Raw genomic sequence first — 70,607 nt, 5'->3', positions numbered from 1 at the left:
GATAGCCACTGTAAATATCTTGGCCATTAGTAACAACAGCCCAGGACATGCAAGGAAAAACATGTGGCAAGGGCTCGCAGAGGACGGTTATACTTACCCCAACTGTAACAAGGCTCCTGTCTCCCCTTCTTCCCGCCCAGGTACGAAGATGAGATCAACAAGCGCACGGCTGCAGAGAATGAGTTTGTGGTGCTCAAGAAGGTAAGAGATCTTGATGAAAAAGGAACAGGGGACTTATTTTTAAAAAGGAATCTTTGATAGCAGCCTTCAATTACCTGAAACGGGGGTTCCAAAGAGGATGGAGCTCGGCTGTTCTCACTGGTGGCAGATGACAGAACAAGGAGCAATGGTCTCAAGTTGCAGTGGGGGAGGTCTAGGTTGGATATTAGGAAACACTATTTCCCAAGGAGGATGGTGAAGCACTGGAATGGGTTCCCTAGGGAGGTGGTGGAATCTCCATCCTTAGAGGTTTTTAAGGCCCAGCTTGACAAAGCCCTGGCTGGGATGATTTAGTTGGGGTTGGTCCTGCTTTGAGCAGGGGGTTGGACTAGATGACCTGAGGTCTCTTCCAATCCTAATCTTCTATAAATCATTTATATTTGTTTTACCCTTTCAACCCTGAGAGATCAAAAGGTGCAGCGCTCCCCCCGCCATCCTCGCTGGAACCCTTCTTTTAGGCAAAGCTGGCGGAGCGGTCTGCCTCTCCTTCTGCCATCCAGCCAGGATAATGATGTGCCTCTGGATCAGCCAACAGCACCAGAACTTCCTCTCCTAGGGCCTGACCCAAAGCCCAGGGGACCAGCTCCCAAGGGACACTGAATCAGCCCCAGCTGTTAACCCTACCCTGGCTGTTCTGTCACTTCTCAGATTGACATTACCCCCATCTCTCCATGCATATTTAGAGCATTTACCCCCTCCCATCCAGCCAGCCATGCGCTCCCCATCACACACAGCCCCTGTCCAGCAATGGCTAGAAGTTAGTCTAGGAGCTGGGAGACCCAGCTTCAATTCCCTGCTCTGTTTCTTGGGGAAGTCACCTAGGCCCGAATGCGCAAAAGGAGTTAGATGCCTAAGGACCAGTTTGGGGACGACTCCCGCCAAGCCCCGTAGGCGCTGAAACTCACTCGGCGCCGAAACGTTTGCGGTGAAACCGAACCGATGTTTCTGCTGTTGAGCGAGAGCACGGCTCACTCCAGCTGGCCGCCCCGGAGCCTATCTCCCGCCTAAGACCTAGAGCGATTCACAGACCAGGGGACGACAGGCATTCGGCCGCCCTAAGTCACGTACAGGGCCCGATACGATAGGCCTCCTCTAGTTCACACAAAACAGCTGGGAGGGAGACCTCCCTCCTAGCTTTTAGCCCACTGGTTAAGGGATGTGGGCGATCCCCAATTCAGGTCCTCCCTCAGCTGACGGGGAGAAGTGATTTGAAGAGGGAATTGCTGCCTCTCAGGTGAGTGCCCTAACCACTGAGTTACAGGATATTCTGATCTAGGGCTCCCTTACTCTCTCCTGGGAGCAGGGGAACTGGCTCCTGGGGCACCCACCTCCCAGGTGAGTCCTCTACCGACCAGGCTAAAGTCAACCTCCTGCTTGTGCATGAACTCGTTCGCTCTTTCTCTCTCTCTCACGCCTTCTTAGGCTACGTCGACATCTACACTGAACACCACTTGCGGCGGTGTATAGGGGACCTGTAGCTACACGCCGCAGCGAAGAGCAGGCTGCATCCACACCGGGGCGTAAAGCTGGGTGTGTCAGTGAAAGGCTCTGGCGGGGGGAAGCTGCAGGGAAAGACTCAGCACCAGGGAGCTGCCGGAGCCTTTCCCTGCGGTGGGGAAAGGCTCCGGCAGTGGGGCGGCAGTTGCAGGATACTACACTGTTAAAAACAGCCATGTAGACGGGGGAGGCACTGCTTGGGCAGGTAGAGAACCTGTAGGGGACATACCTGTGCACATACCTACAGGGCTCAGGCGTGTCTTTACGCACCTAAGCAGGACCTCACCATCTACCCTGCAATTTATACCTGTGCAGGGGGAGATGGGATGTGGAGTGTACGTACTCTAAGTGCCACCAAAAGCAGGATGCAGTGTAGACGCACCTTCAAAGAGTCAGAGTCATCTGCGCATCACGATGGCTAACTCCTTTTGTGCCTTCAGGCCTTAGTGGCTCTGTGCCTCACTTTTCCAGCTGTGAAATGGGGATAGCGCTTCCCCATCTCATAGGGACCCTGTGAGGCTAACTACATTACAAGACTGTGAGGTGCTCCGTAGCCTTGGTAACGGCAGCCATGTAAGTCCCTGAGGTCCTGAACAATCCAGGGGGCAATAGCCAAAGGTGCGTAAGGGAATTCAGTGCCCAGCGCCAATGGGATTTGGGTGTCTAACTCCCTCGGATTGCTTTGGAAATTCCATTCAATAGCTACAGGGAAGCTCTTTTATGGGGCCTGGGGCTGTGGGGAAAGAGACTGTTTAGAGCCGCTCAACATTTTGTCCACCGAAAGCTTTTTCATCCAAAACCCACAGAGATCAGAACGCCCATACATCTGGGTTGTTCTCCGGCAGCTTGTGTTAAAGCCCTGCTGGCCCTCATCGGGGAAAACAGCTGTGCGGTGTTTGGCTAGACCATCTCTGTTCCTATGTTTTCAGGATGTGGACATTGCCTACATGAACAAGGTGGAGCTGGAGGCTAAAGTGGACGCCCTGACTGACGAGGTCAACTTCCTGAGAGCTCTCTATGAAGCAGTAAGGACCGTTCTAATTTTCCCAAGTCTCCTGGGGCAAACATAATGCCATTTTTCACACACACACACACACACACACACACACACACACACACACACACACACACACAAGCCAACTTCACATCAGAGAGAATCAAACCACTCAGAAATACATGTTCATAGCCATGCGTGGTGTTTATAGGGCCGTGGTTCCCTTTATGTTGGTGTTTTACCATGCAACGTTTCTGTGAAGAAGACTCAAAACAGGAGAGGAGGCGAGATCCAGACCCCCAATGTCATTTTTCTTTGATTTCCAGGAATTAGCTCATTTGCAGTCGCAAATCTCTGACACTTCTGTCGTCCTTTCAATGGACAACAGCCGAAATCTGGACCTGGACGGCATCATCGCAGAGGTCAAAGCTCAGTACGAGGATATTGCTAATAGGAGCCGAGCTGAGGCAGAATCTTGGTACCAAACCAAGGTGAGTGGCACTGGAGTTCTGAGAGTTTGGACTATAATATTCATCACTAGGTTTGGTGTTCGTCAAACCAGTTTTCTGCAGAAAAGTGTCGTTTCAACCAAAGCGAAAATTTCCGCAGAATTGTTATCGATCCAGACAACATTTTTAAAAAAAGAATCGGGGGGGAAAGTTTCAACATTTTCAGAACACATTTTGATTTTGAAATGACTTCTTGTTTCAAATGTATGTTATTTTATTGCTTAAAAATAATTTAAAAGGGGGTCAAAATGGAAACGTAACATTGAATTCATCGAAGCTGACCCAAAACACAACGGAGGGGGGGCATTTGGGGGTGAAAGATTTTGAAATTTTGACTTTTTGCCCCAATTCAGGACAATTCTGTAATGGTTGTTTTTAAGCTCAAAAGTTTTTGCAGGATGGAAAAGGACGCCCCAAGAACAGACCTAGGGTTTCACATGGCAATGCACACATGGAGGCTATCACATCCTGCCTTTCACACCGTCACCCTTATACTGATATTTTTAGTATGCTAACTTGATCAGAGCTAGAGCGGATATGTCTACCTAAGCTGGAAACTACACCCCCAGTGTAGATACACCCTTAGAAACCCATTTCACCTCCTGGCCATATGGACCTTGAATTTCTTACTGGGACAGGGGAATGGTGAAATGCGTTACAGTTTCTAAGCAAGAACTGAATTTTAGGATATATCTACATTTGGGCCTGGGCTGTGATTCCCAGCTCATGTAGACATACTAACCCACCTGGAACCTGTGGGTATATACTCGGGGCAGCTAGCCCGGGCCACCATTGCCACTGCCCTTGTGACCCCAACAACACTCCTATTTTTAGCACACCAGCTCAATGCAAGCTAGCGCAAGTATGTCTATGCAAGCTGGGAATCACACCCCTAGCTCCGAGCGTCAGTGTAGCTTCACTCAAAGGAAGAGGTGGAAGAAATCGGTTCCCTTCAATAGTTTCCAGTGGCTCGCTGTGATCCCCTATGATGCCGATTTCACCCTCCTCTCCATGTCTGACTCTGCCACCTCTATCCCCCCGTCTATCACAGTATGAGGAGCTGCAGCTGACCGCTGGCAGACATGGGGACGACCTGCGGAACACCAAGATCGAGATCTCTGAGATGAACCGCATGATTCAGAGGCTTCGCTCTGAAATTGACAATGTGAAGAAGCAGGCACGTCTGCGTGATGGTTACATTCTGGGACGTGGGCGGAGGGGAAGGAGGGATCTCAGAATTTCAGGACTGGAATCCCTCCTAGGAATCCAGGACTGCCTTAGCAGCAGCTCCATGCTACCAGGGGTGTGAGAGGTGATGGCTGGAGCATGCTGTCCTCCAGCAATAACGGGCACTGTGGGTTGCTGGCCTGGGACTCAGGAGAGATGGGTTCAAATCCCGACTCTGCCACTGGCCTGCAGGTGACCTTGGGCAAGTCATATCACCTTTCTGCTTCAGTTTCCCCTTCTGTAAAATGGGGATAATAGCACTCACCTCCTGTGTAAAGGGCTTTGAGAACTACTGAGGAAAAAGCACAATATAAGAGGTAAGGATTATTATGATGATGGTCCCGAGGGGTGTTACAAAACAAAATAAGTTACACAGTCCTGAGATTGTTCTAGGGGACAGGCACTCGAGGGGGTGTCAAGCCTAGAGATCTAGGGAGTGCAGCGGTGGCTTAAAGGCACCAAATGGAGATCTGGGCCAATCTCTTTAACCTTGAGTTTCATACTGAGTCGAGAGATACATCCACACAGTTCAACGATACAGGCCACAAGCTTGCAAGCATTCTTGCCATCCCTGATTGGTCCCACTGAAGTGATCAGGCTGTTAGATTGCAAATTCACACGTGCTCCCAATGGGATTCATTCACCGTACGCATTTCCTACCTTCGCAGTGCGCCAGTCTGCAGACAGCCATTGCCGATGCCGAGCAGCGCGGCGAACTAGCCCTTAAAGATGCCCAGGCAAAACTGGCTGAGCTGGAGGAAGCCCTGCAGAAGGCCAAGGCAGACATGGCGCGTCAGCTGCGGGAGTACCAGGAGCTGATGAACGTCAAGCTGGCGCTGGATATCGAGATCGCCACCTACAGGAAACTGCTGGAAGGAGAGGAGAGCAGGTGGGTGGTATATACATTAGAGCTGGCTGAAAAAAATGCCTTAAAACATTTTTGGACAGAAAATGGCTTCTCGGTTTAAATTTTTGCAAAAAAAAAAAAAACCCCAAAGTCCAAAAATTTCAATTGCCGAAAAGGAAATATTTTCACATTCCCACTGAAAACGCCAAAAAAATTCAGAGGGGCGGGGGAGTCGAGGGGAGGAAGATTGGTCTGGGGATGAAGTAAGCAAAACCCTGAAGAGTCTCAGAGATATTTTTTGATAAAATGGGGAAAGGGGTCGTTTTTGTTGAATTTTTTTGCAGGGAAAAAGACATCATTTCTCAACAGCCAGCTCTAAAAGGCAGCCCTCCAGTCTGCCACAGGAAGAGGAGTTAATTAAGGCCTGTGAATGTGGGACACAATTCGATGCTCAGAGGATGAAATTGAATCCAGATCAGATGGCCAAAAATATTGCATGTGCACCACTTAAGCCGCTGAGGGTATGTCTACACAGCAACTAGACACCCGTGGCTGGCCAGTTGACTCAGGTTCATGGGGCTTGGGCTGTGGGGCTGTTTTGTTGATGTGTAGACGTCTGGGTTCTGGCTGGAGCCCGGGCTCTAGGATTAGGAGGCAATGAAATAGGCCTGCAGCCCGAGCCCCGTGACCCCAAGTCAGCTGGCATGGGCTGACCACAAGTTTTTCTTTGCTGTGTAGACATATCCTTAGGTGTGACATAGGTCTTTGGCACTGGCCCTCTGCCCAGTGGTGAATTTCACTACTTAGGGACAGATCTTCCACTGATGGAAACATTAGGGTTCATCAGCTGAGGTTCTGGTCCTAAAACTGTATTTCAAATTTCAAACATAGAATGTATTGAACTTCCTACAAGTTAATGGGTATCGTTGGTGTCTGAACTTACCAAGGAAGACAGGTCTTACTGTAGTGCTAAATGTCTTAGCCTTCTAAATGACTCAGTACCACAATCCTGGGGGGCAAACTGCTTATAACAATCATAATAACACCTTTCTTCTTCCCGCCCCCCAACAGGCTAGCCGGAGAAGGTGTTGGTGCAGTGAACATCTGTAAGTATTCTGGCTCCCAAATGCTAGACGCTCAATGAGATGACAACTCAAAGAGAGTCGTTATTCCTAGGGAGAGCTAGGGTTTGCTGATAGTGCAGAGCACAAAGGGATGGCGATCAATTGTTCTCCGTGTCCACTGAAAGTAGGACAAGATGTAACGGGCTTAATTTGCAGCAAGAGAGATTGAGGTTAGACATTAGGAAAAACTTTCTAATTATAAGGGTAGTTAAACTCTGGAATAGGTTTCCAAGGGAGGATGTGGAATCCCAGTCATTGGAAGTTTTGAAGAACAAGTTGGACAAACCCCATCAGGGATGGTCTAGGGTTTCAGCCCCCAGGGGGAGGGATAGCTCAGTGGTTTGAGTATTGACCTGCTTAAACCCAGGGTTGTGAGTTTGATCCTTGAGGGAATTATTTAGGGATATACAGCAAAAATCTGTCTGGGGTTGGTTCTGCTTTGAGCAGCAGGTTGGACTAGATGACCTGCCAAGGTTCCTTCTAACCTTTATATTCTTTGGTCCTACCTCAGCACAGGGGGCTGGACTTGATGACCTCTCAAGGTCCCTTCTCACCCTACATTTTTATGATTCTATATAAGGCTGCAATGGTAGCAGATATCAGAGCGGTAACCGTGTTAGTCTGTATCCACAAAAACAACGAATTGTTTTTGTGAATTCGTTGTTTTTGTGGATACAGACTAACACGGCTACCCCTCTGATACTTGGTACCATCCAAAGTAGCAGATATGTAATGAATTCAGGGTTTTGCAGCTCTGTATGGCACTGTTGAGACAGCAGCACCCCGAATATTTCTCTTAGGTCCGGTCTTGAACCTGAGAACGTCTCATCATGTATTTGGGGTGCAAATCACTCTTGTGCAAAGGGGCAAGCACAAGGCACGTGAACCTCCTAAATCCCACAAAAGTGATGCAGAGTCCCTCTGTGTCAGAGCGTGAACAATAGTGATTTCCACCCTTGGGCCTACGGAAGGCAGTCAGAATACTCGTGTGAGAAAGGGCTACTATCAGTGGAATGGAATGCAAGGGTCTTGCCCCGAGAGCACATTTTGTGACCAGAAACCAACAAACCAACAAGAATCTAGAATTAGACCCAAGGTCTGGAGGGTAAAGATTGAAAGGGTCCTATTGAAGGGTCCTATTGAAGGGTCCTAAATGGGTCCTATTCTGCTCTCAGTGAACCATTGAGGTTAGCAAAGTCGTAAAATCAGTATAAATGGGAAGAATTGGGGCCGTACTACATCGTTTGGCCCAACAACTGGTAAGGCGAAAAAGCAGGAGAAGCATATGGGTCCATCTCAGAGAGACAGGTACTTGTAGACCAGGAAAGGAGAAGGGTTAAATTAAATGAGCAAAGGGGAAACTAAGGGAAGGCAAAATTAGAAGGCCTGATTTCAACGGGATTTAGTAACCCGCCCCCTGCGAGGGGAGAACAGAGACTCTGCGTGAGTATTAGGCAACTGCATAGTAGCGAAATATACTAGACAGCGGGAGGATCTCCAAGGGAACCGGTGGAAACCCCCCAGCTTCAGCCGTTTGAAACAAAAGGTTTGCCTTTTCTTCTGTGACTGGCAGGCTGCTGCTCCGTGCCATCTAAACCTCCGCTTTCTTCTGCTTCACAGCTGTGGTCACCTCGGCCGGTGGAAGTAGCTACGGCACTGGGGGTGGGATGGGCCTGGGGGTCGGGCTGGGAAATGCATCCGGACTCGGCTACGGCATTGGAGGAAGCAGCTTCAGCGCCAGCAGCGGGAGGGGTCTGGTGGGAGGATTCAGCGCCGGAGGGGGAAGCAGCTCCAGCATGAAGATCGTCTCAAAAACCACCTCCACCAAAAAGAGCATCCGCAGCTAAAGTGCCGACCAAGCCCCCCATTCACCCCAGCCTGAAGAAATATGACACTGCCTCCTCATGGCAGCACAGCCCAAACCATCTCCAAGGCACAGGCTTGAAGGGGAGGAAAAGATCCCATGAAATACCATTTAAGAGCTGCACGAGTCACATTCCCCGTAGGTGAGGCATTATTGGCTTTAGGAGGACGAGCCCTTTCTCCACACCGCTTAACTCACAGGTGTAGCGCATCAAACCCCAGCCTTAACGGCTTCATGCAAATTCTGAATGAATAATCGGCCCTGCTGGTTAACGAGTTCCAGGGCGGCAGAACTTGGCTCATCAAAATTAACAGATTTTGATCCTATTCCTGTTCTTGCTTGGATCAGTGTTAATCCGGACTAATGTCAAATCCAGATTTACATCAGTGTAACTGGCTACATGTAAACGTTTTTACTCTAAATAAACATCAGGCTTGCCTAGTGAGTCATGTTTCCATCTTTGTGCTCCATATTAGTCAACCAACAGAGACCTCTCTCTCCCCCTAGTGCTTGGGAGGTGCAATATCTCTCACCAGTGGGTTTGGCGAACAGGTGTGTTACATCTAGTCAGAGGCAGTCTTAATATTTCTGATTTCATCTTGCTCCTCCATATCCCCTTTCTCTCTGGGGTATTTCTCTCACACTCCCTTCATCATATAATATAGTCTTCGTTTCCACTGGTTCGTCTTCTATACTAGACAACCGCTTGCTTAATTGTCAGTGGATTCGCTACTCAGTCCTCGTAACTCACGCCTATATTCAATGGGGCATTAGCACCAACCCAGCCACGGTTTTCTAGATCCTGTGGAAACCTCACAATTGAATCAAGCTCCTCTCTGTCAGCCAGGAGAGCTTGAACATGAAGTAGAGATGACACAAGATCTATGGTTTATATGTGCACAGTAACAAATACGCAGAAACTAAAGGGTGAACATTATGCTTTGGTGACCGTTACGAGCTGTATCACATGTAAACAATGTCTGTATTTCATTGCCTGTGTTCTCCGCTTGTGTTTTTACGGGGGGTGGAAGGGGGAGGAAGGTTCTGAGCTTTTATGTACCATGATCCCCATTACCACCGTTCCTATTACTTTATGCTTGTTGTGAAGTATCCTGATTTCATGAAACTTCTTCAATAAACTGCAATCAATCTATCTCTCTGCAATGTGGCTTTATGCTCTATTATGCAATTTACTCAAAAGCCTAACTTTATAACAAGTTTTATAAGACTGGCCCTCCGCACAGATGGAATTATTCATTACTTCCTATATTTTCCTCCTAGCTATTGCAGTCTGAAAGACAGAGTTAAGCCTAAGGTAACATTTAAATATTTGGTGGGAATTTTCCCTCTCGGCCTATCCTGCCTTTTATACTTCTCAATTCAAGGCCATTGCAGCTGTTTGCTTTTTTTCTTTTAGATTTTTTTTTAACTGTGCCATTAAATTCACGTAAATCGCTTTTAGTGATGCTCCTGTTCACTCCCTGGCTGTGTTCAGCTTCACGAATGTTCTGATCTGCATAAGAGTTAATTACCCTTCAAAAGATTGCCTTCTAGCAGAAGAGCGAGGGGCCCTGCAGGAGTCCCTAAAATCCCAGCTGCAAAGATGGAGGACCTGATTCTGATCTCACACCAGTCTAACGCCATTGACTTCAATAAAGTTATTCCTGAGTCAAACTGGTGTCAAATAGCAGTGTCACTCCATTGATTTTCATGGAGTCACTCTTGGTTTACATACATGTAAATGGGCTATGACTTCACTGGAGTTACTCCTGATTGACATTAGTGTAAGGGTATGTCTACACTACCCGCCAGATCGGCGGGTAGTGATCGAGCTATCGGGGATCGATGTATCGCGTCTCATCTAGACGTGATACATCGATCCCCAAACGCGCTCTCCGTCGACTCCGGAACTCCACCAGGGCGAGAAGCGGAAGCGTAGTCGACGGGGGAGCAGCAGCCGTTGATCCCGCGCCACGAGGACGCGAAGTAAATCAATCTAAGTCCATCTAAGATACGTCGACTTCAGCTACGCTATTCTCGTAGCTGAAGTTGCATATCTTAGATCGATCCCCGCCCCTTCCCCAGTGTAGATCAGGCCTTAGCGAGTTCAGTAGCAGAACTCGCTACTTGTACACAAATGCCAAACGTGGGTTGTGTGGTTAACACACAGAGCAAAGCCAAACGAGGTCACAGTGCGGTCTGGGGACTATGGTGTGACAACATGATCCCTGCCTTGATATAAATGTCTGTGTAGATGGTCCCTGTTTAGGTTCACTCATTTGTGAAAGAGAGGAAATGAGAGCACACGAGAAAAATTGAAGAAAGCAGGAGCAATGGTGGGAAATGACAAAGAAGAAAGAAATAGGGATGAAGCGAGAGAAATTGGCACCTGTAAACAGATGCAGAACCCACAGCCCCCCCTCCCCACAGCCCCTGACTGTGGAAAAGCGGGGGGCCTGAAAAGATTGGGGACCCATTTTAAACACTGTATAAGTGAGACAAAAGATGCCTGACCTCTTGTTCCTATGTCCTACATGGACTGATCTGAAAATAATTAGAGCTGAACAGAGGATGGAAATTCCATTTCAGGGAGAATTTTGAGATTTCAAAATTTGTCTTTGATCCAGTTAGGAATGAAACCCGAACATTTCTAAATGCACCGCTAAAGCAAAATTGTGAAAAAAAACCACCCTGGATTGATCAAAAGGTTTCTGCATTTTAATTTTATATCATAATACAGAGTGCAAAAAGTTTTGAATTTCAAAACGAGAAAGTCATTTAAAAACTAAAAAATCGAAACATTTCCCTTTGTAAATGTCAAAATGGAACATGTCAACATTGTCTCCAGAGCCCAGGATCTGGAATATTCTATCACTTTGGCGAGGGTCAATCTAGTTTCCAAACTTCACCACTGAACTGAGGAAGTCTGAAAACATCCCAACTTTGGGAAAACATGAGACTGGATCTGACCCCTAAATCCCAGCTCTCTAGCTTGTGTGGAGAGCTAACATCCATATAACATTTTCCTCTTTAAGGCTCAAATCCAAAGATCTGTACTCTGCATCAGCCTGTGCTTTGCCGCTGAATGGGGGTGGAATAAAGAGGCTTCCAGACCACCCCTCGCACAGCTGCCAGGCCCAGTTGCCGTACCTGAGCACAGGGGCTGCTCCCTGCTACCGCCCCCATAAGGGGTGAACAAGGGGAGAAGGGAGGAGGGACCAAATTTCTGTCCCTACTCCTCACTAGCCAGTGAAGTGTCAGGCCACGATGGGCAGGCTCATTCTGACGGGTGACATCCATCATGATGTCAAGTCTGCTAAGAACAGAGCTCACAAGTTTGTGTTGGTTCAGCAGACTGGAACAGGGCTGGTTCAGACAAGCTGATTATCCTGAGCTCTTTCCATGTCTACAGGTATAAACCCGAGAGAGAGAGAGAGACAGAAAGAAAGAAAGAAAGAAAGAAAGAAAGAAAGAAAGCAAGCAAGCTTTCTTTCTTTCTTTCTTTCTTTCTTTCTTTCTTTCTTTCTTTCTTNCAAGCAAGCTTTCTTTCTTTCTTTCTTTCTTTCTTTCTTTCTTTCTTTCTTTCTTTCTTTCTTTCTAATTTCATGTCTTTAGTTTTACAGCAGATGCCAACTGACTAATATGTGTCTGAGGTCAGGTCTTCACTACAGGGGGGGGTCGATTTAAGATACGCAAATTCAGCTACGCGAATAGCGTAGCTGAATTCGACCTATCGGAGCCGACTTACTGTGAGGACGGCGGCAAAATCGACCTCCGCGGCTCCCCGTCGACGGCGCTTACTCCCACCTCCGCTGGTGGAGTAAGAGCGTCGATTCGGGGATCGATTGTCGCGTCCCGACGAGACGCGATAATTCGATCCACGAGAGATCGATTTCTACCCGCCGATTCAGGCGGGTAGTATAGACCCAGCCTCAGATGTTCCTCAGTATCTTGGGTCCAATCCTGAGAGATGCTGAGCTCCCACAATTCCTGTTGGGCTAAATCACAAGAGGCATTAATCACATGCAGCTCCTCTTGAACCTCAACCAGCAAAGGTGCTGAGTAGGAAGGTGTGGAACAGCTCCCTAGTTTGTGCACATCAGTTCCAGGAGTCAAAACTGTGACCCTCCCTGCCAATAATTGAGATCTCGTGTGGATGTCAGAAGAATCAGGCCAGGGTTGAACCAGCAGCTGCACAAACATAAAAGCCTGAGACTTTCATGGCCAGATCCTCAGCTGGTGTGAATCACTGAAGTCAATGGAGCTATGGAGATTTTCACCTGCTGATAATCCAGCCCAGTCGATACTGAAACAAAGACCCAACATAAAAAGATTTGTCCGTTTTACCTGTGAAGACTTGACCAAACTTTCTTGTTCCCTCACGCTCTTAAATTCAGATTCCGGTGCAGACAAGCCATCCCAAGCACAAGGATGATTCAAACATTAATTTTATAAAGGTGTGTTTAAAGAAATCCACGAGAAAGCAAATTATGGACCCAATTCTCCCCTCCCTCAGCCCAGCTTTACCCTGGTGTACTCCCTATAGGCCTGAATTTGCTCTCTCTTAGGGCAGGTCTTCACTACGGGGGAGGGGGTCGATTTAATATACGCAAATTCAACTACGCGAATAGCGTAGCTGAATTCGACCTATCGGAGCCGACTTACCCCACTGTGAGGACGGCGGCAAAATCGACCTCCGCGGCTCCCCGTCGACAGCGCTTACTCCCACCTCCGCTAGTGGAGTAAGAGCGTCGATTCGGGGATCGATTGTCGCGTCCCAACGAGACGCGATAATTTGATCCCCGAGAGATCAATTTCTACCCGCCGATTCAGGGTAGTGTAGACCTAGCCTTATACTCATGTCAATGGTGAGCAGCTCCACAGATTCCAAGGGAATTACAGGTGTATAAAACCATTGCAAAGGAGAGAACAATCGGGCCTAGTGGTGGAATTACATCAGATTTACTCTGGTCTAATTGAGATCAGAATCGGACCCATATGATCAAATCACCAGAGTGTTCCCAGGCCTGTGCGGGCAACTTAATAAACAAGTTGCATTTTTTCCCACGAGACAATTACTCCTTTCCTAATTCGCGGTATGCTAAGCCCATCAAAAGCTGGTTTTTGCTTCTCTTTAATCCCTACTATAAAAAAAGGGAGTTTTGCAAGCACAGTTTTTATAGAGCTGGGATTCCCTGCAATGAAACTAGACCGTCTCCTATAACGTATGATAGGTGTGTTTAAGTATAGTTCAAGTTGTTGCTCAGCAAAATGTGCGGTGGGGCTAACACCCCAAGCTCATAAACCTCATCATTATCCAGCCAAGGCCCGTTCTCCTAACAGATAAAAAGGTGAAAGCATCAGTTCTGATTTCAGAGGGATCCACGCTTGGCTACTTTTCACTCTGCTGCCCTGCTCACGCTTTTCTGAACTTCACCATCTGCCTTCATTCCTCCTCTAATCAGCCACAATGTCTTGCCGATCCTATCGCATTAGCTCTGGAGGTGGTGGTGTCCGGAATTTCAGTTCTTGCTCAGCTGTCATACCAAGAAGCATAAGGCAATACAGCTTCAGCACTGTCTCATCTCGGGGAGGTGGTGGCGTGGGCTATAGAGGACTAGGATACTTTGGCAGCAGAAGTCTCAGTGGCGTAGCCTCCGGCAAACCCAGAATGGCCGTTGGTAGCTGTCGTTCTGCAAGATATGGGTATGGGAATGCTGGTCTTGCATATGGCCATGGCGGTGCTGGCTTTGGCTACAGAGTGGGTGGGATCTGTGGGCCTTGTCCACCCACTATCACACCCGTCCAAGTCAACCCGCACCTGCTCCAACCTCTCAACCTGGAGATCGACCCCAATGTTCAGTCGGTGAAATATCAGGAGAAGGAGCAGATCAAGTGCCTCAACAACAAGTTCGCTTCTTTCATTGACAAGGTGAGATGGGAGATCACACTCTTCACTGGCGGTTCACCATAGGAATGTCAGACACAACTCAAGCAGACATTTTGGAGATGAAGCCCGAGATTTTCTACAGTTTTTAGCTGTCCAAAATGTCTAAGGGATTTGGAGTTCCCAAATCTCAGCCTAAAATTACAGTGAGGGTCTGATTCTCATTCACACTAAGGCCACTTTATGTCACTCCAGCAGTGCAAAAGGGCCTTCATGGAGGATATAAATACACTATCAGGGTGGGATAAAGTGGTTTTAATGTAAATAAGAATCAGGCTCCAAGTTTCTAATGTTATATTCAGAGAGCCCCTTATTTTTCTCCCACACCAGCCTAAGTGTTGATTTCAGTGGAGTTACTTCTGATTTACACTGGTGTGAGAGACAGTCTAGGATCGGCGCTGTTTCAACCATAAATAGAATAAATCAGAGGTACGAGTCGCTTTCTCTGTAACTGCTCGATCCATTTCTCATGTTTAACAGTATGTTTCTGAATAACCTCATTATGAAGAGATGAACGCCAAATTTTACATTTCTGTTATCTCCATTCTTCTGAAAACACGTACATGACTCATGTCTTTTGTTTCGCATTTTGCTGATTCCGGGGAATCCATTCTGGCAGTCATATGAGAGATTTCATAGATTATAAAGCCAGAAGGGATCACTGTGATCATCTAGCCTGACCTCTGTACAATCCAAGCCATAGGACTTCCCTGAATTAATTCCTTGTTTGAACTATTGGCGCTTATTGGTTACCAGTCTAACGCATTGATATGTTTTGAAAGCTTCAAAAGTGAACTTTCTTCCTCTTGGGATTCAGGTCCGATTCCTGGAGCAGCAGAACAAGGTGCTGGAGACCAAATGGAGCTTTTTGCGGGAGCAAAAACACTACCAGAATAACATGGAGCCCATGTTTGAAGCTTATATCAGTAACTTGAAGAGGCAGCTGGAGAACCTGGGATGTGACCGAGCTAAGCTGGAGACAGAACTGCACAACATGCAGGACATTTTGGAGGATTACAAGAGAAAGTAAGTGTGAAAAGATGCAGTTTAATAATAGGTTGTTAAACTAAATGTCTCGAAACACGTACATAGCTGCATGCCTTGTTGACTCACCACTATTCAAGAGGGTGGAGAAGCTTCTGACTATAGGTAGGCAGTTTCAGATATGTCTTGACTAACTAAATAACTGCCTGGCTTTTCAAAGATCCTGAGTGCTCAAAAATCATAAGAACATAAGAACGGCCATACTGGGTCAGACCAATGGTCCATCTAGCCCAGTATCCTGTCTTCCAACAGTGGCTGGTACCAGATGCTTCAGAGGGAAAGAACAGACCAGGGTAATTATTGAGTGATCCATTCCCTGTCATCCAGTCTCAGCTTCTGGTAGTCAGAGGTTTAGGGACACTCAGAGCATGGCGTTGTGTCCCTGAGCATCTTGGTTAATAGCTGTTGATGGACCTTTCCTCCGTCAACTTAGCTAATTCTTTTTTGAATTCTGTTATGCTTTTGGCCTTCACAGCATCCCCTGGCAATGAGTTCCACAAGTTGACTGTGTGAGGAAGTACTTCCTTTTGTTTGTTTTTGTTTGCCTATTAATTTCACTGGGTGACCGTAGGTTCTTATGTTATGGGAAGGGGCAAATACCTCTTCCTTATTCACTTTCTCCACACCATTCATGATTTTATACACCTCTATCATATCCCCACTTAGTAAGCTGAAAAATCCTAGTCCGTTTAGTCTCTCCTCATATGGAAGTTGTTCCATACCCCGAATCATTTTTGTTGCCTTTCTCCATACTTTTTCCAATTTTAATATATCTTTTTTGAGGCGGGATGACCAGAACCACACACAATATTCAAGGTGTGGGAATACCATGGATTTATATAGTGGCATTCTGATATTCTCTGTTTTATTATCTATCCCTCATCACTACTGAAAATCTTGGCCTTCGGTGCTGCCTCTAGGCAAGTTTGTAAATGTGTTATTTATTCAACAAGTATATTATAGCTACAGTATAGGGTTGCCAATTTTGGTTGGACGTATTCCTGGAGGTTTCATCACATGACCACAATCTTTAATTAAAGATTAATCTTCGATTCATGGAGACTCCAGGACAATCCTGGAGGGCTGGAAACCCTACTACAGCACCTGCACAATGTAATCTTTCTCCATGGGCCTCCTAGGTGCTACTGGGATACAAGTAACAAATAATAATATACTACAACATTATCACTTAGGGAGAGCTACACAATACATCAATTATGGGTTTACACTCTTCGTTAAACAGTCTGCTTGAAGAGTACTTTACAACATTTTAGTTAAGTAGAGACCTTGGCAGATACTGTAAATGTGAATACGTACAACTAGGCTTGGAAGGATTAGATTTTTGACAGGAAATGTCGGTAAACGTTAATTTCACCATACACACACAAACAGATGAAAAAATATTCCCATGTCGGCAAAGTAAGAGAAATGCTGCTTGAGACCTCGTTAGAGGTTGATTTAATGATATTTACTTTGTACATTTTGACATGCGATGGTGACAATTTGATTTTAGTGATTATAAATCTTTACGGTTTTTGAACCTCAACAGCTACTGTCCTTAAATAATTTCTGTCTGACCCTCCCCATTCTCTGAGCCCCCTATAATTTCCTGCAACTGTGAAAATTTAAATAGAGAACAATAAAAAAATGGTTAAAACCTATAATTTTGCACAATTGTGAATATTTAAATCAATATAAATTTCAAAATATCTTAAAATAAATATCAACATTATCTATTGAAATGACAAAAAAAAATCGAATTCTGCAAACATACACCATAAGGCATGTACAACATATGGTACATCAACTGACTGAGTGCACAGAGTCACCTGAAGTTGTTCTGGAATTCCAAAATGCACCAACGTATTTTTTTTTTCTTAGCTATGCAAAAAATAATCCTCTTCCCCCTCAGGTATGAAGAGGAATGCAATCGTCGAACCTGTGCTGAGAACGAGTTTGTAGTACTTAAGAAGGTGAGCAATGCGCAGATAGGCTACAACCTTATCAAACACCTGCTGCCCAGATTTTAATAGAACACTGATGGCATATCGTGATTTTTAGCTCATCTGAAGGAAAAACAATGCAAAGTTCATACTTACAAAAAATAGAAATTTTTTGAAATTCCAACCATTTTTCCTGAAAAATGTAAAAAAAAAAAAAAAAAAAATCACTTTATTTTGCCATTTTTAACCCCCTGAAATAATAATTAATGAAATGATGGTTAGAGGTGAAAAAATTCAAAAATGCATATGTGATATTGGAGACTAATATTTTTAAAGATATTTAGGCACTTAACTCCCATGGGTGTTGCTCCCATCAAACTCACTTAGATGCTTTTGAAAATCCCACTAGGCATCTATCTGTATCTCCAGTTATCTAAATACATTTGTAAATCTAGCCCTTAGTCTCACTGAAAGTCAGTAGGATTTAGATTCCTAAGTGCCTGAGTTACTTTTGAAAATGACGCATGTGCTTCTAAATCTCTCAGGCGTTTTGAAAATATTATCCTATGGTCTTTGTCCATTAGAGCTTTTGAGGATGCATGTTTTCAGGAAACTCAAATTCCTCTTTTCAGAGATATTTAGGGCCAAATTTTCAAAAGTGCTCAGCTGTATAAATAACGGAATTGTTGATTCATTGGCAATTCTGAAAAATCTGGAAAAAAAATTGTTTCCGGTTAAAAAATGTGTTTTGTGCCAAATGAAACATTTCCTTTTGATTTTGAGCATTTGAAAATGGTTTTGACGCTTTTCAAATAAAATTAAAGGACGTTTTAAAACAAAAGGGCATTTTGAAGCAAAACCTTTCCATTTGAAAATGTCAAAACAAAATATTTTGATTTCACTGGCATTTCTGTTGACCAAAACCATTTGGTGAAACCAGCATGAAGCCATGAAACATTTCAGTGTCACCAAATCTGCTTTTTTCACCCCCCAAAAGTCTCATACAGCAAATTTCATCCATCTCTACACAACTTCCAGAAGCTGCTATTGAACACATTGGAAAATCTGGGCACCTCATTTAGTTGTTAAACAGGAGCTGAGCAGGTCACTTTTGAAAATCTCTAAAACCCTCTAACGTCCTTGGGAGCGCCGGGTGTTCACCAACCTTTGCAAATTAAGCCACTAATTTAGGAGCCCAAAACGTGGATTTAGGAGAAGATCTTCAAAGATGTTAGACCCCCACACCCATTGACTTCCAATGGGAGTTAGATGCCCTTTGAGCCTTTTAAAATCTCCCATTAGCTGCCTAGCCTTACCCTGATTTGGTCCTTCTGGCTGTCAATACAACAGACCATTAGGCTGGTCTATGGAGGTGACCTATTTATCTTCCTTTCTCCTGTCTATTGATTATTTTGCATGTAAAAATATAAAGATGGAAAGAATGAAATAATATGGAAAAACTGAACTGCTTAGAAATGACAATCCAGGTGATGGTGTTATTAACCCGATTTTGTTCTAGCATTAACAGAAATGTCTTATAATCAATTAGAAGTTCTCTCACTGTGTTTCCGATTCTCTGCAGGATGTGGACTGTGCTTACATGAACAAGGCAGAACTAGAAGTCAAAGTGGAATCCCTCATAGACGAGATCACCTTCCTGAGACGCATATATGAAGAGGTAACGACATTTCCTACTCCAGTCAGGCTTTTATGAGGAGAAGAAAACAATGAATGCTGGTATTTTCCAAAGGGCTTTATGGGAGTTAAGCCCTGCTGGCAAAATTCATGGGGAGTTTGGTCCCAGACTCCCTTAGTTTAAGAATCAGAGAGTTTACAGCCAGAAGGGACCACCAGGTCATCTAGTCGGACCTCCTGTATAGTACAGGCCACTAAACTCTACCCAGCTTCCCCTGTATTGAGCCCAATACCCTGGATACGGCTAAAGAATTATAGCCCTGAGGAGACTAAACTACTGTGTGCCACAAGCAGGGGACAGGAAGGACCAAGATGCACCAGTGCCTGAGACCCCTGCAATGGCAGGGAATTGAAATTTGGAAATCCCTTTGAAAACCCCACCTGAAGGGAATAATAACGCCTGGTGGCAGGTGATCTGTTAGCGGAAGGAAAGGGTCGAAGGCCCGGTGGGTGGATCTGACCCTGTTAGTCAGCTGAATCTATATTGAGCCTAAGGGACCGGTTCCATGGTGCGATCCTTGGTAAGACCCACAGGCCCAGATCCTCTAAGGTATTTCAGTGCCTAACTCTCATTGAAATCAGTGGGAATTAGGTGCCTAGCTGCCTTTGAAGATCAGGGCCTTAGGGCCTGATTTTAATTTACATTCTGGGCTTTCTTATGCCTTTCTTACACTGCTCTGGCAGTGTAAAGGGGCCTGACAGTGGGGCATCATTTGCACTTGGTTTAAGGCCTCTTTCCACTGCTGATCCCGTAGGGCCGGTTTTGTCTTTGACTTGCTCTACGCTGACACCAGCTTAGCTCTGCTGATTTCAGAGGAGTCCTTCCTTGTTTACGCAAGTGAAAGAAGAAGGCGTCTACCTCAGGCCTGGGCTACGCTTAAAATTTTGGTGGACATAGCTACAGCATTCAGGGATGTGAAAATCCACACCCCTGCGACCACAGCCTGGTGTAGACGCACAGGTCGATGGAAGAAAACTTCCACCAACCTAGCTCCCATTGCACCAGGTGGAGGAGTTCTTACAGTGACAGACAGACACCTTCTGTTGGGCTTACATTATGGGCTTACAGGGACATAGCTTCAGTGCTGTAGCACCCACAGTGTAGACATGGCCTCAACCAGCCTTGCTGGAAAAAGAGATTAATGGACACATTTCACTAAAAACCAGGTGCATTCAAATCAAAAAATCCCTCTCCTCAATTTTGGATTAAACCTGAAACTGCAAAATATGTAGGAAGTATCTTGTTATCTGTGAACAGAGGAACAAAGCCAGGAAAGCACCCTATAGTCGAAAGAGAGCCTAAGATATAAGCCCTTGTATCAGAGGTCTGGTACGAGGTCTGAGCTGAAGCAATGGGCAAGCTTTACTGATATAAAGCAAAGTTAGCAAACGTCAGGCTGTGAGCAAATGTCAGGGTCTGCCTGCGTGCAACTGCACAGAATCTGGCAAGAACAGGGCTCATATTCAGAAATACACATTCCTAAGAAGTGCTAATCACCGAGCACTCACGCAAACACATCCCGATATCAAGTGGTACCAGACCATCCCAATATCAAGGATGGTACAAAAACATTCCGCAAGGAGAACAGGAACACGCTGACCCCACCCAAAAGATAAGGTCAGGATGACAGTACGTAATAGAGAGGTTTGGATCGAACCAACATGTACAAAGAGATGGGTGATAACTAGCCACCTCAGGGGGCAGTAACTAATTATGTCAGAGGGGCAATACTTAACTTGTTTGTATCAGGGTATAAAGATGTATCTCAGAGGAGTATCTTTGTCTGGCCCAGGGAGGAACAGAAAATCCTGCCGTTCACTGAGCTGGTCCATTGTTGTGGGCATACATGTATTAGTGGTCTGGTAGAGTCTGCGGGATACTAGTACCATGCTTCATCAACAATAGACCTGGCTGGTGCCTTCGTCCCTTAATGGATCTTGTTGTCATTGTGTGGTTCGCTCAAGGTCTGCCAGCTGTCTGCACAGGGCTGGGGTGGCACGGAGAGGGAACACACACATGCAGCCAAACATCTATCCACAGGGGTCTGTTTTGGGACCGGCTCTGTTCAATATCTTCATCAACGACTTAGATATTGGCATAGAAAGTACGCTTATTAAGTTTGCAGATGATACCAAACTGGGAGGGATTGCAACTGCTTTGGAGGATAGGGTCAAAATTCAAAATGATCTGGACAAATTGGAGAAATGGTCTGAGGTAAACAGGATGAAATTTAATAAAGACAAATGCAAAGTACTTCACGTAGGAAGGAACAATCAGTTTCATACATACAGAATGGGAAGAGACTGTCTAGGAAGGAGTACGGCAGAAAGGGATCTAGGGGTTATAGTGGACCACAAGCTAAATATGAGTCAACAGTGTGATGCTGTTGCAAAAAAAGCAAACATGATTCTGGGATGCATTAACAGGTGTGTTGTGAGCAAGACACGAGAAGTCATTCTTCAGCTCCACTCTGCGCTGGTTAGGCCTCAACTGGAGTATTGTGTCCAGTTCTGGGCACCGCATTTCAAGAAAGATGTGGAGAAATTGGAGAGGGTCTAGAGAAGAGCAACAAGAATGATTAAAGGTCTTGAGAACATGACCTATGAAGGAAGGCTGAAATAATTGGGTTTGTTTAGTTTGGAAAAGAGAAGACTGAGGGGGACATGATAGCAGTCTTCAGGTATCTAAAAGGCTGTCATAAGGAGGAGGGAGAAAACTTGTTCACCTTAGCCTCTAAGGATAGAACAAGAAGTAATGGGCTTAAACTGCAGCAAGGGAGGTCTAGGTTGGACATTAGGAAAAAGTTCCTAACTGTCAGGGTGGTTAAACACTGGAATAAATTGCCTAGGGAGGTTATGGAATCTCCATCTCTGGAGATATTTAAGAGTAGGTTAGATAAATGTCTATCAGGGATGGTCTAGTCAGTATTTGGTCCTGCCATGAGGGCAGGGGACTGGACTCGATGACCTCTCAAGGTCCCTTCCAGTCCTAGAGTCTATGAATCTATGAATCTTACCACACAAACAATTGATGAATTTAATGTCTCCTGCAGGAAATTGCTTGCCTCCAAGCATCCATTTTGGACACCTCTGTTATTGTGCAAATGGACAACAACCGAGGCCTGAACATGGATGACATCATCGCTGATGTCAAAGCTCAGTACGAGGACATCGCCAACAGGAGCCGAGCTGAGGCAGAGTCCTGGTACCAGTGCAAGGTGAGTCACCACAGAGAGAAAGGGATTATGGATGACTCTGACACTGATGTCCTCATAGAAATAGTTCAATTCACATGAATGAGAGCGCATACAGACAGGAAACTGGCTTTCCATAATTCAAGAGATGCATGAAATGACAGACAGGCTATGTCTACACTACCGCGGTAAGCCAACCTACGCTACACAACTCCAGCTATGTGAATAACGTAGCTGGAGTCGACGTACCTTAAGCCGAGTTACTGCGGGGTCTACACCGCAGGAGTTTCTCCCGTCAACTTACCTTACTCTTCTCGTCGGGGGGTAGAGTACAGGGGTCGACTGGAGAGCGATCTGCAGTCAATTTGGCGGGTCTTCACTAGACCTGCTAAATCGACCGCCGGTGGATCGATCTCAAAGCATCGATCCCGGCTGTAATGTAAACCTGCCCACAGTATATGAAATGTATACTATTATCTCCTAAAACTATGTTAGGATTTAGTCTCAGTGAAAAATGATCAAGATATAGGCTATATCCTCAGCTGTGCACACTTAACTTCACTGGAGTTACACCCGTTTATATCTGCCAAGGATCTGGTTTTATGGAAATATTATAATTTCCCATTCAGATTTAAGGCACTTTTTAAAACTCGGGTTCCTTCTCTTAATTATAAAATTATAATCAATTAATTAATTAATTAGTAATAAATAACAATAATCATAATTAATAATACCAATTTCTTCTAATGCATATCATTTTCTTTGATATATCTCAAAGTGTTTTACAAAGGGGGTCAGTAGCATTACCCCATTTGACAGATGGGAAAATAAAGGCACAGAGAAGGAAGGGACTTGCCCTAGGTCACCCAGGAAAGCCGTGGCAGAGCCAAAAATTGAAGCCTGTTTTCCTGAGGCCCAGCCCAGTGCCTGCTCCATAGGCCAGTCTTGGCCAGACAAGAATGCTATGAAACATGTTTTCACAATCTGTGTTGCACCTTCAGCCATTACCCACATAGAGGATAATAATCTACTACAGCTGACCTCTAAAGGAGCTCCTCTTTCAGCTCAAGTAGTAGAGGTCTGTGCTTTAGTGCTCAAGATATAGCATTCAAACCCTGCCAGAGACCCATGAGTAGCTCATCATAGTTACACTGCAGCTTTTGGTGATTTGTAACTGGTCTGTTTATTATAATTGCATCTTCTCACTCACCTAAGTATGAGGAGCTGAAGGTAACCGCTAGCAAACACTGCGACAACCTGCACAGCACAAGGAATGAGATTACGGAGCTGAACCGGGTGATTCAGAGACTGCACGGAGAACTTGAAAATGTTAAAGCCCAGGTGAGTGTGACACACTGGCAAAGAGTGTATAATGCATCAATAACGACACACAAATGCTATGTAAAGGATTCAGTGCTACATGATAACCCAAAACTGCCCCATTATAACAGCTCATCAGTAAAAAAAAAATCTTAATTACAAATTAGGTTGCACCACTTGACAGTTCTGAAGAAACTGCTGGTGCCTAGACTAGTGACCAAGCCATGAAAGATAATAGTTTACTACTGCTACCAGCTGACAGAGTTACTCCCTAACACAAGTTAAGGAGAGGGTCCAGAGAAGAGCAACAAGAATGATTAAAGGTCTTGAGAACATGATCTATGAAGGAAGACTGAAAGAATTGGGTTTGTTTAGTTTGGAAAAGAGAAGACTGAGAGGGGACATGATAGCAGTTTTCAGGTATCTAAAAGGCTGTCATAGGGAGGAGGGAGAAAACTTGTTCACCTTAGCCTCTGAGGATAGGACAAGAAGCAATGGGCTTAAACTGCAGCAAGGGAGGTTTAGGTTGGACATTAGGAAAAAGTTCCTAACTGTCAGGGTGGTTAAACACTGGAACAAATTGCCTAGGGAGGTTGTGGAATCTCCATCTCTGGAGATATTTAAGAGTAGGTTAGATAATTGTCTATCTGGGATGGTCTAGACAGTATTTGGTCTTGCCATGCGGGCAGGGGACTGGACTCGATGACTTCTCGAGGTCCCTTCCAGTCCTAGAATCTATGAATCCATAAGTGGTAGAGGCCTGTATTGTGAAGCTGACACACTCCACAGAAGTCTAAAGTTAAGCAAAAATAGGCCACCTCCAGTTAACAGTTTTGGATGTACAACCAACTTTAAATGACTGAACGAATAAATAAATGAATGACACTAGCAGAATCAATGGTTGGGTTTTTCAAAGCCCGTTCAAATGAATGGAAGTTGTGTGCCTAAATCTTCTAGTCAGCTTTGAAACTCTCAATCAATGGCCCTATCTCCGGTAAGCCGTTTATAAAGCAAAACAATATAACTAGAATAGCCGGTGTGTCACCAGAGGCCCATGTCATAGCGGCTAGACTGTAAGATCTAAATCTAGGGACTTAGTGCCCCAAGCTGTGTGCTAGGTACCTCTATGGGAAGGCTGATAAGAGAGAAATCCTCCATCCCTCAGCTGGCAAAGTGGTTGTGAATTTATTCCAAGGAGCAGTTTTATTCCAGTTTTTATGATACCTTATAAGGCACTGTTGAGCTAAATATTCTGACACCAGTGTTTTGAGCGTGTCAGGCCTGATGAGAGTTACAGTATAGTGGGCCCTCTGCCACTTGGCGTTGAGGGGCTCCTAGGGTCACATGGCGAGGAGGACAGTGTAAAATCCCGTCTAGAACAGGACCTCTTTCCCTGTGGGCATAGTTTCTGAGAGTAGAAGTCAAGAGGCATGGTGTTTCCTCTGCCATAGTGCCTACCAGTCTTGCTTGTCAAGCATTGCTAGGCCAGCCATGGGCCAAGCCTTCCACTTCTCTGCTAAACTCGTTTCATCCTCTGCTGCCTTTGTCTGTTTTGTCCACTTGAGGCATCCCTGTCTGACACCTGGATAGTGAGTTCCCTGGGGCTCGGGCTGTCTTCTTTGTGATGTGTCTGTCCAGTGCTTAGGCTGTACTGTAACAACAGTGAACGCTATTAAGAGGAAGTCAGAAGACATTTCTGAGAAGGTGTCTCAGCTCCTCATAGTCTACCAGAAGGGCAGACAGATTCATGCACTCTTGGCCGGAAGAAGTTCACAATCTAGTTCAAAAGAATAGACATGGATATTGCTTTAGTCAAGCATCCCTCAGCCTGATCAGTTTTTCAGCCCGAATCCAAAATTTGAGCCTTCCATTTGTAACAGAAGAGAGTCTCTTCAAATGAGTCACATGGAATGCATTTATCTCCCGCCCCTGCAGCGATGCAAACTGGAAGGAGCCATAGCAGAAGCCGAGGAACGGGGAGAGATGGCTCTCAAAGACGCCAAGTGTAAACTGGCCGAGCTGGAGGCTGCGCTGACGAAAGCCAAGCAGGACCTGGCTTGCCAGCTGCGGGAGTACCAAGAGCTGATGAACGTCAAGCTGGCGCTGGATATCGAGATTGCCACCTACAGGAAGCTGCTGGAAGGAGAGGAGAGCAGGTGGGTTCATAGCACAATCCTACAAATCACTGATCAGGGAAGAATAACAATTAATTTAAAACGCCTGTTAAAACAAAGGGTCCAATCCTGCAACCCTTTCTTAAAGTTATAGTCCACGTACTTGCAAGTTATCTCATTGCAAACTGTGGGGGAATTATCAGAAGCACGTAACTGATGTAGAAGTAGAGCTGAGTGAAATTCAGCTGAAATTTTTTTCCAATGAAAAAACACAGCTTCCGGTCCATTGAAGCATTTTATGAATTCATGCTGAATTCACCGGATTATTACACTTAAAAACCCCCAAGAGACCAAAAGTAAAAAGTTTCCGTTTGACACCTTTTAAACGAAATGGTTTGATTTTTTTCCCATCTGAAATGACTTTTCACTTCAAAATTTAGTTCACTCTCATTAAAACAAAACTTAAAAAAAGTTAAAAGAAACAAAACAAATGAAACGAAACATTTCATTTCAAGATGAATGAGACATTTTGCCAGGAGCGCCGCCAGCTTTTTTACCGCCCTAGGGGGTGGAAGGTCCTGCCCCCGAAATGCCGCCCCCGACAGAGGCGGCGGAAGGTCCCGCCCCCAAAATACCGCCGCCGTGGTCGCCGCCCCCAAAATGTTAGTGCTTTACGCGACCGCCTAGGTCGCCTAATGGGTTGCGCCGGCCCTGCATTTTGTTCCACCTAGAAGGATTTTTCCCCGTGTTGTTGGTTTTTTTTTGTTGTTCTCTGAAATTTTTTGTTTCAGGTAGACCCAAAATATTTTTGTTCCTTCAGTTCGGTCATTGACTCATGAAATCAGTTATTTGCACAGTTCTACTTACGATGATAATCCCTTTTGAAGTCAATAGCACTTAGGGTGACCAGAGGTCCCAATTTTATAGGCACACTCCTGATATTTGTGGGTTTTTCTTATATAGGCGCCTATTACCCCTGATCCCCTGCCCTGATTTTTCACACTTGCTCCCTGGTCACCTTAATAGCACTTTGGATCCTAATGCACTTACACACTTTTGATAAATTTACCCAATAGGTCTACTGGCATGAGTAAGTGCTGCCCGTGCGCAGGATCGGGACCTATCGGGGGAAAAAAATTACAATGTTTGTGTGTATTGGACAGTCAAATCAAATATTTCCAAACCACAGTCTGAGTCTGCTGCAAACATCACCTGATCTCAAGGCTTACAGCTAATTCATTATATAGGTAATGATAATAAGCAGGTAGCTAAAACATAAGAACATAAGAATGGCCATACTGAGTCAGATCAAAGGTCCATCTAGCCCAGTATCCTGTCTTCCCACAGTGGCCAATGCCAGGTGCTTCAGAGGGAATGAACAGAACAGGGAATCATGAAGTGATCCATCCCCTGTCGCCCAATTCCCAGCCTCTGGCAAACCCTGTTTCTTACATTTTAAACCTTTCTTCATTTTCCCCTTCTAACAGGTTGTGCGGAGAAGGTGTTTGCCCCATCAATATTTGTAAGTACCAGGAGTATTCTCCTTCTTAGAAGTCCGAAATGATTCATCTTTTACAGCAAAAGTCATAAATTGAGCTACAATCTCTTGCTTTTTTATTTGCAGCTGTGTGTAGATCCCAAGGGGGGATTGTGTGTGACGGCGACCCCTGCTTTGGGGGCAGCTATTCCTCCAGCAGCAGAACACTACTCAAAACCGGAGGTGTTCTTAGCAGTGGGGGTATATGCGACGCTAGGATTGGAAGAAGCATCGTCGCAAATTTGGGAGACGTATGTGCACCGTGCGTTCCTACCGGCGGATACAGCACTAGCAGTGGAAGGAGCTCTAATGTCAAATGCGTATCGACTACCAGCTCCTACAGAACAAAATATTAAAAGAAAGTCCTCACGTCACTGCCTAGTGACAGCAATACCTGCTACCAGCACTAACGGCATTAGGGGATTTTAAAGATTGCAGCCCATTCTCCATTGCTTGCTGCAAGAAGCATTTTTAATTTCTGGGGGAGCTTCTGTTATGAGGCAGCTGTCTGAGTTTTAGTTTTACAAAGCTGCTCTTCTGAAATTTTCCTTTTCCTCCTGGGTTACTGAGGTCTAGCTTGTCTAGCGTTGTAAGACCATTTGATTAGGGTATATTGTTAGTATGCTGTATGCACTTAGGAATCGAATCATTTGTGAAGATATGTGGCTCAAAAGAAGGTCTCAGTGATACTGGGAAATTCACAGAGTCTTGCTGTTCAGTGCCTTTCCTCAAAGGAGTATGAACCAACTACAAATATGAAGATCTATCATTTTTTAACTCCTACGTGTATTTCGTATTATTAGCACCAGTTCACCACTACATGATCGTTTGCAAAGGGCAATCCACTGATGTGCAGATTGTATCTTGTTCATAATTTCCTGTTTTGTTCCATTTTTCTTTGTTTTATTCCATTTTTCCAATAAACTGACATAGCAGATCAACGCTTGTGGTCGGGTGATTTCCAGTTTTGAAGTCTTAATTAGGCAACTAGGCAGTTCTAATGAGTTAGTCGCTCACAGAACTCACTGGCCTTTGGAAAATGAAAGGGTAATCTAATAGCAGTAAGAAAAGATGGGAAACCCATCAGGTGCTGAGAAGCACATTGATAGCACCTTGAGAAGTGCCTGATAAATACAGAGAGATCCCTAGCTAGCTAGCTAGATGGGGGTGTATGGGGATAGATAGATAGATCATGAACAACAAAATCAGCCAGACACAGCAAATGTGAAACTGGATCCAGTACATAGCAGTGGATAAAAATGATAAATACAGTTGTTCTACGAGAGGGATTCTCAAACATCATCCCCCATTTTTATCCAAGCAAATGGCCTCTGGCAACCTCCATCCCATGTGCAGATCACGTTCCTAGAGACCAGCGGCTAATGAAATACTAGAATACTGAAATAAAGGCAGTTGTAGTAATTGCCTTACCGCGACATGTCCCAGTGACCTTGTTTCTGCACACACATGGCGTATCCAGTCAGGCAAAGGCTGGGCCAAATTGCAATGCAGTGGCCTGCCAGTCCCCCGAATGTGGCAGGGGGTCCCCAAAGGCGACAGGTGTTCAAGGAAGGAAGGGCGCTCAAGGCAAGGGAGGGGGCAAGAGTTCCAGGGAGAACAGGCTGAAGGGGCCTGGGGAAGTCGGCTGGGGAGAGTGGGACTCCCATCAGGCCCCTGTTCCCCCAGTTTTGAGGGGGTCAAGGCGAATCATAGAATCATAGAATATCAGGGTTGGAAGGAACCTCAGGAGGTCATCTAGTCCAACCCCAAGCTCAAAGCAGGACCAATCCCCAACTAAATCATCCCAGCCAGGGCTTTGTCAAGCCTGACCTTAAAAACCTCTAAGGAAGGAGATTCCACCACCTCCTTAGGTAACCCATTCCAGTGCTTCACCACCCTCCTAGTGAAAAAGTTTTTCCTAATATCCAACCTAAACCTCCCCCACTGCAACATGAAACCATTACTCCTTGTTCTGTCATATGGTACCACTGAGAACAGTCTAGATCCATCCTCTTTGGAACCCCCCACTCCCCATGTGACTCAGAAGACCTGGGTTCTGCCACATATTTCCTCGGTGAGCTTGGATAACCTAAGGCCTTACTCACATTGAATAGTGCCTTTCACTAGAGCCCTGCAAATCTGCAGGTATCTGCTTTACACCCAGGGACCATTTCTGCAGATAGCAGCGTGGATTTTGTATCCGCACAGTGCTCTGACGATAAGAGCCGGGCAGGCAACTCTGAGGAACCGTGGCACGGATCCTCCACCTGCCCTGGGCGGGGGACCTGCAGGAGCAGGGACACTAGGTGGGGGGCTGCTTCGGCCCCACCTGCCCACTAGGTGGAGGGTCTGCCGTGGCTCCCCACAGTCCAGCCATGGTAAGAGACAGGCTGGCAGCTGTGGGGAGCTGCGGCAGCCCCTCCACCTGCCCTGGGCGGGGGGCCCGAGCAGCCCCCGGGCAGCTCCACAGGTCTTCCCCCCTCCCCCCACCCAGGTCAGTGTGGCGCCCAGACGGGGAGCTGTGGTGGACCCTCCATCTGCTGGGGAGGCAGGGGGCGTGGTGCTGCTCTCAGCCTCTGGCCGTGTCCCCACCCCGCAGGCTCCCCGCCCAGCCTAGGGCAGGTGGAGGGTCTGCGACTCCATGTGGGCTCCCCACAGCTGCCCACGCGGCTCTCCCCAACCGGGCTCCAGTGGAGGGGATGCCTGGGAGTCTCAGCCTAGTGTAGAGCCATGCAAATGCGCAGATATCCTCCGATAATTTTTGCACATCGCGGATCGGATGCAGGTACACATTTGTGTATCTGCGCAGGCCTCTACCTTTCACCACAAATAGTCTCTTGGATCAACTGGGGGAGATTTCCGATGCCCGGCATTACCTCCCTTGTAACTGGGGCTTTCTCCCATTTTCAGGGGCAGAACAGAAGAGGGGACATTTGTGGTGGGGAAGAATTATAGCTTCCATCACCATGGTTAGAGTCCTCCAGGAGCCTAGAGTAGAGGTTCTCAAACTGTGGTCCGTGGGCCACCCGTGGTCCGCGAGCTCCATTCAGGTGGTCTGCGGATAGTTCCCTCTAAGGTGCACACCTGGGCAGCCGCACATGAGAGAATGAAGGGCCGCCAACTTAATTAGTGGGGCTGCACAGGTGTGGCTCCACTAATTAGGTGCCTGAACCCTGGAGAAGATGCACATGTAAGGTGAGGTGGTGACCTTGGGGGGAATAGGGGGTAGGTGGGAGGGGGCAGTACTGGGGTGAGAAGAGGGGGTGGGGGAATTTGGGATGTGCAGGGCTTCAGCGGCCTCAATATGCTAATGTCCCACAGCTTGTGGGTTAACAAGGTAGTTCAAGATCCTTTCTGAGCCATCCTTTCTGAGCATGATAACACCGCTTGCTTTTTCGCCATCCCTTCGTTTTATTCTGTATTTACAATAAATTGGCCTCATTGAGCAAAGATGATTGTTTAACAGTTTCAGTATTTTCTGTATATGGTTTTATTGCCAAGTATGTCTGCTTTCCTAGGAACAACGAACCCTCTCTCCAAGGCCATATTACCCTTCTTAAGATATTAAGGGGATGGTGAGAAAAGGTACATAAAAAATTATACTCTGGATAAAAGGCAATTTAGTGGCCTAGACGTGTTGGATAGGTCTATTATATTTATTGCAAGCATTGATTGTTATTGTTATTTATTGTTGGTTTTGTGGCAGTGTCTAGGGGCCCCAGTCATGGATTTGGTTGTGCTAGGAGCTGTACAAACACAGAACAAAGTGAGGGGCCCTGCCACAAAGAGTTTATAATCCAAGTATAAGACTTGGTCTTTTATTGGATCAACTTCCATTGGTGAAAGAGACAAGTTTTTGAGCTGACATAGAGGTCTTCTTCAGGTCTGGGAAAGGTACTCAGAGTGTCACAGCTAAATACATGGTGGAACTGATTATTCAGCATAAATAATTAACATATTCTAAGGGACTAGTCAGGGTGAAGTGGCCTGCGAATACCTCCACAATCATAGGACGAAAAAAAGAGGAGCTGGTTAGTGGATTACAGATTGTTGCAATAAGCCATAAATCCAATGTCTGTATTAAGATCATGATTTTTCATGTCTAGCAAAATTATGAATTTAAGCTCCCAAGTTTGTCTTTTGAGGATGTCGTGCAGGTTTCCTTTGAGGACATGGACTGAAAAGTTAGCTATGGAGTGATCAGTTTGTGAAAGTGTTTGCCCACAACACTTTCCTGTGTGAGTTCATTCAAGAGCATGGTGATGGTCTGTTTCATGCTGGAAAGGTCTGACCCCTAGTGGTTATAATGAATGGCTACAGTTCATGCTGAAATAAACATGGGGAATGTAGGATAGCAGGACTGAAGGCAGGACTGGCAGCTTCCTTAGTAAAAGCTAATCAAATTAAATAATTTTACATTATTTCCAGCTGATACGTGTATTATCTGAGGTGTCTGGAGCCTACACGTGGCTACCAAGCTTTGATGTGCTCCTCCAGGGGCATTTGTTGCCCTGGGCGGTGTTGAGCGTGACTGAAAAGCACGGGGGGGGGGGGTGAGGAGGATTGGGTGTGCCTGAGGAATATCGGGTGTCCTGGGGCAGGGCAGGGTGTGGGCTGTGCCTGAGGGGAGTCCTGAGTCCCACAGGGAGTGTGAGGTACACCGGAGGGGGTATTGATTCCCTTAGGGAGTTGTGGCTGGCTGTGTTCAAGTCGGTGTTGAGTCTCCTGGGTGTTGGTTGGGGGGCTTCTGGGGGAGGGTTGAGGGGATGGAGTCCTCTGGGGGGTGTTGGCTGTGTCTGATAGGGTATTATGTCCCTGGAGCGGGTCCAGGGTGTGCCAGGGGTATGAGATGTCTAAGGGGGTGTTGTGTCCCCTGAGGAGAGCAGGTTGTGTCCCCAGGGGTGGGAGGGTACCTGAGAGGGTGTTTTGTGCCCTGGGGAGGGAGGGTAACTAAGGGGGTGTTGTGTCCCCTGGGAAGGGAGGGTATCTGACGGGGTATTGTGTCCCCAGGGAAAGAGGGTACCTGAGAGGGTGTTGTGTCCTCAGGGGCTGGAGGGTACCTGAGGGGGTGTCCCCTAGGAAGGGAGGGTATCTGAGGGCGTAGGGCGGTTGTCTGTGTCCCCCCGGGAATGTTCAAGGCCCCTTCCCGAGATTGTATGAGCAGGAGTCTGGGCAGCCCCACGAAGGGACGGGGCTGCTGGGCATGTGGGGTGGATTCTGAGATGCCTGTAGAAATCTAGGGAAGGAAGAGTCACCTACTCCTCACCTCCTCCCCTATCGTGCTGTTGCTCCTTCAAGCCAGCAAAGGGAGCAGCAAGAGGGGAAGCCAAGAGGCCCGGTCTCTGTGTTGGCTGCCTGCAGCATCCCACCTGGATGCTTGTAATTCCAGTGCCATATTTGCACAACAGGTGCCCTCAATGAGGCCTATTCCTCACATAACCACACTCGAGTTCCCAGCAGCTGTTCTGGTCTAGGTTATACCTGGCAATAAAGCGGCTAATGAGTGGGACAGCAAGAACCAGGCACCTGGCTAAAAAAATACACCTCTTCCTCGATATAACGCTGTCCTCGGGAGCCAAAAAATCTTACCGCATTATATCGAACTTGCTTTGATCCGCTGGAGTGCGCAGCCCCCCCGGAGCACTGCTTTATTGCGTTATATCAGAATTCGCGTTATATCGGGGTAGAGGTGTCGATGTCCTTTGGAAAGGCAGCATGATCCAGTGGATAGAGTGCTAGATAGGTCTGTTCCGAGCTCGGCCACTGGGCTGCTGTGAGATCTTGGACACTTCACTTCTCTGTGCTTTTGCATCCCTTCCTTCACCTTGCCTAATTAGGCTATAGGCTGGGGAATGTATTGCAAAATTTAAAGTAATTTTTTGGACATTTAATTTTGGGTAATTTTATGCCCTTCAAACTTCACTGTGTGTGCGTGAATTTTTCTGCATCCTAAAAAGCCAATTTTAAATCTGTCTGCATTTTTTTCTGTAGAAAGAAAGAAAGAAAGACTGATTGGAATTTTAGCCAATTTCTTTTTTTTTAAACAAAACTAGGACCATTTATGGATTCTTAACTAAGCGTGGAGGTTTTCAAAGCAGCCTAGGGGTTTAGGTGCCCAAATCCTATTCAGTGGGAGTTCAGCACCTTATTCGCTTGGGCTCATTTGAAAAATCCCAGCAGAAATTTAGAAAAACTTGATGTTCAAATGGTTTTGCCTTTGGGTGGGTGAAATTCACCTTCATGCAGAGACCCAGCCCAAGGGTTATAGAGGGACTTAAGTCACGTGTAGGCATTAGCCTGTCCTCTGCACAGGGGTGAATTTCACCCTAGATCCTGCTCTTGGTGGCAAAGCTCAATGGGGCAGAGTCAAGCCCTGGGCTATCTGCGGTGGGGTCATGCACTGTGATGTATCTTACTGGCATTTCATTCATCACTGCAGCATTTTGCAACCAGTTCGGCTGTCAGGAGACAATAAAACCTTTTTCTTTCTATGCCATTTATTTATTTTTGACTCATATTCCGGCAGTGATGGGTTTGGTTTTTGGAGCTTAGTTCCTGTCACTTCTTCTGCTGGAAGAGGTTGTTCTCAGAGAGTACGCTTTCATACCACCAGGGCTCCCTCCGGAGGAGAAGGAGAGGCCCCCGCTACCCATTCCGCTTCCCAGGCCGATTCCTCCTCCGAAGCCATACCCACCCGCGCCGCTGTATCCGCCTCCAGCGCTAGAATTGAGCACAGCTATGGAGCAAAAACAAAACCATCGTAAATGCCCAGGTTTGCAGATCCACTCCAGTCAGCACCAGTCAGTTGTGCCCAGCTGGTCCAGAGAGGGCCTGATTCTCCATCGCCCTGCACCCTGTGTCGTGATTCACACCAGTTCAAAGAGACTGCCAAGTGTGCCAAGGAGCCATTTTGTGTGTCCTTTGCACTCATTTTTGCACTGGTGTAAATCACAACACAGGGTGCAGAACAATGGAGAATCAGGCCCAGAGGGTGCCATAGGAACAGGAGCACGACCTGGCCACAAGGCCCCAGTCCTGCATTAAGAGGCACTTTTGCCCACCCCTGTCCTCATGCAGATTCCCATTCACAATGGGACTCCCACAAGGAAGCAGGTTTCTTTTCCATGTTGGCTTTTGAAAAATAATTAAATTGCATATTATCAAATAAAAGAAATTAAACGAAAAGCCTGGAGCACCCATGGAATCGGCGCCTACGGGGCTGTGATTCCCAGCTCCTGTAGTCATACTCCTGCTAGCTGTCATCTGAGCTAGCACGCTACACACAGTAGTGGAGCCGCGGCAGCTCAGGCGGTGGGGTCAGGAAGGTTTCTACGTGGGGCAGCTCACCTGTGCCACTGCTGCTGTTGCCCCCGTGCTCCCATGGCTGCGTTACTAATTCTGGAGCACTAACTCGGATGGGAGCTGGCGTGAATATGGCTACTGAAGTTGGGAATCACACCCCTAGCTCATAGCGGTGTCAGTGAGAATCAGGCGCTGTAGGTTTGGCGGGTGTGTGAAAGGTCCACAGCAGGGGTGGGGATCCTACGGCTCGCAGGCCGCATCCGGCCCGTTGTTTCATTTCAAGTCTCTGCACCGTGGGCCGGAAGCCCCAAGCCTCGGCGCTCTCCCGCCGGCGGGGCTGGAGCTGTGAGTGCCAGCTCGTCAGAAGTCCGGTCGGCTCCGCGCAGCGACCGCCATGTCCCTGCGGCCCCTAGGAGCAAGGGCAATCAGGGAAGCTCCACGCGCTGACCCCGCCCACTGCGCCAGCTTCGCAGCTCCCACTGGCCGGGAACCGCAGCCAACGGGAACTGCAGGAGCAGCGCCTGTGGGCACGGGCAGCACACGCCGCGCAGAGCCTCCTGGCCCCTCCGCCTAGGAGCCGGACATGGCGGCTGCTTCTGGGAGCAGCGCAGAGCCAGGGCAGGCAGGAAACCTGCCTTAGGCCCGCTGCGCTGCAGACTGGGAGCCACCTGAGGTAAGCGCCACCCGGCCAGAGCCCACACCCCAAACCCCCTGCCCCAGACTGGAACCCCCCCCCGCACCCCAACCCCCTGCCCCAGCCCTGAGCCACCTCCCACACCCCAACTCCCTCCCAGAGCCCACAACCCAACCCTCTTCTTGCACCCCAACCCCCTGCCCCAGCCCTGAGCTCGCTCCCGCGCTCCAAACCACTTGGCCCCAGTCTGGAGCCCCCTCCTGCACCCCAAACCCACACCAGAGCCTGCATCCCCAGTCCCACACCAGAGCCTGCATCCCCAGCCGGAGCCCTCACCACCTCCTGCACACCAACCCCCTGCCCCAGCCTGGAGCCCCCTCCCGCACTCTGAACCCCTAATTTCTGGCCCCACTCTGGACCTAGGGGAAGCCCCAAGCCTTCCCCCGCCCCAGGCAGTGCTGTGTGTGGCCTGCGACTGATTTTTTCTGTGGGTCAGTGGCCCCTGATAGAAAAAAGGTTCCCCACCCCTGGTCTATAGGATACTATTGGGGTCATCCTCATTCATTTTCTCTAGGGATACAATAAATAAAATAAATGGCCCTGTGAACCTTGAATTGCATTTTCTCAAGGGAAGGAATTAATTGTAAAGCCAACTCACAGATGCTGACATTCCCGGCGTGGTCCCCAGCCAACCTGTTGATGGAGGAAAACAAAGGCAAGAAAGAAGAATACTGATTAGACTTCTCATCAGATATGGTACCCAGAGGCTTTTGGCTTTGAAGATCAGCATAATGGGAATGCATTATGATTGCTGTTATAAATAATGAATATGAGACAGCTGTATCATCAGGTACTTTGTCCACTGCTAACAAACATGCTCCAGCCCTTCAGGACATGTGTTGTTAATGGCACATTAGTGGCACATCCTACTACGACAGGAGCTGATGGAAGTAGATTTGGTTGAAAATTTTCCATCAACGTGTGTTATTTTTAATAGTAAACCGTTTTGTTGGGGTTTTATTTTTTGACAAAATGGATATTTCCATGGAAAATGTCACTTTGGTCAAAACAATTTTGAATTTTAGTTAAAAAAATGAAAAATTTTCCCACGACCAATAATCTGTTTATACTGAATTTTTTTTTTTTTTTTTTTTTGCCAGCAAGAGAAAACAGAATGGTTTGAGCAGGGGGTTGGACTAGATACCTCCTGAGGTCCCTTCCAACCCTGATATTCTATGATTCTATGCTTCTATGTTTCATTTTAAAAAATGAAACGTTTCGAAGAAAAATGCTGTCAAAACTAAAAAAAAAATTCATTTTCATTGAAATTTTTCACAGGGAAAAACCATCAGCTCTAAATGGGATTTTTGCTATGGACGTCAATGGAAACGCAGCAGGGCATTGAAATCTGTTCTGGGCTCACATGGGACTGATGTGGTGCATTCGCTTTTCCCTGCCTCTGGGGTTAACTTTTCTCCCACCTCCATGAATATTCTCATTCGACAGATGTACCTTAGCAGTAATGCCCCAATCCAGAGAGGAGCTGAGAACTTGCCTCTCCCATTGATGATGACAGTCACTGAACCCCCATCTCTCAGGATCAGGCCCTGTATGTCTTTTACCTTTATGGAGTAGTTTTAAAGCCCTGAATCCTGCTCCAGTTAAGACGGGGTAAAACTCTTGTTGACTTCAAAGGAAGTAGGATTGAGCCCTAGATACAGCAAATGATGCCTCATGGGAAACTCTGAACAACACAGGACCTCATTCCTCACTGCCTGGCTCTTGTCACCATTCACCCCCACGTGCAAAGCAGGTGTGAAATGCCACCATTCTGATGTGGGAGCATCACGCATCTTCTTTGCACAGGTGTAAATAAGAGTTCAAAGTGGAGGACAATGGAGAAACGGGTCCTTCTTTCTAGAAACGATTTTGCATGCTGTACACACCATGGGTCAGACCCTCTGGGGAAAACTGGCCTAGTTCTGATGCACTATTCCAATGATTTTAGGCCTGTATATTGCACCCACCTGCTCTCTTCTCCCTCCAGCAGCTTCCTGTAGGTGGCGATCTCGATATCCAGCGCCAACTTGACGTTCATCAGCTCCTGGTACTCCCGCAGCTGACGCGCCATGTCCTGCTTGGCTTTATTCAGGGCAGCCTCCAGCTCCTCCTGTTTTGCCATGGCGTCTTTGATGGCCCTCTCACCACGTTCCTCAGCCTCAGCAATGGCTGCCTCCAGCTTGGCGCGCTACAAGTGCACAACACGGGACTTCGGTGTGTGTTTCAGCCCCTTGGTGTGGTATTTCTGTTCTACTATCTATCTATGCCATCTACGGTATCCATCCTTCCCTCTATGCCATCTATGGTATCCATCCATGCATGACATCTATGGTATCCATCCATCCATCCATCCATCCATCCATCCATGACATCTATGGTATCCATCCATCCCTCTATGCCATCTATGGTATCCATCCATCCCTCTATGCCATCTATGGAATTCATCCATGCATGACATCTATGGTATCCATCCATCCATCCATCCATCCATGACATCTATGGTATCCATCCATCCCTCTATGCCATCTATGGTATCCATCCATCCCTCTATACCATGTATGGAATTCATCCATGCATGACATCTATGGTATCCATCCATCCCTCTATGCCATCTATGGTATTCATCCATGCATGACATATATGGTATCCATCCATCCATCTTTGTACTGGATGGACAGACACACAAATAGATAGACCTATTCATCTATCTATCCATCCATCTATCTGTCGATGACATCTTTGAATCAGAGACAGATATACACAGAGAGAGATGGACTATCTATCTATTTATCTATGAATCTAATCTAGGCATTCCCAATGCACAATGAGTTAGTTGACTTCTTCTTAGGGTACATCTACACTACAGCGGGGAGTCGATTTAAGATACGCAAATTCAGCTACGTGAATAGCGTAGCTGAATTCGACGTATTACAGCCGACTTACCCCGTTGTGAGGACGGCGGCAAAATCGACTTCTGCCGCTTTTTGTCGGCGGCGCTTACTACCACCTCCGCTGGTGGAGTTAGAGCGCCGATTCGGGGATCGATTGTCGCGTCCCGACGGAACGCGATAAATCGATCCCCGAGAGGTCGATTTCTACCCGCCGATTCAGGCGGGTAGTATAGACCAGGCCTTAGAAGTTACTCCAGCTGGAGCTGCCATTCTAGATCGGACCTTGGGTCCATTTATGGTAGTTGGGCAATGAGCAATACCTGACCTTCCAGAGGACAACAAAAAAATCCCAGTGCAACCTGCCTATCTACGGATGGATTGTATTTCTAGTGCACCCTTTACTGTAGTATCGACATTACATACATCTGTAGAATAGTACAAATGTTAGGTTGGAAAGACTTGCTTTTAAACTGTCATTCATTATTCAAAACCAACTTTACTGGATCACAATATTTGCTTGTGAATGCCTGTTCCAGCCACCCTGCCCTGAAACCAAATAAACACCCGCTGAGTGATTCACAATAGCTTATCTCCCCGCTTTGTGTGCACTCTGGTTATTCATTGCAAATATCCACGCCTTGCAGGCAATGAATAATCAGCTTTGCAGGAGTTTTAAACATCTCTTTGAAGAACTGATTAAAGCCCCGGGATGAAGTGAAAGAAAAACCCCAGCCTGGCTGAATGAGCGGATCCCGTGGACACCTGGCTCTTCCCTGATACAGAAAGGGAGTGGAGAAGTTAAGTCAGAGATGGCAAAGAATCGGAGTGTCATGTCCCTCTCCGTAACCCATGCAGGATTGCTCCCTATTGCCCTGAAATTAAACACCCTGGCTGGCCCGGGGCAGCTGACTTGGACTTGTGGGTCTCAGGCTGTGGGGCTGTAAAACTGCATTGTAGGCCTTGGGGTAGAGTGACCATACGTCCGGTTTTGGCTGGCAAAGGTGAGCATTCATCAAAAAAGTGGGGTGTGGAGGAACATGCGCGGGGCAAGCGGGGATGCCAGCCCCGTGCAGAGAGGGAGGCAGGGCTCAGGCCAGGGGCAGACAGGGCTTAAGGAAACAGCTATGCCAGCCCCAGCCTCGCGTGGGGGGCAGGCAGACCTTGGGAGAACAGCAATGCCAGCCCTGCATGGGGGGGAGGGAGGCTTGGGGAAGCAGCTCAGGACAGTCCTGTGCGGGGGGAGGGGTGGCGTGGGCCAGCAGCTTGGGCCAGCCCCATGCATTGGGAGAGGGGGAAAGGTCTCAGGCTAGCCCCACACGGTGTCCCGTTTTCCCTTGGATTGGAGCCTGGACTCTGGGATCCTCTCCCGTTGTGGGATCCACCTTGAATGGTCCCTTAGAGTATATACTAACTACCTATGCTAAACAATGTGTTCCACCTTGAATTTAGCTTAGATGCTCGAAGTCCTGTTCCCAGACCCGAAGAAGAGCTCACCAACAGAAGTTGGTCCAGCGTCTCTCTATTAAGTGTCTCCCAGTGTCCCCCATTGTCTCTCTATTAACCTGGGTGTCAACCGCAGCTGCTGCAGTGCTTCGTGGGAGCTGTAGTCCCATGTTCCTCGTGGCCCCATTCTTTTTTATGGGCCCGGCTCTCCAGTCAGACTCCATCCTCCATGATGCACTGCAGAGCCTCGCTGTGGCTGAGCCATCATGACGTAGAGCCAGGAATAGAAACCACATCTCCGGACTCCTACAGTAGTGTCCTATCCACTCAACCATGACTGCATGAAGCACTGGCCAGTGGAAGTCATGGTGGCAGTACTGGGATCAATATAATGAGGGACATCAATTTCTGGAGATTGCTGTTGCCTTCCCTAGCAAGATCTTCATCTTCTGACATTATAACTGCAGCTTTACCCAACTGCTTTTAATAGGCACTGACCGTAAGGCCTCCTACTGTATTTATGAACCTTATTTCTACTAAACTCACAACTCAACACTCTGTGGAAGAAGCAGCAGGAAAACCAGGCCAACTCCTCACCTGGCTTTTCACGTTGTCAATTTCAGCCTGCAGTCTATGGATCATGCGGGTAATCTCCGTGATCTCCGTCTTGGTGTTGCGCAGTTCATCCCCGTGTTTCCCCGCCGTGGCCTGCAGCGTCTCGAACTGCGACACACAACAATAGCTCCATAAAGGACAGTCATCACGATAGCTCTCAATGGCCCCTCACGGACCAGCCTCTCCAGACACATATTAAATTGCAGAAACTCCTAGTTCCCCGATTTCCATCGTCGCTCACCTTGGTTTGGTACCAGGACTCAGCTTCCATTCGGCTCTTCTTGGCCATGTCCTCGTACTGCGCTTTGACCTCAGCGATGATGCTGTCCATGTCCAGGTTTCGGTTGTTGTCCATGGTAAGGACCACAGAGGTGTCAGAGACCTGGGCCTGCAGCTCTCGAAGTTCCTGCAAATTACATGAAAAAAATTATAATCTCAATTGGCTAATTTTCTATCTCAGCTGAGCTTAGGGGTTGCCAACTTTCTATTTGCAGAAAACCAAACACCCTTGCCCCGCCCCCTACCCCACCCCTTTCCCCAGGCCACACCCCCTGCTCACACCATCTCCCTCCCTCCGTTGCTCACTCTCCCCCACCCTCGCTCACTTGCAAATTTTCATCGGGCTGGGGTAGGGGGTTGGGATGAAGGGAGGAGTGGCGGTGAGGGCTACGGGTACAGGCTCTGGGGTGGGGCTGGAGATGAGGGGTTTGGGGTGCAGTAGAGGGCTCTGGGCTGAGGCAGGGGGTTGGGGTATGGGACGGGGTATGGGATCTAGGCTGGGGGTGTGTGGGCTCTGGGGTGGGGCCATAAATGAGGGGTTCAGGGTGTAGGAGAGAGATCCGGGCTGGGGCAGAGGGTTGGGGTATGGGAGGGGGTATGGCCTCTGGGCTGGGGGGTGCAGGCTCTGGGGTAGGGCCATAAATGAGGGGTTCAGGGTGCAGGAGAGAGATCCGGGCTGGGACAGGGGGTTGAGGAGTGTGGGAGGGTGAGAGTTCCAGGTGGGGGTGCGGGCTCTGGGGTGGGGCCGGGGTTTGAGGTGCAAGAGGGGGCTCTGGGCTGGGGTAGGGGGCTCGGGTGCAAGAGGGGGTGCGGGCTCTGAGCAGCGCTTACCTCAGGCAGCTCCCAGGAAGCTGCCAGCATCTCCCTCCGGCTCCTAAGCGGAGGCACAACCACGTGGCTCTCCGCACTGCCCGTGCCTGCAGGCACCGCCCCCTCAGCTCCCATTGTCCATGATTCCTGTCCAATGGAAGCAGCGGAGCTGGTGCTGGGGGCGGGGGCAGCGCACAGAGCCTCTGTGGCCGTTCCTCCGCCTAGGAGCCAGAGGGAGATACCAGCAGCTTCCCGGGAGTTGCATGGAGCCGGGTAGGGAGCCTGCCTGTGGTGCCGACTGGACTTTTAACGGCGCGGTCAGCGGTGCTGACCGGAGCCACCGGGGTCCCTGGGTTCCAGAACCAGACACCCGACAACCCTGGCTGAACTGCCTGATTTCTCCCTCCTGTTCTAAGGTATCACTTTTAGAAACCAATTAAGATCAGACAAGAGAAGGAAAGGAAGGGAGATAAGAGGAAACTTGTCAAACAAATCGTTAACCAGGAAGAAATCCAACTAAGTGTCACAACACTGTAGCTGCCAAAACAGATCCTTCTGATGCTGCAAAGTGTGTGTGTGGGGGGGGGAAGCAGAGATGGAGCTGACACCCGTATCCAAACTCACCCAAAGTTTAAGGGGGTCTCTGTAGAGAAAGGATCCCAGCTGTGGTGTGAAGGGCCAGATCCAAATGTATTCAAAGTTTGGATCCAGAGGTTTGGAGCCGGCCCAACATTACTACAAAGTTAGGGCCAGATTCTACCACTCTTAGCCAAGGATGTAAAGTGACTATCTCTACTGACTGAGCAAGCCAAGTTTAAAGTAAGAGGGATAAATTAGAGAGGGCTCCCCCTACTCTCCCTAGCAAAGGCAGGCACAGCTCTTGCGATGGGGTGATCACCTCACACGGGATTGAAAGGGTTAAGGTGGCCAGGCAGGCCAGTTAACTCCAGAGGCTGCATCTGGAGGAAGAACCAGGAGCAGGTAACTAACTGGAAGCAGGTTCAGCTGTGCAGGAATGGGGGGGTGGGGGAGTGCCTGTATAAAGCCAGGTAACTGACAACAGTTGGGGGCTGCTGGAAAAGGCTGCAGGAAAGCCTGGGAAATGGGAGAAGGTTTAGACCTGGTACACCCAGAGGGAGAAGGGGAACCAGGGGTGGTGGGAAGCAGTCTAGAGAAGGAGCAGTGAGGACTGAGAGAGGAAAGCCCAGAACTGCTGAGCTGAGGGTCCCTGGACTGGAACCTGGAATTGAGGGCAGGCCTGGGTTCCCCTGCCAGCCACTGAGGGAGTGAATGAGAAGACTGCCTACACCTACTGGAGAGGCAAGACTGGAAGGGGAGAAATGCTGAGTGATCCAGCCAGAAGGAAGAGGATGCTACGGTTCCTGGAGTGAGAATGTGGCTGCAGACCAGAGGGAGAAGCGGAGCAATGGCATGGAAACCGCAGAAGGGGGTGTCAACCTCAAGAGCTAATCCCCAGAGTGACCAGGAGGAGGCGCCAGACCAGAGGGGAGTGGTGCAGACTGTGACAATTTGGTGGAGAACGCAGGCACACGGTTGCTCCTGATACAAGGGGAGGTTGAGAGACTGTGGTGGACTGTGAAAGACTGTATAAGGCAGTTACCCTGATGCAAGGCGAGCAGGACAGACTATTGTAGAGATGCCTGAGGCAAACGGCAACGGAGCCGCAGTGCGCGGAAGCTTTGTTTGCAGAGGGCATTTAGACCCTCTGAGGCTGGACTCCAGAATCCCCACCCCTGCAGAAGTGTGTGTGGATGGATCCAGGCCCTGCTGCAGCAGGTGCAGAGAACCAGCAGAGACAATGGGAGACACATTGGTATGTGCAGAATTATTTGGCGCCAAACTGCGGCAGACTCTAGTTATAAGCTCCTGCAGGAAGAAATTAGTAGAGGCCGCCGGGCGCGAGATAGGAAGGAAGGTATCGAGCCAGGAGGCCGGAGGCCTGGGCACAGGAGTGTTACGCCTGTGAGCGAGGAGGACACCAGAAAAGGGAGTGTCCCTACTAGGATGGGGGAGAGAAGACAGCCCAAAAGAATGTGTCCTGTGGGGCGAACAGGAAAAAGAGGGGCATGTTTTGCCTGTGATCAGCGGGGGAACCTCTGGAGGAGATGCCCATTGTGGTAAGTGAAGGCCCTAATGAAGGCCCAGTATGAGGCCTGAGGCCTGAACCAAACTAAAGCAATGGTCAAGACTTTGCTAATATAAAGCAAAGTTAAGCTGTGAGCCAGAGGCAGGCCCTGCTCACAGAAGCTGGCAAGGAAAGGGCTGGTGTTGCATAAATATATATTCACCTAGCAAAGTTAAAGTATAAACATGGTACCAAGAGGTACCATACGGGAACATTCCACAGATAACATGGAACAGGCCGACCCATCCCAATGACAGGGGCAAAAGGGTAAAATGATGAATAGAGTTGTTTTGATGGAACCAACAGGTACAAGGTGAGAGGCGGCACCTTACTGCGTAGAGGGGTTGTACCTTGCTACGTAGAGGGGTTGCACCTCAATACGTCAGGAGTGATGTGTAACTTGTTTGTACCTGTGTATAAGAATGTATCCCTGGGGTGGTGTCTTTGTCCGGCCACGGGGGCAGTGGAAAGTCCCGCCACTGAGCCGGGTCCTTGCCAAGAGGCACTTTCTCGTAGTATGCCCTGAATTAGGCTCAGAAACCTACAGGGAACTGCAATTGTGTCCGAGTTCGCAATAAACCTGGCCGAGGTGCCTTTGTACCTTACTAGACTCTGTGGTCATTGGGGGTTCTCGTCGGGTTTGCTGAGTCAGATATCTGCGCAGAGCTGGGGCAGCACACAGAGGAACACACGCACGCAGCCGAGTGATATCAACAGGAGAAAGCAGAAGCACCACACCGGTAGCATCTGACAACACCCATATATGAGCTGTGAGGTGAAGGCTAGCCCAGGGGAAGGGGCTGGGCAATAGAAGGCATTGACCACTTAAGAGAGGGCGTGGTAGCAAAGGGGAAGTATGGGTCCCAGTAAGGCAGGAAAAAAGGGGTTACAAGATAGAACAACTGGAACAGAGAGGGCCCAGGTGAACATAGGAACAACCACAGAAGGGCAGCAGACTACAATGGGGCCTCAGACCCTGACGGATAGGGTATTGGAGGCTTACCAATGGGAATTGGAGAGAGGCCCAAGGTGGAGTCTTTGGGCATCATGACCAGTACTCAGTTAACTCTTTTGCCACAAGAAAATCAATATTAATTTTTTTTAGCTTGCGCCACTTGCATCTTCTGCAGTAAACTGCCCATATGCATAGGACCTGATTCTCCTCCTTACAACAGTATAATTCTATTATCTTCCAGAAAGCTATTCCTGATTCTCACTTCGAATCATAGAACTGGAAGGGACCTCGAGAGGTCATCTAGTCCAGTCCCCTGCACTCAAGGCAGGACTAAGTATTATCTAGACCATCCCTGACAGGTGTTTGTCCAACCTGCTCTTAAAAATCTCCAATGATGGAGATTCCACAACCTCCCTAGGCAGTTTATTCCAGTGCTTAACCACTCTGACAGTTAGGAAGTTTTTCCTAATGTCCAACCTAAACCACCCTTGCTGCAATTTAAGCCCATTGCTTCTTGTCCTATCCTCAGAGGTTAAGAAGAACAATTTTTCTCACTCCTCCTTGTAACAACCTTTTATGTACTTGTTTAAGTGAGAGAAAAATCAGGATCTATCCATCCATAATATTTACATACCATAGCACTAATCACCAAGCATCTCCTTGGAAGTTACACACCATCAGTCTGTCTATTTACGATTAGGAAGACCAGATGTCCCGATTTTATAGGGACAGTCCCAATTGTGGGGTCTTTTTCTTATATAGGCTCCTATTACTCCCCACCCCCTGTCCCGATTTTTCACACTTGCTGTCTGGTCACCCTAATTTATGATAGAGGGAAAAGTCACTTACTGCTTCGTAGAGAGACCTCAGGAAGTTGATCTCATCGGTCAAGGCATCTACCTTGGCCTCCAGTTCCACCTTGTTCATGTAGGAAGCATCGACATCCTGAAGAATAATCAGAGATACAGTGAGACCAAGTTTGGCTTCAGTGGGTGTCAGCGGTGCTCATTGTCTCTGAAAATTAGGCTGTTTATTTAGGTTCCCAGATAAGAATTCGGGGGTTGCCTACATTCAGGGCTAGTCTACACTAGAAACGCTACAGCGCCTGTGAAAATCAGCTTCTGCAATTTCATTCCAGGATCGTGCCACTCACCTTTTTCAGAATGACAAACTCATTCTCTGCTGCCGTGCGCTTGTTGATTTCATCTTCGTACCTGTTGGGAGGAAAGGAAGTGACGTTGGTTAGAGCTAAAGCTGGTCAGGAATTTTTAGACAAAACGTCTTCTCGTCGTAAACGCCCATTTGTGGAAACTGAATCTGTTGGTTTGGCTAAATCTCCCGATTTGAGAAATGTTTTTTTTTTTTAATTTTGAAATTGTAGAAACAGGCCAGTTTAACGTTTTAGAAACAAAGCTTCAGTGTTCGGTTCCAAATGACTTTTTTGTTTTGAAATTTTACTTCATTTTATATACCTTAAAAATAGCCCTAAAAATGTTACAACATTGAAATTGAAACATAACATTTCAGTTGGGCCCAATCTGATTTTTTTCCAGGTGATCATTTTACATACATGTCGGGGATTTTGACTTTTTGTTCTGATGTGGGATGGGGAAAAAAGTCAAATCTCAAAAACTCTCATGGAATGGGAAAACCGTTAGTTAGTGCCTGGCCAAAAATTCACAGTGAATAACTTAGCTGATCGGTTTAGCCTCTTGCTCCATTTGAGAATCATCTCCAATCAGTGTATGATTTCCCACCATGCGTTTGTCATTTGAAATTGTTTGCTGCAGGTTCTGTGGAGCGCCTTTTAAAGTGGGGGGGGGGGCGCATAGATTTGTCCCCTCCCTCATCTGACCCTCCTCTTCCCTTCTTAGGGCTCCCCCCAGCAGCCTGACCCCCCTACCCCATGAATAGCCCCTACACCAGAGGTGGGCAAACTACAGCCCGCAGGCCACATTCAGCTTGTGGGACCGTCCTGCCTGGCGCCCGAGCTCCCCAGCCCCTCCCCTCCAGTCCTCCTCCCCCGCAGCCTCAGCGCACCGCGCCGCCGGCACAATGCTCTGGGCGACGGGGCTGTGAGCTCCTGGGGCAGCGCAGCTGCAGAGCCCAGCCTGACCCGGTGCTCTGTGCTGCACGGTGGCGGTGGCGTGGCCCAGCTCCAGCCAGGTGGCGCGGCTGTAGCGCCGCCAGCCACCGGTGCTCCAGGCAGCGCGGTAAAGGGGCAGGGAGAAGGGGGGTTGGATAGAGGGCAGGGGAGTTCAGGGTGGTGGTCAGGGGGCGGGGGTGTGGATAGGGATCAGGGTGATCGGGGGGGAACAGGGGGTTGAATGGGAGCAGGGGTCCCGGGGGGGCAGTCAGGAAGGAGGGGGGGTTGGATGGAGTGGCGGGGGGCAGTCAGAGGCAGGGGTTAAGGGGGCAGTCAGGGGACAGGGAGAAGGGGTGGTTGGATGGGGCAGGGGTCCCGGGGGGCTGTCAGGAATGAGAGGAGGAGTTGGATGGGGTGGCGGGGGTCCAGGGACGGTCAGGGAACAGAGGGAGTGGGGGGGGGTGGATGGGGCAGGGGTCCCAGAGGGGCCATCAGGGAACGGGGGGGTTGGATGGGGCAGGAGTCCCGGGGAGGGGGCAGATAGGAGGTGGGGGCTAGGCCTCGACCCCCTCCCCTAACCAGCCCTCCATACAATTTACGAAACCCGATGCGGCCCTCAGGCCAAAAAGTTTGCCCGCCCCTGCCCTACACTCACACCCTCCAAATTTAACCAAGTAATCCTTAGCCCTAGATCCTCAGCTGGTGTAAATCAGCGATGGCACTACCCCTATTTGCACCAGCTGAGGGTCTGCCCCTTGGTCTGCCCAAACTGCTCATTGCAAGTGTCCAAGAGTTGAAATTCATGCTGTGTTATTTGTCTTTGATCGGACACACAAGTCACATGCTGTTCCGGTTGCCTGTTTGGATGAGCGGGATCTCTTGAAATCAGGTTTCTGGTGCAAATAGTCACAAGTTCCTCCCCAGGATATCCGCCAAAAGCAAATACAGGTGCAAAAGGGGTGTGAATCGTTACAGCAAATTCATCCAAACTTGGCTGGCAGTATTTCCTCCTCCTCGTTATGATGGCTATTATTAAGCACATCTTTATACCAGGATTTCAAAGCATTTTGCCCTCATTGATTAAGCCTCAATACCCCAGTAGAAGGTCAACAAGTGTAATTAGTCCCTTTTCACAAATGGGGAAACTGAGTCCCGGAGCGGCGACGGCTCAAATTTTCCAGTGCTCTCTAATTTGGGCTATGTCCATTTCTGGATATCCATTTTTTATGACTAGCTGATCGTACTACAGTAGGATCTAGGAGCCCTGGTGACGGCCCAGGACCCCATTATGCGAGGCACTGTACAATCACAGAGCAAAAAGACCCATCTTTAGACGCGACCGGCTGTATCCTCTGCATAGCGCCACAGTCTTAACTGGAGCCACGCTAATTTACAGCCCCTGAGGATCTGGCCATGAAGCCTGATTTTTAAGAATGCTGAACATTCAGAATTCCAGCTGAAATTAACAGGCACTACCGGAGCCCAGCTGCCCCTCTGAAATGCAGGGCTGCATGTGAGTCAAGTGAATTTTCTACAGCAGAGTGGAAAATGCCACCTGGAATACCTGAAACCCAGCACAACAGCCCCTGAAATCCCCAGCAGAGCAACTCCGGGTTTTTTGTTCTAGCTGAGCAGAGCCAAGGAGCTGTCTGGGAGATACTTTTGCTGGGATCATAAGACCTGCTCTGTTCGCTGACACTGCGGCTGCACATAACGTAACCTGTTGCTTTCCAACGTGCTTTGAGGAACGTGGAGTTTAACAGGCACCCTGGAAGCTGCAGTTCTGGTTTCTATTGCCTGCAGCAGAGCGCTGCCTTGCATATACAAAGCCGGGTCTTCAGCTCGTAAAACTCAATGTGACTCCATTGAAATCAATGGAGCTGCACCAATTTATATGAGCTGAGAATCCGGCATTCTTGAGTGTATTGCATAACTTGACATTTATACTGGCATGCTGTGCACACAGAACCTGTAGTGTGGCGAGAAGGGGGATGAAATAAGTGAACAGATGTCAAAGGAGTTACCTGCCTCACCCCAAATAAGGGTAGGTCTTCAGTTCATATAGGTTTGAGCCCAAGCCCCTTCTGTCCACATACAAACCATTCTGACTTGGGGCAGCAAAACTCAAGCATCCCGGTCCCAGAACCCTGCTTGGCCAGTGGGTCAGAGGCCGAGTCCCGCTCAGCGGATGGGTCCAAGCCCTGTCATTTTGCAGTGCGGACGCAGCTCAAGCCACAGACCCGAGTCAGAAGGACTGTGTCGTACACTATGAATGCCTTAGCACAGCTGAGAGACCTGAGGCCAGCAATTCTAAGCCCAGGTTAACAATGCCAGGGCCGCCCGGGGGGGGGGGCAAGTGAGGCAATTTGCCCCAGGTCCCAGGCCCTGCAGGGGCCCCCATGAGAGTTTTTCGGGGCTCCTGGAGCAGGGTCCTTCACTCACTCCGGGGGCCCCGGAAAACTCTCATGGGGCCCAGGCCCCCAGAGCTTCTTCCGCTCTGGGTCTTCGGCGGCAATTCAGCGGCTGGGGGTCCTTCCGCTCCGGGACCTGCCGCCGAAGTGCCCTGAAGACCCGTGGTGGGGGGTCCTTCCGTCCCGGGCCCCGCCACTGAAGCGCTGGGTCTTCGGCAGCAATTCGGCGGCGGGGGCCCCCCACCACCAAAGACCCCAGGCCCCCACAATCCTCTGGGCGGCCCTGAACAATGCAGTGTGGATGGTCAAGCGCAGGCGTGGAAACACAAAGTCCACAAGCCCGGGTCCCACTGTTCTCAGTGGTGGCAGATGACAGAACAAGGAGCAATGGTCTCAAGTTGCAGTGGGGGAGGTTTCGATTAGATATTAGGGAAAACTTTTTCAATAGGAGGGTGGTGAAGCACTGGAATGGGTTCCCTAGGAAGGTGGTGGAATCTCCTTCCTTAGAGCTTTTTAAGGCCCGGCTTGACAAAGCCCTGCCTGGGATGATTTAGTTGGGAATTGGTCTTGCTTTGAGCAGGGGGTTGGACTAGATGACCTCCTGAGGTCTCTTCCAACCCTGATCTTCTATGATTCTATTCTATGATTCTATGACCTGGGTTTACAATGCAGTGTAGGAATGCCCATTATCGGTATCAATCCAGGTACCGAATCCAATATGACTGGAGCCTGATTGGACGTATAGTGGTGTAAAACAGGAGCAACTCCACTGATGTTACTGGTGTAAACCTGGTATGAGTGAGAGAAGAATCACAACCATCTTGATGAGTTTCATGCTTCAAAATTCTTAGGGCCTGATTCTTATTTACAATTTGACCCTTTTTTACACTGCTCTGCCTTTGTAAAGGGGCCTTGCAGTGTGGGTTAATTACAGACACACTCAATTGAAGGCCCCTTCACGCTGCCAGAGCACTGAAGCCCCTGGGCTTCATTCTCCACTGCCTTTGCACCTGGGCAGGGGTTTACACCCACTTTGCACGGCTCCAGTGAAGCTACATTTATGCCAGCGGAGGATCTGGGCTGAGGAAAGGAAGCTTTTAAAACCCTCTTTGCACCGGTGTAAAGCATTGCTCCATAGGTGAGACGTTAATAAATCAAGCCGGGGGGACATCCCATAGCCAGGAGATAGCAACTCCCGACAGTCTTCGTTTTGTTTCATCTACATGCCTCTCAGCTGCACCTGTGCAGGGATTACCAGTTATTGACTTTTCTCCTGACACTCCCTGGGGTTTATCTGCACTATTTACAGTTCCTGTTCACTCCAGTTTGCCAACTGTTTTTTTAACATCCCCTCCTCAGATGGGCGCGGCCTGAGGTGAAAGGAGCAAGGAGTGGCTTGAGTTGGACTTTCCTAAGGGATTTGGTTAAGATCGAGAAGCCCCTTGTTAGAGCGCAAGTCATTTTTTCCCCATTGTTTCCCTGGGACTATGTCAACGACAGGTATGTAACGTTATGAATCAGAGGGACCTACTCTATAGGCAGTGTTGCCTACTGGATAGTGCTGTGGACTGGGACTTGGGGTAGGTCTACACTACCCATGTCACAGTGCGGCTGCGGCAGCTCTCCCGGCGATTGAAAAAAAACACCCCGAACGAGCAGTAGTAGCTTTATCTATACTCTCTATACTGGCACTTTTCAGCACTAAAACTTTTGTTGCTCAGAGGGCTGGGGGGGTTTCACACCCCTGAACGACAAAAGTTTTAGCGCTGAAAGTGGCAGTGTAGACACAGCCTTGGGAGACCTGCCTCTGCCACTGGCCTGCTGGGTGACCTTAAGCAAGTCATTTCACTGCCCCGTGCCTCAGTTTCCCCATCTGTAAAAGGGGAGCAATGATACTGACCTTCTTTGTAAAGTGCATTGAGATCTACTGACAAAAAGTGCTTTATAAGAGCTAGGTATTATTATCTTTAATAGCTGTGATATATGTAATTTAGCCTTTTCTATGATGATGTTGTGACATTACCAAAACAGAACATTGTGATGTTTCCAGGAAGAACTGTTTTGAAAGTGCCAATCCACACAGAAAAATTGAAAAAGGCCGCTTGTTTGTTACAATTCGGAACAAAACCACATTCTGAAATGTCAGCATTTCCCCCCGGGAGTGGAAATTCTGTTTCCCGACCGGCTTTAGTACAAAGTCTCTGTTTGCAAACAAACCTTTCTCCCTGGCTACAATTGATCTGGCTTTCCAGTCCCTCTTCCAATACTGTATCTGTAACTCAGCCAAAGGTCAGCCACTAACTACAGGGCTGGAAATCTCATCTGAATTGTCTTGGCACATGCAAATCATGTCCCTTAGAAGATTACAGTAGATTGATTCTACACAACTGTGCTGTTGGAAGCACGTGTGTACAAATGTGACACCGACGGACCTTAGTCGTTGGTGGACGGGATCGAACCTGGGACCTCAGCAGGGCTGCCCAGAGGATTCAGGGGGGCCTGGGCAAAGCAATTTTGGGGGCCCCTTCCATAAAAAAAAGTTGCAATACTATAGATTACTATATTCTCATGGGGCCCCTGTGGGGCCCGGGGCATGGGGCAAATTGTCCCACTTGCCCCCTCCCCGGCAGCCCTGGACCTCAGTGCATGAGCCAAAAGCCATTTGGCTCTTAGCTAAGGTTGTAGCATGTGTGCACGTGCATGCACACACACACACACACACACACACACACACACACCCCTCTACCTCAGTGCCACTAGATGGTCATTGGTGGGCAGGATCGAACCTGGGACCTCAGTGCATGAGCCAAAGGCTGTAGTTAGCGCGCGCACACACACACGCACACGCACACACACACACTACCTCAGTGCCACTAGAGGGGACAGAACACTACAGCAACAGGTGTGGGGAATACACAAGCAACAGAAAGCAATTACTGTGCTGGAATGTAAACTATTTTCTGCAATGGGTCATAGTCCCCTGCCTTCGAAAGGATTCCCCCACTGAAGAGCCTGAGCTATCTTTGCAAGGATGCCAGACGGCTCTCCCGGGCTCAGCAGACCGTTAGACAACTAGATGATACATTACTTGTTCCTGAAATCCTCTACAAGATCCTGCATGTTCTTCAGCTCGCCCTCCAGGCGCCCCTTGTCATTCAGCCACCCGTCTAGCTGCTTCCGCAGGTTGTTGATGTAGGCCTCGAACATGGGAGCAATGTTGCTGCGGGTGGTCTTTTGGTCCTGCAGGAGGCTCCATTTGGTCTCCAGCACTTTGTTTTGCTGCTCTAGGAAGCGGACCTGCAAGCCAGGAGGGGAACCAGACCTCGTTAGCGAGCCAGCTATAACGGTATCACAGAGGTTCTCAAACTGGGGGTCAGGGCCCCTCAGGGGGTCATGAGGTTATTACATGGGGGGTCGCGAGCTGTCAGCCTCCACCCCAAACCCCGCTTTGCCTCCAACATTTATAATGGTGTTAAATAGGTACAAAAGTGTTTTTAATGTATAAGGGGGGGTCGCACACAGAGGCTAGCTGTGTGAAAGGGGTCACCCGTGCAAAAGTTTGAGAACCACTGGATTGCTTCAAGGACTTACATATTGTGCGAGGTGTGGGGGAGGGGAAAGGGATTGGAACTATTCAGGGAGAGGTTTTGAGATTCTGAACCGAGATAACACCCCAGTTTTCCTACGACTGGTTCACTAGGCAAAGACAGCTTTTTATTGTTAGAGAGGGTCAGATTTTGCTTCCCCTGGGAATCTGCCTCATGACGTCGAGGGCAACTGGATCATAGAGCTGAACGCCCGTCACCCTTTGAGGGGATTTAAACCCCCCCAGCCTGGATTCCCATCCAAATTTTGCACATGGATCAGTTGCCCAACTGGGGTAAAACAGCAAAGCTAAAGGGGTATCAATTAACTTCAATAGAGCCACACCGATTTACGGCAAGTCCTGAGAACAGGTCAGCTCAAAGCCCCAGACCCAAGCACCACCTTGAGTTTGGTGGTGTTGGATTAGCACCCAGATCTGACCTTTTGGGGCTTCTGAAATCCCTGGGATTTTTGCAGCGTAGCCTAGGTTCCCTGAATGGCACCAGCTTAAAAAACAGGGAGCAAGCGCCGAGGCCTTCACTGAAGCAAAAATTGTTGTGGAAGTCAACAAGAGTAAGAATTCAATAAGGGCTACAGGATAATTTTACCATCCATCTTGAGAACTACGGGGCCTGATCCAAAGCCCACTGAAGTCCAGGGAAAGTCCCCCGCTGGTTTCACTGGGGTTTGGATCATCTCACGAGTTGCCACCTGTTCCTGCATCTCACCTTGTCGATGAAGGAGGCGAATTTGTTGTTGAGGGTCTTGATCTGCTCCTTCTCCTCTTTACGGACCGTCTGGAGGGTGGGGTCGATCTGCACGTTGAGGGGCACCAGGAGGTTCGGGTTGATGGTCACCTCTTGGATGCCGGCACCTGCGAACCCACCACCAGCTCCTGCGCCGTACCCAGCGCCGAGCCCATATCCAGACTGGACGCCGTAGGAGCTGCCTCCACCACCCAGCGAAATCCTCTTGTTGGCAGAGCCTAGACTATAGAGACTGGAGCTGCCAAAGCCACCTGCCCTTCCCAAGCTGGCACCCCCGCCCAAGCCACGGGTCGAGGAGACATTGCTGACTCGGACCTGTCTAAAGCTCCCTGGGGGGGCAGCAGAGCGAGAGCTGAAACTTACAGACCTCGACATGGTTACTGGGCTGGGTTCTGTCCTTCCCCTCCCAAGAAAGCTCAGGCCGGCTACAGTGGAGCTCAGGAGAGAGCAAATGCGTCCCTCTGAGCCTTCCTCTCCTTTTATCCGTTAGAACAGCGGGGCTTGGTTAAAGGGCAGAGGAAGGATCATTTTACGGAGGGCTGGGTGTGGCTGGCAGCTGGCCTAGCTCATTCAACCTGCTGAAGGCGGAGCGTTGGGGGAATGCTCCCATGAAATAGTATCCCTCCTTTCCTCTCACAGATGTTAGCAGAGGGTTCTTTTACTCCTGAACCTTCCTTTAGTTCTTTGCCGCTTGGAAAGAACTTTTATAGCCTCAAGACATTGGGATTCATTTGGATATTTCCTCTAGGTTCACACAAGCGAAAATAAAGGGCAGCCATCCCTTAGCAGCCTGATTCTCGTTGCCACTAAGTCCCTTTTCCCTGCACAGGAGCGTTAAAAAGGAACAAAGGCATGTGACGTTGCCCGGGCCAGAATGGGGGGAAAGGGGGCCTTTTGCGAATCAGGCCCAGACAACCCGACATAAATCAAGAAATCTACCGCAACCGCCTTCCCCCCCCGTCCCCCCCAAACAATACAGTAAAACCTCAGAGTTACGAACACCTTGATAATGGAGGTTGTTCAGAACTCTGACATGGTCAGAACTCGGAGCAAAACGTTCCGGTTGTTCTTTCAAAAAGAACAGCTGAACATTGGCTTAATACAGCATTGAGACTTTACTCTGCAGAAGAAAAATGCGGCGTTCCCTTGGTTTGTATTAGCTTACATTGAACAAGGTACTGGCCTGTACTAGCGCTTGGTTTAGTTTGTTTTTCTCGGCCGCTGCCTGATTGCGTACGTCTGGTTCCAAATGAGGTGTGCGGTTGACGGGTCCGTTCGTAACTCTGAGGTTCTGCTGCATATGGCAGATCCCAATTAAACGTCACCGCGCAAGAGAAACAAGGAAAGGCACTCAGACAGCGCTCCTTTGAGAGCAGCTGCAGCCTATACGACAGAGGAGACACGCAGGGCTGTCGCCTGGCCTCTTCCCGTTTCTTCTGACTTGTTTCCCTTCTTGATCTCAAATAAAAGCCAGTTGAGACTGAAGGTGTGTGTTTTGCACTCTGGGCAAGGAAACGTGCGGCGGTCAAAACAAGCAGGATCAGCTCCTGGGGTAATCCATCTGATTCCCGCACAGAAGGAGGCACAAAGTACAAATATTTTTGAAAGCCTCTCCCACTTCTGAATGTCTACAACAAGAAGGCTCTTTAAGCCCTACCCTGATATTTGAAAATCATGCATGGTTATTTAACCCCCTGTGCTCTTCTGCAGGGCAGAATGAGATGGGCAGGGGATGATAGTACAATGTTCTGGCTAAATCACTTTCAAAATATTTGCGCACCCCTATGTTGTAGGCAACTGGAGTGGATCGCAGCCGTTCCAAGCAGGAGCCTCTTTGTTAACCATGTAGGTGAAATAACTTTATTGACTGACTTTATTGACTGACCGACAGACATACTGGGTCTGCTGCTTCCTTTCCTTGCACCAGTGCTTAGGTTGGATTTAGTTAACGCGCGCTAGCAAAGCCCGGCCCCGGCACAATCTCTTTGCCTAGCGTAGAACCGAATTACCACCTGGCTCTTGGTTTTTAGCTGATGGAGCTTGAGCGTTGGCTCCTTTGTAGTGTCTTTTACACCCGTGCAAAATGGGGACAAAATGCAGCCAAGCACAACTGGGTGTGTTTCACGTTCAGTTTGCACACAGAGAAAAGGACAACGTAAGGTGCAAGGCAGGAGGAAATCAGACCCATTAAAAGGTAACCTTGATCTCAGTTAAACCGGTATAAATCCAGACTTACTCTCAGGAAGCCAATGGCCCGCCCTGATTCAGATGTCACTTATACCAGTTCTAACCCAGGGTAACTCTATTTATTGCAGTGGACTTGGTCCTGATTTACATCAGCAAGAGAGAAGACTCAGGTCCATTAAAAACCAGTTTCTACTCTCATTTCCACCCAAGTAACTTCACTGATTTCAACCGAGTTAACTCCGGATTTCCACCAGGGAAAGTGAGAGCAGGGTTTGGCTCCGCCCGGTTCTCTGGCAGTCCCGACACATTAGAAGCAAAGTTTCTTTTTGTTATTGTGGACGCCATGGTAACTCTGCATAGTTTTGCACCTGGCTGAACTAATGAATGCTTACAAATCCATGTGAATGACCCCTTAGTGACTCTGCAACAAGACACAGTATGGACCTGTTAAACACCTTCCCTTCGGGAAGCAAAAAGCCTTGGAGTTCTGGCTAGAGCTGGGGCAACAAGTCAAAACATTTCATTTCACCTTTTTTCAAAACAAAAAGTGTTGACTTTTTGATTCAAACTGAATGTTTGTTTTGACTTTGATTGAAATTTTGTTTTTAAAACTTTTGAAAAAGTGTGTGTGAGTGTGGGAGGGAAAACCCTTCCAAATGAAAGTTTCATTTGACCCAAAACAAACAAACAAAGAACAACTTTTTCAGTTTGCTGAAAAATTCAAAATATGTTCATTTCAGGTCGACCCAAATCTATTTTTCCTGATTGTATGGTTCAGCCACTGAACCAAAAAATCAGTTATTTGAACTGCCCCGGTTCAGGTTGCTTGCTTCAAACTTAATCTTTCTCTTCATGGAGTCACACCACCCATCCGATGCACGCCTGGGAACAGTCCCTTTTCTGTGCGCACACAGAGGAAGAAATGGAATGAGTCATAACAGAGAAAATACAAAGTCAATACAAAGTCCTTATATAAACACATGGACAGCCACAAGGAGATGAGGCCTCATTTCTGCAGGTCCTTGCCCAGCAAGAGCTAGTTGTTACACTCTGGTGTATAAACACAGCCCTCTGCATTAAGCAGCAGTGAGTCTAACCCCGTGTGAACCTGAGCTGTTAATGTCAAGACTGGTGGGTAGGAAAGAGAGGCCATGTTGGCAGGAAACGGAGATGGAGCTAAGGATGATTCTCATCATGAAAACAAGATGCTTATGTACCACAGATTCATAGATTTTCATAGAATCATAGAACTGGAAGGGACCTCGAGAGGTCATCTAGTCCTGTCCCCTGCACGCATGGCAGGACTAAGTATGCATAGAATCATAGAATATCAGGGTTGGAAGGGACCTCAGGAGGTCATCTAGTCCAATCCCCTGCTCAAAGCAGGACCAATCCCCAACTAAATTATCCCAGCCAGGGCTTTGTCAAGCCGGGCCTTAAAAACCTCCAAGGAAGGAGATTCCACCACCTCCCTAAGTAACCCATTCCAGTGCTTCACCACCCTCCTAGTGAAATAGTGTTTCCTAATATCCAACCTAGATCTCCCCCACTGCAACTTGATACCATTACTCCTTGTTCTGTCATCTGGTACCACTGAGAACAGTCTAGATCCGTCCTCTTTGGAACCCCCTTTCAGGTAGTTGAAAGCAGCTATCAAATCCCCCCTCATTCTTCTCTGCAGACTAAATAATCCCAGTTCCCTCAGCCTCTCCTCATAAGTCATGTGCTCCAGCCCCTAATCATTTTTGTTGCCCTCCACTGGACTCTTTCCAATTTTTCCACATCCTTCTTGTAGTGTGGGGCCCAAAACTGGACACAGTACTCCAGATGAGGCCTCACCAATGTTGAATAGAGGGGAATGATCACATCCCTCGATCTGCTGGCAATGTCCCTACCTATACAGCCCAAAATGCCATTAGCCTTCTTGGCAACAAGGGCACACTGTCGACTCATATCCAGCTTCTCGTCCACTGTAACCCCTAGGTCCTTTTCTGCAGAACTGCTTCCTAGCCATTCGGTCCTTATCTAGACCATCCCTGACAGGTGTTTGTCCAACCTGCTCTTAAAAATCCCCAATGATGAAGATTCCACCACCTCCCTCGGCAATTTATTCCAGTGCTTAGCCACTCTGACAGTTAGGAAGCTTTTCCTAATGTCCAACCTAAACCGCCCTTGCTGCAATTTAAGCAAGACAGGACCATTAGGTCATCTAGTCTGGCCTCTTGTATAGCATAGACCATAGAAGTTTAGCCAGCTACCCCTCCAACGGGCCCAATAATTTACGTTTAGGCTTGTCAGAAATAAATTTCTATTTTTTCATCGTTTCGGTGGATAATATCGATTCTTATTTTTAAGCATTTTTCACAGTTGCACAGAATGATGGGGTTTAAGCATTTTTTGTTACTGATTTAAATTTTCACCATTTCGGGACATGATGGGCGGCTCGGACAGTAGGAGGGGTCAGACGACAATTATTTCATGGCAGTCGACACTGAGATTCGAAAAGTGAAAGCTTTATCGCCGTTGAAACGCCGATTTCCTACGTCATGTGTCAACATATACAAAGTAAATAGCCTTCAATCAAACTTTAATATGTTCTCAAGCAGCATTGCTCTTATTTTGCCTGTCTGTGAGTTTCGATGATTACCAGTGGAAATGTCTTTTGATCGGTTTCGGTGTGTTGCGGTGAAATCAACATTTACCTGCAGCCCCTTGCAGTGTAGACGTCCCCAGAATGGCCCGGGTAGGATGACGATCTCTTCCCCAAATGGTGCATCTCATCTGCAGCCAGCTAGTGATTAAACACAGGTGTGGGTAAGAGTTTGCCCTCCTATGGAGGCTCCCCAGTGCCCCCGTTAATAGACTGAGTTGGTGAATACGGAGCTGAGGAAGAACAGTTGTAAGTATGTCTGTTGAGGGTCCCAGGAGGAAAGAAGATCTGCATTGCAGATCTGATTGTAAAGCAGCAAGTTCTGCAGTAACTTGACCCCTGCCAACATCTGCACGACTGAGAATCTCCTGCAGAAGCGCTGGTTGTGCAGGTTAAGCCTGCCCGGGGTGGAGGCTGGAGGCTGTTTTGATCCACAAATTCTCCCCAATTGTCAATAACAGAGAAACTTGTTTGGGTCAGTTCTATCCTTGCTTCATTCACCTTGAAATAGGCACCTCTCCCGCCTCTGCCTCTTGCATCTAACAGCTTCGCAGTTGTGTACATCAAGACAGCATAATTTAAAGGAGAGAACAGCATTGCATCACCACCTTACCATTTAGGGCCTGATCCAGGCAAAGGACTGAGTCCCTTTGAATTCAGTGGGAGTTGGATCAGATCAGAACACACAGGGGGTTGAACCAGGGACCGTCAGAGGTTTAAAAAAAATGGCTTGCTACAGTTTGAGCAAATCCAGACCCTGCAGAGTGGGCATACGTAACACCTTCATTGCACTGTGACTTCAGCTACTACAAACAACAACAGAGCATACTATGGGGGGAGGGATAGTTCAATAGTTTGAGCATTGGCCTGCTAAACCCAGGGTTATGAGTTCAATCCTTGAGGGGGCCACTTAGGGATCTTGGGCAAAAATCTGTCTGGGGATTGGTTCTGCTTTGAGCAGGGGGTTGGACTAGATGACCTTCTGAGGTCCCTTCCAACCCTGATATTCTGTGATAGGGTCTTGTGGATCCATTCATTCAAAGGCAGCTTTCTTCTCTTGTGTTTGGTTTGTAGATTGCCTCTGGATTTGCAGCTGCATTCAGTTCTGATGCAGACTGGTACACGAGACACACACACAGCCCATGCTCTCTCCTGGAAACTTTGTTTGTTCTTTCTCATTTGCCATCTTTTAGATCTCAGCCATATGGCCAGGATTCTTATGTTTTGAGCAAACCGTCCACTTTCAGTACAGATGGCTTCTATTCTAGAGTGAGAAAAACAATAAAGAAGAGATTAAAGTAAAGTCTGTGGCAGAGAGCACAGTGTGTTTGCCTCTGCAACAGGCTGCAGCGGAGCTGTGCACAAAATGGCACCTGTCTCCAGCAGACTCTTAGGGCTTGTCTACATGGGGACGCTCAGGAAAGTTGATCCAAATGAACTAAAGGTGTGAATTTAAAGTGGAATATGTAGAGCACATTAAACTCCTTTGTGGACAGTCTCACTCTGAGTTAAAAGTGGCTTTAATGCAGGTTAGCTGAATTCATTTCCTAAGCAAGGATTTGGCCACGTGGGTCTGATTATCCACCGCTCTGCACTTAGCGATGCTACTTACAGCTGTGTAAAGGGAGGGGTGATGTGCCACCCGATCGCAGGTGCCAATGACACCACCTTACAATGGAAAATCAGGCGGGGTGAGTGGGATGAGAAGGGGGGCAGTGATAATACATAAGGAGTTTTAATATACTAACACCCAGGCCTAAAGGCTTCTGGGTTCCTTAACGAAAGCCAAAACACATAATTAATCGCACCCTTCCCAAAGGCGTCTGAGAATAGGCGCTAATAATGACATGGCTAACACAAGCAACTCCCCTCCCGGCGGTACCCACAACCCCTGTGTAAAATAAACAACCCAACAGCAAATGACTCAGGGTATGTCTACACTGCAGTGTAAACCCAGGATTTGAACTCAAGCCTAATCCCCCCCTACCAGCTACACCCAAATCATGTTAACCCAGGGCTCGGATCTGGGGTGCAGAGTCTGAGCCTGAGTCGAGCCGGGAAACAGGCTTCACGCCCTATTGCTTTGCAGTGTAGACACAGCCCCGCTGGACTCATGCTTTGGGAGTCCACCATGAATACCCCACGAGCCGACTCCCTTTGTCTTCTGGATGGTTGAGTTTTCCCCACTCTGCACCATGAACAAAAGGCAAGAGGGGCCACGTTTTGGGAGGGTGCTAGGAAGTCTGGGATTGGGGTGGTTGGATTTAGGCCCACAGAAAGCAGTGTAAATGCTGCAGCCCCAGGTTGGGCCTCAGAGTGCAACAATTCCTTATAGGTTTTTAAGGCCCGGCTTGACGAAGCCCTGGCTGGGATGATTTAGTTGGGGTTGCTCCTGCTTTGAGCAGGGGGTTGGACTAGATGACCTCCTGAGGTCCCTTCCAACCCTGATATTCTATGATTCTATGAATTCCTAACCTAGGGTTACACATGAGTGTAGATGCTCAAGCCCTAGGGTTCTACTAACCCAGGGCTTGCATTGAAGTGTAGACATACCTTCAGGGGCCGATGGCCTTCTCGCCCTAGGAGGATGCTACAGATGGGTTCTGGGGAACACAGTTCCTCACCTGCAACTGGCTGCACTACAGTTTGAACAGGCGCGTGCAGTGATGGGGCCAGATCCAAGCAAGTGGGCGCAGACTCTCTGCGAGGTGTATGCCCACAGCATGCTGGACATACATTTGAAGGCCAGAAGTGACCACTGGATCATTTAGTCTAGTGGCCTCCAACCTTTTTACGGCCAAGATCACTTTTTGAATTTAAGGACAAGCCAGGATCTACCCTGCCCCTTCCCCGAGGCCCGCCCCGTTCCCCAAAGCCACGCCCCACTCACTCCATCCCTGCCACTCTCCGTCGCTTGCTGTCCCACACCCTCACTCACTTTCACCAGGCTGGGGTAAGGCGTTGGGGTTTAGGAGGGGGTGCGAGCGTTGGGCTGGGGCCAAGGAGTTTGCAGTGTGGGAGGGAGTTCTGGGATGAGCCTGGGCAGGGGGTTGGGGTTCAGGAGGGGGTATGGGGTGCTGGCTCTGGGAGGGGGGTCAGGGCTGGGGATGGGGCGCTGTGACCAATGGGAGCTGCGGGGGCGGTGCTTGCAGGCAGAAGCAGCGCATGGAGGAAGACCCCTGCCCCCAGCCCCCAGGGCCACTTCCGGGAGCGGCTTGGGGCTGGGACAGGCAGGCAGCCTGCCTTAGCAGCAGCCCCACTGCACCACTGGAGATCGCGATCAACTAGGAGATCCCCTAGGATCGACCAGTCAATTGTGATCGACCGGTTGGTGACCACTGATTTAGTCCGATCTCTTGCGAATCACAGATCACTAAATTTCACCCCTGTGTTATGCCCAGTAACTTGTGTTTGGCTAAAGCATCTCTTCCAGAAAGGCCCCCAGTCTGGATCTGAAGTAATGTGCAACTGTGCAAGTCCAGATACGTCCTGTAGAATACACCTGCACGAGTAGGTGGATGCCAGGGTGCGTAGAGCATAAAATGTTTATATAAACAGTGTAGTATGATTGCATGTATACAGTGGCGCACGGGTGAGGTAGGAGAGTCATCTAATTAGGGCACACGACTAGCCAGCAGATCTTGATACTGTGTGCCTCAGGCAAGCACCTCCGTGCCTCAGTATTCCCCTTCTGTAGAATGGGCATCGTGAAACTGGGAAGCTGAGGCGGCTTCATTCATTAATGTTTCTGGGGTGCCCGGATGTTCCACTGAACAATGCCACAGCAAAGCCTCTAAATAAACAAGGAGATTCTAATAGACACAACGCCAATGGGAGTTAGGCACCTAAATGCTCCTTGTGCCTTTGAAAATTTCACCCTAAATTGCTACCCGTGAATATAGTCTCTGGGCCCGATCCTCGTTCAGCACAGCTCCATTGACTCCCTGCGCACGCTCTAGCCCCAGTACCGCACAGGCGGAGTTTATACCTTGTGTTGAGGCTGCTGCCTTGGTAACTTCGTTTGTTTCTCCAGTATGTGCGGCTGAATGGTGCAGATGAATGGTGCTCACCGAAGTGACTCATTGGGGAGTCCACCTTGGGACAGAGCAAGGTGTTGCATGTCGCAAGATGGTTAAACCTCTCTGTTTGTAACGGATATATTTATTTTCAAGCCGTGGCCATTTTCCTTCCTCTTTGTGCAGTGACTCTCTTGGGTGTAACCAATTATATATTTCCTTCTGCGTCCTACACCTTTAAATCTCTATGAACAGTGCAGAGACAGCCAGCCATTTTGAGTTCATTTCAGTGCAGACCGTCTCCTGGAAGACTTTGCCATACATTTCCCTAGCGATTTGGGGTTCCTCTATGTTTTGGATGCCCAACACGAGACGCCTTCCAGGATAGGGGCCACTGGCACTGCCAACCCCAAGCATTCAAAAATCACGAGACCAGTCCCCAGAAAACACGAGACGGGCTTAAAAATCATGAGGTTTTCTTTTTCAAACGAAAGCTGAGATTTTCACGCAATACCATGATTCCAGCAGCTGAGGCTTTAAGAAAAATGCTAGAAAGCTCAAGCCTTGTGATGAGGTGTTGAAAGTTGGTTCGGCGCTTTCTGAAAATCAGGCGTCTCGAGTTGAGAACTGAACATTCGAGGCACCCCAAAATGACGAGTCTTTCTGAAAACAGATCCACTGACGTCAATGATTAAAGATCTTTATGGCAAATTACACCAGTTGGGGATCTCATCCACTGACGTCAGTGAATCCATGTTGATTTATACCGGCTGAGGGTCTGGCCCAATGCATATATGTTTTAATTAATTAATCAAATTGCATAATGTGCCCAATCCAAAGCTGGTCTAAAGGCGTGATACACCATTGTGTTACCCTAGTGCAGTGGTCCCCAACCTTTCCATGTGGCGAGTGCCGGACAACTAGCCGCCGAGGAGCGTGGCTACCGGACAAGCAGCTGCCGAGAAGCGACAACGCCAAGAAGCGTTGCCGCCGAAATGCCGCTGAGAAGTAGCGTCATCAAGAGGCGTCGCTGCCGAAATGCCGCCGAAAATCAGCGGCATTTCGGCGGCGATGCTTCTTGGCATTTCCGCTTCTCGGCGGCATTTCGGCAGCTGCTTGTCCAGCGGCCAGTAGGTGGGCGCACATAGATGCCCCGGCGGGCACCAGGGTGCCTGCAGGCACCGTGTTGGGGACCCCTGCTCTAGTGTTACTCCAGACCCAGTTGAAATGAATGGAGTTACACCAGGATAAAAAGGAAGCTAACACACTAGGTAACCAGAACCAATCTGCCTTATCTTCATCTGGTGTAGCTCCACTGAACTCAGTGGCACTGTGCCAGTTTACATGAATTGACCCAGCAGGTTTAAAGGCGTTTGAAACCTGATTTTCAAAAAGACTCAGCCCCCAACACGTGGGACACTTTAGAGAAGCTCATAGACTGTAAGGTTAGAAGGGACCATCATGATCATCTCGTCCAGGGATCTCAAACTCAAATCACCACGAGGGCCACATGAGGGTACATTGGCCTGAGGGCCGCATCACTGACACCTTTTCATATAAAGGTACAAAAGCCCTCCCCTCCCCCCCGCCGCTGCTGCCCCTGTCCCCCACTCCCCCTCTTCCATGAGGCCCCGCCCCTGCCCCACCTCTTCCCACCCCTTCCCCGCCCCCATTCCAACCCCTTCCCCAAAGTCCCCACCCAACTCCGCCCCCTCCCTGCCCCTATTCCAATCCCTTCCCCAAATCCCCGCCCGTGCCCCACCTCGTCTCCGCCTCCTCCCCATAGTGCACGGATCCCCACTCCTCCCCCATCCCTCCTGGAAAGCCAGCGCGCTGGAGGGGGAGGGGAGGTGGCGGGTGAAGGGAGCAGGAAATAACTCCAGGGGGGGAGATGCGGGGGGCTTGGCGGGCTGCAGCAAATAACTCCACGGGCCACGTGTTTGAGACCCCTGATCTTGTCTGACTTCCTGTGCATTGCAGACCTCAGAACCTCACCCACCCACTCCTGGAATAGACCCCTCACCTCTGGCTGAGTTACTCAAGTCCTCAAATCATGATTTGAAGACGTCAGGTTACAGAGAATCCATCCTTTACACTAGCGTTTGGCTGTGTTTGTACAGTGCCTAGCACATCGGCGTCCTGGTCCAGGATTTGGGCCCTTAGGAGGCCGTACAGCAGTAGGAATAATAACCCTAATAATCCCTGCGTAAATTGGAGCCGAGCTCGCCTGAAAATCTCGGCCCAACTGTGAGCGCCGAGATCTTTTGCAGCTCAAAACTGTCAAAGCAAATTTGTTGCTTAAAAGTGTGAAGGGATGTTCATGGGCAAGTCACAGGGGGAAGGGAGAGACAATTTGTTGTGTTTGCCCTGGTAATTCGGCACCGAGAATGCCTCAGCTAGAGTCCTGAGTCCAATTCTGGGCACCGCTCTTTAGGAACGATGTGGACAAATTAGAGAGAAGCCAGAGCAGAGCCACAAAAATGATGAAAGGTTTCGACAACCTGACCTGTGAGGAAAGGTTAAAAAACACGGGCAAGTTTAGTCTTGAGAAGAGACAACTGAGATGGGACCTGATAACAGCCTTCAACTATTTCAAGGGTTGTTATACAGAGGCCAGTGATCAATTGGTCCATAGGCGCCGATTCCATGGATGCTGTGGGGCAGAAGCACCCACGGGGGGAAAAGAATAGTGGGTGCTCAACAACTATCAGCCACCTGCCGATCAGCTGTTTGACGGTGGGCTGGAGGTGCTTGATGGAGGGGGCGGAGCTGGGGTGGGAAGAGGCGGAGCAAAGGTGAGGCCTTGGGGGAAGGGCGGACTGGGGGCGGGGCCTTGAAGCGGGGGTGGAGCTACTACTACCATAAAGAAGTAATGGGCTTAATCTGCACCAAGGCAAAGGTAAGTTAGATATTAGGGAAAACTTTCTAACTTTACCAGTCGTTAAGTGCTAGACTAGGTTTCCAAGGGAGGTTATGGAATCCCAGTCTTTGGAGGTTTTTAAGAACAGGCTGGGCAAACCCCTGTCAGGGGTGATCGAGGTATAGTTGGTCCTGCCTCGGTGCGGGGGACTGGACTAGATGACCTCTCGAGGTCCCTTCCAGCCCTGCATTTCTATGATCCTAGGATATTATCTAAGAAAGGAGACTATTTCAAAACAGGAAGAAAAGAGGCAAAATTCCTTCACACTGCTCCATTGCCAGCCTGCACGCTTGTAGCAAATGTAATTGCTGATGCTGGTAGCAACATAGGATGGAATTGATCTCTGGCAGGGTTAATGACAATCTTTCTCTTACACTAGTGTAATGAGGCATTCAGTTACTCCAACCATGTCTATGGGGTCAGGTGAGTGTGAAAACAGTGTAAGATCACAATCAGGTCCTTAAGGATGCGGGCCCAATTTTCCACTGCATCTGGTGTTAGTCATTCAGACCTGGGCGAAGTGCTCGTCCTTTCCACAGGGGTAAGCGATGGCACGAGATCCTATGTGTGCATGGAGGTGTTAACACCATCTAAATCACACTGGAAGCAGGGCTGGCTCTAGGCACCAGCACTCCAAGCATGTGCTTGGGGCGGCACTTAACAAGGGGCGGCACTCCGGCTCCTTTTTTTTTTTTTTTTCCCCTTGGGGCGCAAAAAGCCGGGAGCCGGCCCTGAGCGGAGGTGAGCAGCGGCGGTGGGGTGCGCGGAAAGGGCCGCAGGAAGTAACCCTGGAGGGGGGGGCAGAGGAACCGCTCCCTCCCCCCCAGCTCACCTCCGCTCCACTGCCGCCTGCTCCCCTGAGTGCGGTGCCACTCCGCTTCTCCCCCCTCCCTCCCAAGCTTGCCTTGGACTGGAGGAAAGGATAGGAGGGGAAATGCGGCGTGCCCAGGGGAGGAGGCGGGGCCGGGGATTTGGGGAAGGGGTTGGAATGGGGCGGGGAAGGGGCAGAGTTGGGGCGGGGCCGGGGGGGCGCGGGACATTCTTTTTGCTTGGGGCGGCAAAATACTTGGAGCCGGCCCTGACTGGAAGAACCAGATTCACCGGCGCTGCCTAGGGTGTGAAACATCAGCATGGAATTTGGCCCCGGGAATTAAAACGAGGATGAATCCGATTATGTATCACAATCAAAGTGGATTAAATACTCTCCTGAGAGCTTTTGTTTGGCATTTTCTCTCTCACACACACACACTCACACATATAAACTAGGCAAGCGAGAAGATAATTCCTCTCTCCCGCTCAAGGGGCAGTGCACTGACTCAGAGCAAAAGCTACTGCATGGTGTGAGCTTGTTGTGCAATGCACTACAGGGCATGCGATTTGCTGCCAAAGTTTCCCATACAGCCAAGCTAGGACAGCAGGTGGCACTGTTCCAAAACGGGCGATGCTAGGAGTTAAGTTGCCCAACCAGCATTAGCTCATGCCTACAGCATCACTGACAAGTACCCATTAAATGCTTGCCCTCACTCATTATGAGTAGGGTTACCAGATAGTAACTCCGAAAAAATGGGACGGGGGTGGGGGGTAATAGGCGCCTATATAAGAAAAAGTCCCCCAAAATGGGACTGTCCCTTTAAAAACGGGACAGCTGGTCACCCTGATTATGAGCAGCTGCTAACAATGGAAAACGGTAGCAGAGAATCCGGTCCAGTGAAAGTACCTCAGCGTAAGTGGCAGGAAATCAGACCCTTTGCCTTATAAAATAGCTTTTTAAAAATCAAATTTTTAAATGTTTGAAATTTCACGTAGTTGAAATTTTGTATTTTCTCATTTGTGACTTTTGTAATGTTGAAAAATTTCAGTTTTTATTCCCCCTCACACTCCTTTTTCTCTTCCTTTTTGCCACTGAGAGCCAGGAAATGAATAATTTCTGGGGTCCTTTCCCCTCATGCACTTTTCCTCTTTTCCCACTCTGTACCCTTTTTAAACTTCGCCAGTTTGGAAAACGTGACCGAGTGGAGCGTGACAGAATTTCATTTTTCCTCGTGCATGGAAAAAAGAAAAGGTGGGGGGCGTCATTCGTGTGGTTACCTTCTGTGGCAAAAAAGGGGGGGAAAACTGAAGTGAAACAAATTTCAGCTTGAAGCAAAACTAAACTGAACATTCGGTTTCAAAGCGTCCCACTGAAAAATTTCATTGGAAACCTTTTCCTGTGAGAAATTTCACACGCGATACACCTTTATTTTTCGTCATTTTCAGGTAATGGCTCTAGCTAGCCACTCTCTCTGGTGTCTTCCTCCCTCCTCATGACACTTTCTCCTTCCTTTGATGGCTCATAAGGCTCCCTTCTTAGCCCCGCTCGGGCTCAGCATATCGCTACAGTTGTGTCCCAGTACCACCCTGGAACAAAACTGCGCCTTACCAGCAAATGAGGAGGTGGTTGTTTTGGTTTTTGTCCAACAAAGGTGGCAGTGTATTCCAACCTCACGATCCATCGATTGCAAGCAGGTACGCAATCTTATAAAGACCCACGTTGCCTCACAAACCGCTAGCTTTGAAATGTTTGCAGCGCCCACTGTAACAGAATACACCATGACGGATGCCATGAACAATGAGTTAATGAGACAGGATATAAAACCACAGGGCATCGTTAAAGAAGATGATGCAATAAAGCAAGCCAGATCCTAATCTCATTACAGCAGTGTAATGCGGCGTACTGTTAATGCACTGAACTGCCTTACTGTGGATTGGATTATATTTAGCAGCAAATGTCAGAGCACTTTGCAAAGGCAGGTAGGTATCACTTATGTCCAATGGGGAAACTGAGGCACTGAATAGCCATGTTATTTGCTCAAAGTAACACAACAGGGAATAACAGTAATACCTAGCACTTTTTATCAGGAGATCTGAAACCACTTAACAATCTTTAATATTTTTAGCCTCACAACACCCCTACCAGGGAGAGAAGTATTATCCAAAATGTACAGCTAGGGACCTGAGGAGCTGCATATAACCCACAGGGCTGAAAACAAAACCAAGATTTTGGGGGTCCCATGGTAGCATGTTAGCCACAGAACCACATGGCCTCCCTGTGCATAAGGGTAACTGAAAGATCACAATAGGCAGCAGGTTTAAAACAAACAAAAGGAAGTATTTCTTCACAAAACGCACAGTCAACCTGTGGGACTCATGGCTGGAGGATGTTGTGAAGGTCAAGATTATAACAGGGTTGAAAAAATAACTAGATACATTCATGGAGGATAGGGCCATCGATGGCTATTAGCCAGGATGGGCAGGGATGGTGTCCCTAGCCTCTGTTTACCAGAAGCTGGGAATGGGCGACAGGGGATGGATCACTTGATGATTCCCTGTTCTGTTCATTCCCTTTGGGGCACCTGGCCATTGTTGGAAGACAGGATATTCTGCTAAATGGACGTTTGGTCTGACCCAGTATGGCCATTCTTATGTTCTTACATTATGTTCTAATTTGGCTATGTGTTTTTTGTTATTGCTGTGTTCATGGCATGCAAACAGAAGTTAGATAAGAACATGGACTATACCAGCTAACCCAGGTTGAAAGCACCACTAAATTGGGGAGAGAGGATTTTGTGTGTGGACGGGTGGCGGGTTGGTAGGTACAAGCCTGAATTAACTTGGCAGTGAAGACAGACCCTAAACCATTTCAGCTGCAGTGCTTTCTGGATACTTTTCCCACAATTCTCAGCATGGCTCTCAGAAGCAGTGCATTTTGGGAGATTTTTGCAAGACCACCAGTGCAGCAGTGAATAGGACAAGTTGACCTGTTTTAGCTTATCTGCGTCCACACTGGTACTAAACAAGTTTGGGCTGAGCCAGTTTAACTTTGAACCAATTTAACCGCTGTGCTAGCTGGCTATTGGAGCATTTGTGTGTGCATATGAATGCAAAGTGTTCCATCACGTTCTGAGCCTTTACATGGAATTTTTGAAAGAGACCAAGGGCGTTAGGCACTCAAATCCCATTGAAAGCCAAATGACTCCTTTGAAATTCTTTTAGTGTAGACCAGAGCAACAAGGCTGGGAGTAGAGCTGGGTGGGGAATGTTTTTTTTTTTTCCATCCTGTTTTGCATTGGGATGAAACTGACACCACTCAAAGTTCTTCATGAAAAAATTAGAGGGCGTCCTACAGCCCTGATAGTCAATGGGCCGGTAGTTAGGGTGCTCACCTTGTAGACTGGTGACTCCGGTTCTATACCTTGCTCTCCCTAATTCAGACCGGGCGCTTCAATCTGTTACAGCGCTGATTGCAGGGGAATGACCTAACCACTGGGGTGTGGGGCTTTCTGGATTTGAGCAGAAATTCCATCCTGAACCTGATAAACTGCTCCTGGTTAACATACGCTGAAGCTGGTATGTTCCCATGAGAAGTTTTGGTTTCGATTAACTGGCATTTTTGGATGAAAAATGGTTTAGTCGGAAAATTTGCAACCAGAGCCAGCAGGGGGGTCGTTCCAGAGATGCTGGGGAGCGTGGGAGTTTCTCTCGGCCTTCCCCTGCAGGGCAGAAGGGAAAGAGACCTGGTGTCCGCCAAGGAAGGCGGGCAGGAGAACAGGAAGAGACAAATGATTCTGTCACCACTTAATTGGTGTTATTGTTGCTTATTTTTTAATGCCTGAAATTCCCAGGAGCTTACGTGGGCAGTGAATGGGTTGAAATCATCCTCGAGTGTGAAATGGGAAGTATCGCGCCGGCCTGTCCCATCCTGCCTTTTAAGCCTCTTTGTAAAATTCTCTTTGGGCGATGTCTTTATTTTTATTTTTGTAACATCGCTGTTAGCTTTGGCAGCTCACAGCCACTGCCAGAAATCTGGGTGAGAGGGGGAAGGAAGGAGGGGGCAGTGGGGTGGTAGGAGGAGTGGTGGGGTGGGGATGGCCTTGGAGGAGCAGATAACAAAGGGATGAGAGAAAAGAAGAATGAAATGAGAAAAAAAGGGGGAAGGACCAGCAATAAATGAGAAAAAAGAGGGAACAGAAGAATAAATAACAGGGGGAGAAGAATAGTGATGGAGGAGAGCTAGGATGGGGAAGGAGCCAGGGAAGAAAATTGGAGCAGTGGTTCCTAACTTTCCCGGACTGGGACCCTTTTTTCCATACAGAGAAACCCCTATTCTGATGCTCCCCAACCCCAGCTTCTGAGGTCAGACCAGATTCCCCCTCCCATTTAGCAATATGGAAAGCAATATGCCACCCACCGGACACCCATTTGTGAGCTTCCAGGTTGAGAACCCTTGGACTAGACGCAGAGGTTCGCAAACGTTAGCAACCCGAGTTCCCCCGTTTTGATTTTAAAATTTTCAGGGACCCCCAACCCCCCATTCAGCCCCAGGCACCGCACCCACTCCACCCCTTCCCCAAGGCCCCACCTCTTCCCATCCATGCTCCAACCCTGCCCCTCCTTTTCCCCTCTCCCAAGCACACCCCATTCCCGCCCCTCACTCTCCCTCCCAGCGCCTCCTGCACACCGCTGACAGCTGTTCTCCGACATGCAGGAGGCACTGGGAGGGGGGGGAGGAGTTGATCAGCGGGGCCCGTGGGAAGCCATGGACCCCGGTTTGAGAAATGCTGTACTAGAGGGATAAGCTGAACAGAATGACAGAAGGGAAAGGAGAGAGAGAGAACTAAGACAGTCCAGCAGAGGGAAGGCTAGTTAGAGCACTAGCCTGGGAGTTGGGAAACCCAGCAGCCATTCCCTGCTCTGCCACAGATTTTCTAGGTGACCTTGGGCTAGTCACTTAGGCCC

At 48.4% G+C, this 70,607-nt stretch overlaps 3 protein-coding genes across 3 annotated transcripts in view; 2 read left to right on the top strand and 1 right to left on the bottom strand.

The window, feature by feature from the left end:
• The window catches only part of LOC117888459 (keratin, type II cytoskeletal 5-like), a 14,081-nt gene extending 4,724 nt beyond the window's left edge, over window positions 1–9,357 (top strand). Inside the window, exons 3-9 of the mRNA XM_034791877.1 lie at window positions 141–201; window positions 2,646–2,741; window positions 3,037–3,201; window positions 4,271–4,396; window positions 5,115–5,335; window positions 6,365–6,399; window positions 8,038–9,357. Of these exons, the coding sequence (XP_034647768.1) occupies window positions 141–201; window positions 2,646–2,741; window positions 3,037–3,201; window positions 4,271–4,396; window positions 5,115–5,335; window positions 6,365–6,399; window positions 8,038–8,264 (931 nt within the window). The 3' untranslated portion in view covers window positions 8,265–9,357. The remainder of the gene's footprint in view (window positions 1–140; window positions 202–2,645; window positions 2,742–3,036; window positions 3,202–4,270; window positions 4,397–5,114; window positions 5,336–6,364; window positions 6,400–8,037) is intronic.
• A 4,394-nt stretch (window positions 9,358–13,751) lies between these two features.
• LOC117888458 (keratin, type II cytoskeletal cochleal-like) lies at window positions 13,752–27,431 on the top strand. Its single transcript, XM_034791876.1, has 9 exons — window positions 13,752–14,213; window positions 15,046–15,254; window positions 17,185–17,245; window positions 18,798–18,893; window positions 21,964–22,128; window positions 23,320–23,445; window positions 25,360–25,580; window positions 27,026–27,060; window positions 27,163–27,431. Exons 1-9 carry the CDS (start codon window positions 13,752–13,754, stop codon window positions 27,429–27,431), a joined length of 1,644 nt encoding a protein of 547 aa, XP_034647767.1.
• Window positions 27,432–33,554: 6,123 nt separating this feature from the next.
• Window positions 33,555–53,645, bottom strand: LOC117888457 (keratin, type II cytoskeletal cochleal-like). Its single transcript, XM_034791875.1, has 9 exons — window positions 53,021–53,645; window positions 51,796–52,004; window positions 45,364–45,424; window positions 45,060–45,155; window positions 40,262–40,426; window positions 40,003–40,128; window positions 37,039–37,259; window positions 35,670–35,704; window positions 33,555–33,811 (listed from the first exon to the last, which is right to left on the bottom strand). The coding sequence occupies exons 1-9, from the start codon at window positions 53,432–53,434 to the stop codon at window positions 33,624–33,626; spliced, it is 1,515 nt and encodes a 504-aa protein (XP_034647766.1). The 5' UTR covers window positions 53,435–53,645; the 3' UTR covers window positions 33,555–33,623.
• Window positions 53,646–70,607: the final 16,962 nt, after the last annotated feature.

This window comes from Trachemys scripta, chromosome 16 (genome assembly GCF_013100865.1).
Source record: "Trachemys scripta elegans isolate TJP31775 chromosome 16, CAS_Tse_1.0, whole genome shotgun sequence".
NCBI lineage: Eukaryota > Metazoa > Chordata > Testudines > Emydidae > Trachemys > Trachemys scripta.
This window is presented reverse-complemented; position numbering and strand designations above follow the sequence as displayed.

Excerpts from the sequence above, each read along its gene's own strand:
- LOC117888458 (XM_034791876.1), top strand. The coding sequence starts at position 13,752 with ATGTCTTGCCGATCCTATCGCATTAGCTCTGGAGGTGGTGGTGTCCGG. Across the intron at positions 17,246-18,797 it reads AGTTTGTAGTACTTAAGAAG|GATGTGGACTGTGCTTACAT; the intron begins GTGAGCAATGCG and ends GATTCTCTGCAG. Across the intron at positions 25,581-27,025 it reads CTGGAAGGAGAGGAGAGCAG|GTTGTGCGGAGAAGGTGTTT; the intron begins GTGGGTTCATAG and ends CCCTTCTAACAG.
- LOC117888457 (XM_034791875.1), bottom strand. The coding sequence starts at position 53,434 with ATGTCGAGGTCTGTAAGTTTCAGCTCTCGCTCTGCTGCCCCCCCAGGG. Across the intron at positions 40,427-45,059 it reads TGAGGTCTCTCTACGAAGCA|GAACTTCGAGAGCTGCAGGC; the intron begins GTAAGTGACTTT and ends TGTAATTTGCAG. Across the intron at positions 37,260-40,002 it reads TTGACAACGTGAAAAGCCAG|CGCGCCAAGCTGGAGGCAGC; the intron begins GTGAGGAGTTGG and ends GTGCACTTGTAG.